Consider the following 58,661-nt stretch of genomic DNA (forward strand, 5'->3'; position numbering starts at 1 on the left):
TTTTGCTATGAAATTTAAGTGTCCAATCAACTAAACTCTATCAGTTAAGTTATAAATCTATTTAGACTGTTTTTCTCACTATTTCCTCCTTTTCCTTCTTTCTTTTACTTATGCTGTTGACATATTAAAGGAACCAAGCAGCACACCTTAATCACTGTTTAAAGTGTTTGCTAATTAATTACTACCAGTAAAAAAATCATCTTGAGTAGGTTCACTCAGCAGGAACTAGGGTCCAAAAATAAGAAATTGTTCGATTTTGGAAGACTATATTCATAGAAGATGAAAAAGTTATTTGACAACTTTGTAAGCCTTGTTGTTTATACATCTAAAATGTTAGGTTCCCAGATAAAAACCCAAAACTCAGAGGCTTCCTCCTCATATTTGCTCATCCTAATTTCAGACAAATAGAGCCTTAAGTGTAATATCTTGGAAATTGTTAGTATTAATGACACTTTAGTAGAATAACTTGCCCGCCAACTCAAAAAATATTATGCATCATTTTTATGCAAGTAGTTTTAAAGAGTTATATATTTTTTTAGATTTACTTGTTTAAATAAATGTCCTATGGTATTATGAGTTGAATGCTTATCTAAAAATATGATATAATAGTGGTTTTGTTTCTTTTCCTCCAGCTTTCAGTATTTAGTGAGCTAGAAATGATTATTATTTGTATATACAAATTATCCAAGTTGCACATACAATAGTAATAAAGGTTAATAAACCCTTTTCTGATTATCTAGCTAAGGAAACAGTTCTGTGCAAATGATCTAATCACCTAATGTTTGAAAATGACATATGAATTAAAAACATATTTGTAGGAGTTATAGTTTAAAACAGATCTGTCTAGCAGGACAGGAACTCGCTGGTAGAATGAGCCCAATGTCCCAATAAAAAGCCATCAGCACTAATCCACCAGGTCTTTTGTCCCTGGTTTTATTAAGCACCCATCTCTAATTGCTGCCTCTCATTTCCATACTGTTGTATACAACTTCTGATCTGAACCCATCTCCTAATCTCCCATTATTCCCAAAACCCTTTCAGATGTGCCCTTTGGAGCTCACGGTCACCACACTACTTCCTCAAATGCTTTTCTAAATCGTATTTGTTCTCACTTTGTTCTAAAACTGTCTCTCCTCTGAAGATACTTCATCCCCTGAGGCCTTGTCCACCATGTGTGTTTTCTCTCCTGCATCCCAGCACCCCTTTCTTATCTAATTAAGGACAACTGGTAGTACTTGCATTCCTAGCTAATACAGTCTAGAATTTATCCTTATGTTAGATGTGATTTTCTCTCTTCCTACAAATTCCAAACCACAAAATTATGCACCTTTACAGGAACAAAAATGAGGCTGACCTCAAACTTCTCAGGAATACTGAATCCCTTACCTTAACGGAGCAGTATAGAGAGACATAAGGACAAAAATTTGAAACCATATAACTTTTTATGCAGGAAGTGTCTTTATGTGACTGTAAAAGATGATCTGCCATATTCACGGGCTCATAAAATATACGACCTATGTATCTTTTTTGAGAAAAATACAAATTACCTACAGAGAAGCATGTGTTGCTCGTGAAAGGTATGAGAAATAGGATCTCAAGAATTGGAAAGCTACGCCATAAAAGGACTAATAATTAGCTTTATGCAAATCAAACACAGGGTTGAGTTTTAAATAATTCTGGAAATCCTTGTTTTAAAATTGAAATGCAGTTCATGAAGAGGTACATTTTTTAAAAAATTGAGCTTGAGGAAAACCATGGCATTTATGAATTGGACACAAGCTGTTATGCAGGGTGTCATACAGGGTCTCTGGTCCCACTGCCCGCATAAGAATGCAGGACATGGTGAGGCCAAAAAGGAACATCCACAGAGCCATAGATAGGGGAGTCATACCACTATATTCTCGCTGGCGGCTGGGTTGGAGACACAGGAAGCAGGGGCCACATTATCCGCAACCTGCCGTCCACTTCTCCCTGCCAACCAACCTCACTTGCTAGCTGCAATACATGCTTGCTAGCTCAGCCACCATCTTCTTGCTAGCCTCCTGTGGGGACAGAGCCAGTAGTGCCATGTCCAGGCTCTCGGCCTCACGTGGAAAGGTGCTGGCTCAGGTAGTAAATGGCCATCAACTGTGATTGGATGGCGATCAGCTGTGGCTAGTTGGCTGTCAGCTGTAACCAGTGAGCCATTGGCCACTAATATAACTGCTGTGGCTACGGTAGTAGCAAATGGGGGCTAGCAAGAAGATGGTGGCTGAGCTGGCAAGAGCGGATTGTAGTCAGCACGACGGATTGCAGTTAGCAAGTGAGGTTGGTTGGCAGAGAGAAGTGGATGGTATGTTGTGGGTAGTGTGGTTCCTGTTTCCTGTGTCTCCAACCCAGATGCCAGCGAGAATATAGTGGTATGACTCCCCTATCTATGGCTGCGTGGGTGTTCCTTTTTGGCCTCACCATGTCCTGCATTCTAATGTGGGGAGCGGGAGCTGAGACCCCACATGACACCCTGCATGACATCCCCCATTTGCTGCTAGCATAGCCATGACAGTTATATTAGTGGCCAATGGCTCACTGGTTACAGCTCACGGACAACTAGCCACAGCTGATGGCCATCCAATCACAGTTGTTGATGGCCATTTATTACCCTAGTGAGCACCTTTCCACATGAGGGCAAGAGCCCGGAAACTGAACTTCTGGCTCTGTCCCCACACAAGCATTGTGAACAGACCTGCCTGTGAAAGAAAAGCTTCCACACAAGAGACTCTGACAGTCTGATCTTCAAGGATGCCAAAAAAAATTCTACACCCCTGATATGAGCCATCAAGAGAAGTTCACAAGCCATTTAAGAAAATGTAGTAGCAGCACAGAAAGGAGTCAACCCAATTAGAAAAGGTGGCAGAAAAATGAGAACTTTAAACAAAATTTAGTAAAAACATCCAAGATCAAATTGGACCACAGGAAAAGAAGCCTAAAGAAATGTGAAGTATTTTAAAAATGAATAAGAAATTATGAGCGAATAATCACAACTAATAACTGAATCACTGATGGTGTGAATTTGGTGGAGGAATATCACATGCACTAAGCTAAAAGACAAAGAAATAGAAATTCACTCAGTGTTTTTCAGTAAGTATTGATCGAACGCCTTCCCTCTGTGAGGCACTGGGTGCTGAGGAGAGAGTGGTGGAGACACAACAAAATTGCTGCCCAGGGGGAACTTACATTCCAGTGAGGGGAGCACAGACAATACAGATGATACATAAATAAAACGTTAGATTGCAATGGATGCTAAGGGGGGAAAAATAAAGTGGGGAAGAGATATATGAAGTGTTTGGGGAGAGGACTGACATTAAGGATAAGGTAGCCACGGAAGCCTTGAATTTTACCTGAAGGAAGTGAGGCGCTAAACACGTGGGCATCTGGGGGAAGAGCAACCCCGGCAGAGCGCACAGCAGGTACAAAGGTTCTGAGGTGGGGGCATGTCTAGTGTGTCTGCAAAATAGCAGAGGTCAAGATGGTTGGAGCAGAGTGAGCAAAATAGAGAAAACTAGACGGGATGCCAAGAAACGGCACAGGGCTACACTGAATAGGGCCTTGTAGGTCACGGCTAAGAATGTCGGCTTTGTCTTTGAGTGAGAAAGGAAGATCCTGAAGTGTTTTGGAACCAGCCACGTGATCTGACCGATTGTAATAGATTCACTCTGGCTGCTGTGTGAGAAGAGAGGCAGAGGGCAAGGAGAAAGTGGGGAGATGATTAGGAGCTGCCACAATGACCTGGTGGGAGAAGACAGTGGTTTGGACTCGGGCAGCGGCTGTGACAGGGAAGAGTGGTGGTCAAGTTGGCATACGTATGTTCTGAGATACAGCAGGCGGGGTTTGCAGACAGACTGAAAGTGGACTGGGAGAAAGTTGTCAAGGGAAACAGCAGGGCTTTTGGTGTGACTAGGTGGAAGGGTGGAGGTCCCATTTGCTGAGGTGGGAAAGATGGTGGTTAGAGAAGGACAAGACGCAGGAGAAAGTTAGGAGTATAGTTTTGAATTTGTGAGGTTTAAGCTGCGTGCTGAAGAGCATGGCTTTTAGAGCCCAGCTGCCTCTGTCCATGTCTGGACTTGGCCATTCTCTAGTTCTGAGGGCTTGCATGTGCTGCCTAACTTCTTGAGGCTGCAGTTTTCTTAGGTGGGAAAAAAAAGATCTATTTCCTGGTCTTTTATGAGTCAAGAATAAGTTAAGATTTGTAAAATATCATCTTGTGTATAGTGTTAATCAAATACGTAAACCTCCAAGGGGAACGTTTAGGGCATGTTAAGGGAATGTATAAGAACTATCACAAAGCTTTTTCAAGAACACATACATACTTAAATTAATATAAAAAAGATATACTCTAGAAGGCCATTATAGACACAAAGAAAGCATAGTGGGGAAAGGGAATAAAGGAGGAAAAACAATAAGATAAAATGAAACAAATAGAGGTAATGTGTTATAAGGAAATGGACTGTGTTTCATTCACTGCTATAGCCCTAAGGCCTGGAAAATATCTAGAACATTAAAAAATGAATAAAGGTTTGAATGAATGAACAAATGAACTGAAGAAGTCATTAGCTCACTTCTGTGCTCTTTGGGACCAATAAAAATTTAGGCACATACATTTAGCCTGGTTCTGAAAATCTTACAGGTATCCGGATAGAAATTCCTTGATTGTGGTGGCGGTGATTGCATATATCCAAACTCATCAAATTGTACACATTGAATATGTGCAGTTCTTTGCATATCAATTATACCTCAATAAAGTTGAAAAAAATAAGTAAAAAAGGAAAGATCAGGCTAGCATAGAACTTCTCATCTGTAATTTTGGAAGCCAGAGGGCATTGGAATGAGCTTAGAAACAATTAAGGAAATTGGATAGCAGTTCAACATCCTATATTCAGCCAAAATAGTAATCATATGAAAGTAAAACAAAGACAAAAAATACACATTTGTGATCACCTACTGAGAAACTCCAGAAAATACTCTAACAATGTAAAAATTAAGTCAAAACAAAAACTTTTAAAAAGCAAGAGATGAATAAAAGCAGCAATAGTAATATTATCTCAATTAAGATTTAGTTTAAATCAAAAAGGATTATGATAATGTTTTGAAATGAAAAAAATAAATTTCAAGAAAGCACTTAATATTAACCTGTAACTTGAATTTTCAACTCTCACTAACCCCCAGTTGTTATCAGGGTTGGTGGAGGAGGAGCTGACAAGTTAAACTTCTTGACTGGATCACATGATGCATAGCTAATAATTTAATTTTGGAAAGTTTCTCTAGCAGCGCTTTTTAAAGTTAAAATGCTCATGTTGTTTGATGAGCAAAAGTTCAGTGCAATTGTTTTTGTAATAGCAACAAAAGCAAAAAGTAAAATAATCTATCACACACACACACCCACACACACACACACACACACACACAAGTGCGAAGTCATCCTGAAATGTACCAGGATTTTTTTCCCATCAAATAACATTTGTGCAAATAAGATTTTAGTTCTATAGTTTAGCATGTAGTAACAATGACATACATTTTAATTTCAAAACCTGTAAAAATCTCTATGAAGTTTCCTTCTATTATGCTAGCACTAGGTAGTACACAAGATAAAATTTCCTTCTTTATGTACAAGAAAAGGAGATAAAAAAAATTCATGCTTCAACTTTTCAAATTCCTGAGCTTTCCATAGGTGAATTTGTCATACAAGTGAAACATTTTAAACAGCACATGTAAAGCAAAATATTTAAAAATGCATAACTATGTTTTAGCTTCTGTTACCAAAGCAGGTGTTAAGTAACTAAATTACAGAAACCTTGTTAATCTTTGCATTAAATATCTTAAAACTAACATATGAATAAGTTCCAAACCATTGGTAAGTCTTGTTCTCCTGAGCAATGTCCCTGTAAATGGTTACCTCAACCTGTGGGCCATATTGGCTTTGGCAGAAGTTCAAAGTTTCTAGAAGGTTTTGATGGCTAAGTAACTATTAACACTGATAAGAGCTCTTGCTGTATTTCAGTGATTGGACCACCATATAGAACTGATTTAAAAAATAGATTAAGAACTCATTCTTCTGTTAACACATTTTCATTGATCCTTCTAAGTTTACCTCCAAAGTCTGAATTTTTCCCACTTTTGATAGTGACAGTCTTCTACCAGTATCTCAAGGAAAACTTTTATTCTTCATGCCACATCACCAGATATGATCAGCTAACTTCAATCTTTGTTCTGGAAATGTTATATATGTTTTAATACTAATCTTGTACTTTCACCTTAGCACTCATCCTGAATTCTATCAAAGTCTGTGGCTATTAAAATTACAAGATTGCCTATGAGGGATGTGACAAATCCCTCTTGTAAAGGTAAAACACAATTAAAATCTGACTTTAATAATCATTGAGCAAAAAACCAGTTTCCAGAACTTTAATCAAACAGGATGAACACTGAGTCCTTCAGGAAGCAACAGTCTAACATGGCCATGTAAGAAAACCCTAGCAACCTGGAATGCTAGAGAAAGCACTGGACATAAATTTAAAGACTTTGGTTTGAGAATTTGATACACATGAGTTAGGAGAGTTGAATGTGACACTTTGCTCTAAAGTAACATGGAGAAAAATGTATCTACATTGTGAAATTTTTAAAAAAAGTATTTTAAAATGTTTTCTAAACTAAAAAGAAAACCACACACAAAACATCACTGATGCTTTTACATACTCTGGGCAAGAAGATACAGGTAAAGTTGCCTTCAGATCAATGGAAAGGGCAGGGAAAGTTTTAAGGAATTGGTGGTATTGGCTTGCAATTGGCAGATAGGTATATGGAGCTGACAACAAAGTAATGGGGCAAGAGGCAAGGCGTATAATTTAACTATAGGTTCGAGAATAAAAGAATTATAAATAGCAACCCAGGTGACTCATGGCAGACATTCATCATTTATTGACTGATATCTATATGCTAAAGTTGATGAAGAATGTAAGATTTATGTCTTTGAGGAACTTACCTTTAGTGGTAGTCATTATAGTTCTAACCAATATTTATGAATCTCTTCTCTTTTCTGGATATACAGGGAAATTACACTTCCTACCCATTTATATTTGGCATGACGATATCACTTTCTTTGGCCAATAAAATATTAATGGAAATGACATGTATCACTGGATGAAAGCATTTAAGAGGCAGTATATAATTTGTCCATATTTTTTCTCATGCTCCAGAAATTCTGGGAGCAAAATTGATAAGGAGAGGACACAAGACAAAAAAAGCCTGGGGTTCAGTGCTATGTCTGATGAAGAGGCTAGCTGCCCTGGAATAGATTCTGAATGAGCAAGAAGTAAGGTGTTGTTTTCTTAAGCCATGAGATTGTTAGTATTATTTGTTACTGCAACATAACCTAGCATATCCTAACTAACACGCTTTCTAAAGAGAAAGTATAGTACAGTAAGAGTATATACATTTGAGGGAAAAGGAGCTTGATGTTTTAGCGCAGCTTAACCACTTATTTTTTGTTGACTTTGAAGTATTACTTAGCCTCTTGAAGCCTCAATGTTATACTTTTTAAATAAAGGTAATAATGCTTGATTAATAGGTTGTCTTGCATGAGAAAGTGCCTGGCTTTCAGTAGTGTCAAGTTAATTAAACAAGAAAGCCATTTGAGTGAGTTAGTTTAACACCTTGGCAGCTTAGGTGAACAAACCAAAACCTAAACCTCATAGTTAGGAAACAAAAACCTAAGGATCACCAATCACATAGAGCCAACTAGGATTTCCAAATAAGGCAACCACTTAAGTTGGCACCGATCAAATAATTTCCTGCTTTGCTTTAGCATCTTCTCTATAAAAGTCTGGCCCCGAACTTCTGTAGGTGGTGCTCTTCTAACCAGTTCTGGTTTGGCATTGCTCTGTTCAAATCAATTTTTGTTCAAATATACTCTTAAAATTTTTAATATGCGATTTTATCTTTCAATAGTTTATACCTGAAAAAAATGCTTTATTATTATTATTATTCCTCAGCAATAAAATAGAGTTGAAACATCTTTAAAAACACACACACACAAAAAAAACACACACAAAAAACAGTGGTGGTGCCACTACATGTGGATGGCTGAATGCTCTGAGCAGTGTTCTGAGCTAGTGTCAAGGGCCAGAAAATAGAAACCATCCTTTGAGGGTGTGAGGGGTGGGGCATTCCCTGGCTCCAGGAAACAAAGGTGAAGGGGCCATGGTATCAGCTGGGGCATTTTTTTTTTTTTTGCATTTTGCAACTTAATCTTTTTTTTCCTTTCCTTTTTTTGCAATTTGAATATTTTGTGAGACCAGGGCTTCAAGGCAAGTGGGAGAGTCCTACTAGAGTGAGCAAGAACACACTTTGAACCCTCTCAGAGGACTGACTACGCTTGGAAACTGGAAGTTCTATTTTGTTTGTGTTTTTAATTCTTTAAATTTTTATATAGCTATATATAGAGAGAGATCTAAGAGACTCTCCCCTCTCTGTATCTCCACCAACGTGAAACACTTTTAACAAAGGAAGGAGGAAAAGACCATAGCAACATTTTGGGAAGTTTAGAACTTTTTATGAAAAAAAACAAAATTAAGTCAATTGAGATGGAGAAACTGTCCCCACTTGAAGCCTATATTTATCTCTCTCCTCCACCTCTGCTGGCTTCCTAAGCTTTTGCTACAGAACCTAATGGAGCTCTCCATCATCACAAAGATGCATTTAGTAAGGAATAAATAAAAAGACAAAAAGCTGGATGAGGAGAGTCACGGTCCATATGTTCCCCATAAGGTCCCACCTTATGGAACAAAAGCCTTTCCTATGTCAGTGAGAATGTGTGAACTGCGTCATCATGACCATAGCCTTCACATTCCTGAGCTACAGCCAGCTGCTCAGCTGGCCTTTTTATCGTAGGCCTGGCATCTGGTCTCTGTTCACCTAGGATCCTGTCTCAGAACTGCATGCAGCATCCCATCAGTCCAGCTCAGCTGCTGTCAGCAAACAGCCAGACATGGAGTCCCATTGATCCTGACTCCAGTGAGGTCCCCGTGGGGTAGGAGCTGGATCATGGAGATCTTCCGGTCTCCCACCTCCATGCTCAAAACATGTTTGATTCTAGTAAATTCAAGTTCTCTAAGTCTGAACTGAAACCACAGTCCATGACAAGGAAAGCTCACAAAGTCTTCATGCTTAGCTATTGACAGGAAACAAGTACTGAGCTATGAGTAGAAAGAACACTACAGCAGCCAAGTGCTCCCAAGATGCCTGGAAGCTGACGGAGACCGGGATTGCTGAGTAGGAAAACCCAGTCCTGCAGGTGCAGGCACATTTCCCTGTAGGATGGGGTTTTTGAAAGTTGGCTTTTGAAGAGATGCATAGTTTGTTTTCTGTCTGGTAGCACCATACCCAAACAAACCTTTCTGTCATCGTAAGCACTTTTCTAGAAGTACAAATACAGCTGACTCACATTTTAATCTGCATCTGTGTCCAAGTGTGTGGTCCTATACATGCTTTGGTTTGTATTTATGGTCACCTGGGTGTGCCCGTGTTTGTGTGTTTTACATTGTCATGAAGTTGATAAAATAAATTATAATCTTTAAATGAGGAAATGTCAAAAATTGTCTGGACCATTCGAATTCATCAAGATATAAAAGAGATAAAAATATTGTGTTTAAGCATTGGTCTTTCTTGGAATTGTGTTGTTTGTATTAAATGAGCATCACTAATGTTTTAAGAAGAAGAAATTAAAATTAAAAAGCACATCAAAACTATCACAAAATATGCATACATGCATTAAAGAAACCTGGAGTAAAAAAGTAATCAGAGCTGGGTATGGATGTAGTAAATAACACTTTTAAAAAAGTAAATTCACTGCTGTAATATTTAATTTTAAGAAAAATTATTCTAAGACAAGCTAGTAAGTTTGTCACAGGGAAAAATATCAGGTAGTATATTCAGATGAGCAGTTCTTAGTTGATCTCCAGGAAAAACTTGAAAATAAAAATAACATGATTTCTCTTAGGAATTTTAGAACATACTAAATGCAACAAGTCTTTACAAGGTCAGACAATTAAGTTCGCGAACTCGTCCTAGAAAAAGTGCTACATACTTCATTACTGAATATCACTACAGTCACCTTTGAAGTACTCCCCTTGGGAAGCTATTCAGTGACACCAGCACCTAGTCCACCCTTCAAAGCAATTTTGGAACTCTTTTTCTGGAACGGCCATCAGAGCTGTCATTGTATTACACTTGATGTCCTGAATGTCATCAAAATGTCTTCCTTTCAATATTTCCTTTATCTTTGGGTAAAAAAAGAAGTTATTGGGGGCCAGATCAGGTGAGTAGGGAGGGTGTTCCAATACAGTTATTTGTTTACTGGCTAAAAACTGCCTCACAGACAGTGCTATGTGAGCTGGTGCATTGTCATGATATAAGAACCATGAATTGTTGGTGAAGTGTTCAGGTCATCTAACTTTTTCATGCAGCCTTTTCAGTACTTCCAAACAGTAAACTTGGTTAACTGTTTGTCTAGTTGGTACAAATTCATGATGAATAATCTGTCTTATTTCAAAAAATTTAGCAACTTCATTGTAACGAATTTGTGAACTTAATTGCCAGACTTCGGAAGATGTGGTATCTCACAGTGAATAGATACCATCTTACTTATAAAAATTGCATTCATTTGTTTGGGGTATTAGTTCATTTAGCATATTTGTTCATATGTTAATCAAGGTATTTTTTTGTGATGGTAATATAATGCAAAGCAAATAAAAATATTTTATCTCTCCTTGTGTGGAAGAATTAACAAGAAAGACACTCAAGGGCAATTTCCCAGTGACTTGCATTAAAGGTTTTCAATACTAGAAATATTTCATATTTTAGAGCAGGAGCCAGCAAACTTTTTCTGGAAAGCAGCAGGTAGTAAATCTTCAGCTTTTTTGGCCTTATGGTCTATGTCACAACTACTCAACTCTACTATTGTAGCATGAAAACAGCCATCAATAATAAGTAATACCTAAACAAACATGGCTGTGTTCAATAAAAGTTTAAGTATGGAAACTGAAATTTTAATTTCACATGATTCTCATGTGTCACAAAATATTCTTTTGATTTTATTTTTCAGCCATTTTGAGACATAAAAATCTTACATAGTTTACGGGCCGTACAAAAACAGATAACATGCCAGACTTGGTAAATGTCTGTTCTAGAGCCACCCTATTAATATGGTTACAGGCTGACAATTTAAGCAAAACACTAAATAGGCAGTAAATCACCACTGAAAAACACAAAAAACATGAAAGCCCTCTAATAGATTTCTAGATGTGAACTGAGCTGCCTTGGGGATATATCAATGCTAGATATCAAACCAAAGCCAGTTAGCTGATGTTGAATTCATTGATTTCTCTAATTGAAATATGTAGGATGGCTGAACCATTGGAAAATATACTTACGTGAAACAATCAGAGGTGATATAATTTTAGCAATAACTACATCACAATTGGTTTTACTCTAGCAGTTATATATCATTGCAATAGCTAACACATATACAGTGATTTCTATGAGCCAGGAACTTTAAATGTATTAACTTACTTGATTCTCACCAAAAAAAATCTAAAAGATGGGTACAAGTGTCATCTTCATTTTATTGATTTTACCTTTCAAAATGTTGTCACTATTTATCTGCTTACATTGTCTGGTATATATTGGTCTGCCTAAATAAAGAAAAATACATATTAGTAATTCACGTATACAAGAGGCCATAACCACTAATAGTAAGAGCCCAGACCCATCTTTCTTTTCTTATCCATCATTTTTTAAATTATTCAAAATAAGAGAGAGCAAATCTAAAGATTCTAGTAATTTAATAAGTATACAATAGTTGTTATAACTATGAGCATTACTCTTAGTGTTTGTGCCATGAGGTCTGATGAAATATTTGATGCCTGGTCCTTCTCATACAACCTCCCAAACAGAGTCACTGTCAAGACAGGTCCAGATAATGGCTTCAAGCTAAACAAGCGTCCGTCACTTGACACCTAATTAAAACACAAAGAAGTTGACTGGATATAACTTTAAGTTACATAACCTACAACACACTTTTAAAAGTCAGTACAACTGGATGAAGAAACAATACAAATAATGGCCAGATTTTGTTCTACCAGAAATATTTGAAATGGTACAAAGTACAAGAAAAATCAGAGCTATCACACTGGCAATGGTTCATTTATTATTGAAATGTTTGTAATCAACATCTTATAATTTATTTAGCTGAGGAAGCATCCCATAAGTTAATAAACATAAAATAATGGATTGGGGAGTATATAAGAGAGAAATCCAATCCGGTCCACTCAGACAAGAGAAAGACTCCTCCATGATCACAAAGGATTGACTAAGGGGAGTTTGAGCTGAGCCTCTATCATCCCTGTCAATCACTCACTACAGTATCCCACCCTGCCCACTGTCCCTAACTCCCCACAGTAGCTGTTGCCATAAGGAAAGGGGAGGGAGAGCGGAACCTGGGATAATCAGTAGAAGAATATGACTGGGCAGAGTTCTGGTTCAGTAAGAAATTATTTCTGGCCTCTAAAAAAAACGTTTTTGCTTTCCTGCCAACACCAGCCACTCAGATTCTCTCTCCTCAGCTTTTTCTTCTTTCCTTTTCTCCTGTGGTCACCCATACCATGATAGGAATTCCTTTTCACTTCCCTAGGCTATTGCTGCCCAGTGATGTGAAGGGGCTTCTTTCTCTGGTGGGACTGGTCCTGAAACTCTTCTTGAGTCTTCTTCCTACTCGACAGACCTTAAACAGCCCAGCCTCATCCTTATAGTCCCTACGATAGCATATTTCTTTTTTTCTCAAAGATATCTAATTATTATTCTATACTAAGGCTTTCCAGACAAGACATGCAGCCTGCTCAGCGTCCTTCAGGACCCCTAAGGATAATTTTACCCTTTTCAAATGGAGATTTTGATTTTAGTATTTGTAAGCACTTGGGTAGGTTTTGTACTCAAACAGTGCTTCCTGTTCCATAAAGGAGCTGGCAACATTGAGCAAAGATTCTTACCTGAAATTCTCCAGGTGCAAGCTGAATTTCACTCAGCAGCACCTCAGGAAACACATACTGGGTTCCAAAAGTGCCACTGAGGGAGAACATGTCAAACCTGGTGGAAGCGGTTTCAACGGAGTCACCACAGGTGTGTAAGCCCATTGTTTTACACTTCAACAGGGTACAAATCTAGGAAAGTGAATGCAAACCAGTAAGTCCTAGGAAAGGACTTAAGTATGGAAACACTCTCCTGACCTCGGACAAAATGTCTATCCTCCTTTGTTTGGTAAAATAATGTTATTTCCTCAATTGATTAATACTGTTAATTGCTGACTGTCTATAGCAACTAGCAATAAAAATGAAGGGCTTCAGACTCCAGTATTTTCTGTAATTCACTATCAAACAGATCAAGCCACATAGAGAAATAATCAATCCTTTGGTCTATAGCTGAGAACAATTATATCCTCATTATTCTCAAATTAGCAATGCTTTTATTAATCAAGTTTTCAAATTTTTAAAAAGGTTTAATTTAGACACTAATTTAATCTCTATTTTATTGCCTATTTTACACTATGAAAAAAATTTTAAAGTTGTAGTGAACCTTAGAGTTGATATAAAGACAACCCCTGTGATCTGGAAAAGTCACATATTTTATATCTGAGCAAGTAATAAAACAATTCTCACTATATTACATTGTTGCACTATTCTGCATAGTCATACTATCCTGAACTACAATACATAACTTTCTGAATGTAAAAATATAAGGATATGAATCATTTCACCAGGCAGAGGGAAAATCTCCCCCCCAAAAAAAGATCCACATTCATTTAACTCCATTTGTATTGCATCTTCCAAGCCACCTTCTTGCCAGATTGAAACAAAAAGCCCCTAACTGGTCTCCCCGCTTCTGCTTTTGAAGTTGGATAACAAGTGCTTAGGGCAAGTGTGTTCAGATGAGATACACATAACTTTCAAATAAAAGGTAGAATACGCGTAAATATGGGTTTCTTTTTGTTCCCTTGAAATCCTACTAGAAGTGACATTGACCTTGTTTTAAGGCTAAAAACACACAAGAACAGGAGACCAGGAGGATAGACCATGGTGCAATTTTAGAAGCTGAGATGATACAAAAGTGGTGACTGCGCTAGCAGAACCAAGAAAGCCAAGTCCTAAACTGGCAGCGGGGAAAGCCAAGAACCAACCCTATCTCTGCTGCAGAATACTCCAAAGGTTCCACCCCTGGGAGGGCGAGGTACCTCAGGAGCTGGTAAAGTGGTGGTGACTAAAGAAAACTGGTGGGAAGTTGTTAGGATGCCTACGATACCGAGTCTCCCACCTGGTCCAGTGAAAGAGGAAGTATTTATTTCTAGAGAGGGTGAAGCAGATGATGTTTAGATGGAGGTTTTAAAAGACGTAGTTGACAGGGATTCCATGAAAGAATCATACTCAAAATTTGAAACCATTTCCTTCCACCACCACCTCTCCCTGAAAGGTCATTTCTCTCATTTGGCTCTCAAATGCTGTCATTTATCCTTCAGGAATAGGCTTGCCAGATAAAATATGAGACAGGAGTCCCAGTTTAAATTGAAGTTCAGATAAATTAAATAATACTATTTTTTTTCTTTTACTAAAAACTAGTATTTTTAATTTATCTGAACTACAGTTCTAGTTTGTAGTATAAGTATGTGCCAAACATCACATGGGACAAAAACGTATCTATCCCATGTGATATTTGGGACATACTTACATTTTTTTACGTGAACTTCAAATCTATCTGAATTTCAAATTTACCTGGGTATCCTTCTTTTTAGTTGCTAAAGTAGGCAACCTTATTCAGAAAGAGTATTAGAAGAAATTTTAAGCCTGAAAAACTTGACCAAAGAGGAAATCTCTCAAGATACTTATCCCAGGGATTCCCCTAACAAAAGGCCCAGCTAGATCACTCCACTGTGAAGCTTAAAATTGGCAAGTACTACCCACATGCTCAGAACTTTCGATCCGTTTTTGGTCATCCAAAAAGGTCACCATATATGAGAGAAACTGCTAAATTTAGAATGTGAAATCCCAAAACTTGTCTGGCACCCATGGTTTAGCCAAAGGACCAGTGCCCAGCAATAACAGAGGGTGTTGTTTATTTGACAGAGCTGACCTTCCCAAGCACTAAGAATGGACTGGGCTCTGCTCTCCTCAGTGAAACTAGATGAGTGATGCAGATGGCAGGACAAGACTGAGAGGGGAAGGGAGGAAAAAGAAAGAGGAAGAACCAAGAGATTGCTTCTTGTTTTGTAACCAAGTTTTTAAACTTAAAAATATGTCACACACAAAAATATTATATTGTAAGTTTTGAATTTAAAAATTAACATGGTAATGTAATACCATATATATGCCACATACATAACACAATTAGTGTCAATATGCCACATAACATATGATAATATTTATATGGCAATAAATACTCTTCTACAACATAATTTGTTTAACTAATTTTCAGTTGTTGGACATTTTCTACCTGTGTTCCTGGTACCATTTTTCCTCTTTTTTCCAACACCTGAAGCACTGATTAGGAGAATTAATTCCTCCTGTATTTTCATCCTTTTCTTTTTATGTTGCTCTTTCCCTTAGGCCTATAAAGACAATCAAGTATCTCTCATCTACTGGAAAAACAAAAATCAAAAACAGTTTTGTGACCATTGGTCTGTCTAGTTCCTGTTTCATTTCTCTTTATCCTGAAGAGTTTTGAAAAATACTCACTCATTCTTGCAATATCCTTACTTCCCTTCAACTTTTCAACCTACTGCAATCTGTCTTTCACTCTGTCATTATTAGCCCAGGAAGTTCTACCAAAATTGCACTCAATCATGTCAAAAATGGTAAAACATATTGCATAAATACACTTCACGTTTTTCTCCTTCCGAGAATTTCTACTTCTTTGCCATCCATGAGAGTTCTCTGTTTAAGTTTTCTTTCATTTCTCAATCATATTTGTAGGTTCCTATTCTTCTGTCCATTTCTTGCCCAAACATTGGAGCTCTAAAGGTTCCACCTTTATCCCACTGATTTTTGCCGTCTATGTAGTCAGCTTTGTAACGCTATTCACTCTTGTGGGTTTAACCACCACCTTTATCTTGCTGATTCTCAAAACAATATTTCTAAATCTAATTATCTCCCTTAAGTGTCAGACCCCTATATTTAACAGCCTTTTGGATGGCTCCAGTTGGATGTCCCATATGTACTTCGAAAGCAGAAATGAGCGCCTCCACACTGCCGCCCAATCTGCTTCTCCTCTGGCAACCTAATCTGCCAGAGCATCATATTCACCCAGCCACCCTTGCCAGAAACCTGGCATATTCTAGACCTTTCATTCTGCCTACCTGTTCCATATCAAATTAGCTACTTAAATCAATTTCCTAAATATTTCTTGAGCCCATACCCTAATTTTATTCCTACTAACATAATTTTTGGTCCAGGTCCTAATAGAACTAGTTTAATAATCTAACTTGTCTTTTTGCCCTTAATTCCATATCCACACTGCAGACAAAATCATCTACTTAAAAGGAGATGTTATCGCAGCATTCCCTTGCTGAACACCTTCCAACAAAAGAGCATCACTGGCAGAATAAAGTCCAATTCTTAGGAATGACAGGTAAGATCCTGCAAGATATGATCATGCCCGTAGGCTCACGTTCCACCAATCTTCACTTACGTTATGTCTTAGCAGCACTAACCTGCTTGTTCTTTCCGGCATACCCTGTTCTGTCACATATCGAAACCTCTGATCATGCTCTCTGCTCCACCTAGAATTCCCTCCCTCTCTTTTTCACTTGGATAATAGCATACGCTCATACATTATGTCTCCAGAAACTTCCTTGGATCCCCAAAATAGGCTAAGTACAGCTCCTTAGTATTCTTACAGCAAAATCTGCATTCTGTGTTCTATCACATGGCAACCTAAAATTATCTGTTCATGTGTGTCATGCAGGGTCTCAGCTCTCGCTCCCCACACAAGAATGCAGGATATGGTGAGGCCAAAAAGGAACACCAACAGAGCCATAGATAGGGGAGTCATACCATTATATTCTCGCTGGTGGCTGGGTTGGAGATACAGGAAGCAGGAGTCACATGATCCACAATCTGCTGTCCGCCTCTCTGCCAACCAGCCAACCTGCCGGTGTAGCCATGGCAGTTATATTACGGGCTAATGGCTAACCAGTTATATAGCTGATGGCCAACTAGTTACAGCTGATGGCCATCTAATAACCGAGCCAGCCCCTTTCCACGTGAGGCTGATAGCCTGGAAACTGCTCCCCTGGCTCTGTCCCCACAATATGTCTTTCTCCCCTTCTAGATTTCTCATGAGGAAGGTCTATACTTATTCATCTTCATGTCACTAGCAAAGAATATATATCTGGTATGTAGTAGGCACTTGATAAATGTTTGTCAAAATGAACAAGCATTGGTAGAGGGCTTTTCTATCATACAGCAAACAAACATTACACAATAGGTTCAGTTCCAGCACTCAAAGGGCTTTCAGCCTCCAAAACGTGTGTGCATACTTTGACATGACATGTCTTTGATAAAGTTAAGCATAGGATGTCTGGGAGCACATGAAAGAGATACCTAACCCAGTTAGGGAGGGAGGAGGGATGCTACAGGAAGTATCAGGGCAGCGTTCTTGGTGAAAAGAACACCTGAAAAGCACTAAGAATGATGAGTGGCACGGAGGCATCATAGATAAAGGAAAGAACCTGTGCAAATACCCAGCAGTTCTGCAGAAGCTGGCATATTGGAAATGGGGAAATGTTTCAATATGACAGGAGCCCGGGGCACATGTGGGTAGAAGTAAGAGAAGACAATAGAGACTAGAAAACGGCACATAACAAGACTTTGAGTGTTTTACGTTAAGGAATTTGATTTGCCAAGTAGAAGACAGTGTGAAATTTTAAGCAAGAGAGTGAAATAATAAGAAATAGCTATTAGTGGTTTTTGTAATTATAATGTCCCTATCCTCCAGGGAAGGGAGTAGATGGAGCTGAAACTGTCAACGGGAAACTCTGTTAAGATACTGCGATAATCTGGGTGAAATAGGATTTGGGGCCAGCTCAAGGGAGAGAAGAGCAAAATGAGAAGAGTAAGGAAACTGCTTTTTAAGGAGTTCAATCTCTTAAGATTATCATAGCTCCTCCCTTACGTTGTGGGATGTGAGGTAGCTGAATCTCTGTACTGTACATCTCTCATGTGTCCATATCCACCCTTACATGTCTCCAGGACATACTCAGTGTCAAGCTCTTTATAAAACAAGATAGGCATCCATGAACATGTAGGGAAAATGGCTAAATTTGTTAAGGCAGGAAATATCAGAAGTTAATTTATCCATTAAAATTATCTGTAATGTGATTATTATATCATTTTAAACCCTGGTACTGAAAATAAATGTTCTGCCTTTTTCCAACCAATTTAAAATTGCACTGACATCTAGGATTGAAAGCTTTAGCAAATAAAAATTCAGCGTCCCCAACTAAAGTTGAATTTCAGATTAACAACATATATGCATATATATATATATATCAAAGTGAGACATACTTATAATAAAAAATGATTCATCATTTATCTGAAATTTAAATTTAATTGGGTGTCCTGTAATTTTATCTGGTAACTCCCCTGCCCCCAGAATAATCATTACCTGTAAATGGTATGTCCCTTCAACAGTATGTAGTCCATCAAACGCCCCTAGGGCATAAACTTCATCCGATCTCTTCTCAGACATTTTGTAGCTTAGATGACAACAGAGGTCATTCTGACAAACTGTGTAATTTCCTGTGACTTCTCTGAGCTCCAAGAAGGTGAATTCATCAAAAAAGACAATGCTCTTAAATTCCTGGTTTCCGGTCGAGAGTGCTTCTATACCACTGGCGTAAGAAGTCCAATTCACCAGGACTGGGTGGGACGGGTGGGAATCCAGTTGTGAGAGGAGGAGCTTTCCCTCTTTTGTCTTCATATCGTAATGAAATGCTCTTGGAGAATCAGGTGCATAGATGCCACTTCCTGGAAGTTGTAAGTTGGAAATGGCATTGGAAATAGAAAAGTTAAAAGGGATCTCATAGTTGTTATTTTAAACTCATGTTAACATTTTACTCCCTCTAAGGTATACATAGATATATATAATTCATTAATTTCAGAACTATGCCAAGGACAACAAGTGAGAAGAAATCCAATATAGTATGACACCAAGAAGCCAAGAAGAGAGTTTCACATAAGTGGTGCATTTTGAAAAAAAAGAAAAACGGTGTTCATCCAATTTAAATAAAATTAAATAAGTCTAGAAAAAATTTAGATGAAGATTGATTTAATAGCATGTCACCAGCTAGATACACAAAAATTAAGAGTTGAAAAGCTCTGTATTAAAGGGCACTTTTTTTCCTTTTTGGATTACATCACACCCATAAATCTTAACGATTATATATTACCTGTCATTTTCTTTTGGGGGTAATGTATATTGGATGCAAGGAAATTGACTCCCATGCCCATAGCCCAAGCTGAGTGGAATTCAACAGCTGACAAGTGTGGCAAAACATTCATCCAAGCTGTGGGAAACAGTATGGTGTCCACATGGAAATCCTTCACCAGGGTCACAGCAGGATCATGGAAGAGTATATCGAAGCATGTGAACATGCCAAACCTTCCAAAGGGGGTGTCAAAAGTCACAACCTCAGACTCTGTGGGTTTATTGAATTGATCTTCACCCATGAAAAGGTTTTGCTGCAATAAACAGAAGATAAAGCAGGGAGAAATCTCTTTTAAGAAGTTGATCTGAACATCACTGTGTCTGAAAGAGTGCAAGCTTACATCCATTTGACAGTGCCAATTTCATCTATGACCACTGTCTTCACAGGTAAAGGGCATTACAGAATCAGAGATTATCGCAGCTGATAGGAGCCTTTGGTTCAGTCTCACCATTTGATATATATGTACAAGGAAACCCTTATCTGTTAAGACCTTGAATCTTACAAGACATGGGAGTGAAACAGATAACTTTTATTTGCCAAGAACATTTAACTATTTTCGGTGGACGAAGAACACTCTTTGGTCCTTTCTCTTCAAAACCAAGTCTATCTGGTAAGGAGTTTTCCATTCTAGCCTTGACCCGTTGCCAGGGCATGTCTTAAAAGGATGAAGTTCAAAAGATGACATTACATGTCAATGCAGGTGGGGCCTACTGATTCTCACACACTCGGAACACACTCTTGTGTTCCTAGATGCACAGGAAACCTCTTGAGCCTCTTTGTAGGAGCTTCCCACATCTAATCATTACTTTCTATGCTTTGTCTCCACTCTGCTTCTAAAGTATGCTTATTATTATTAGCAATAAGGATTATTTCCCCTTCTTGTTCACTTTATTTTGTTAAATAGTCAGTAATTGAATTTTTTAAAAATATTTTTTATTGGGGAATGTTGGCGATCAGTGTGTTTTCCAGGGCCCATCAGCTCCAAGTCAAGTCATTGTCCTTCAATCTAGTTGTGGAGGGCGCAGCTCACTGGCCGATGTGGGAATCAAACAGGCAACCCTGTTGATGAGAGCTCACACTCTCACCAACTAAGCCATCTGGCTGCCCCCAAGTAATTGAATTCTTTTCAAAGTAAGTCTACCTTATGGTAGCGTGCCACCAGTTTTCCCTGAGAATCAAACACCACATCAGTATTGTACTGGTAACGACCGTCAAAGGGACACTGGGGATCACTGGAATTGCATGGCTTCTTGTCCCCAATATTTGCCACAATGTAGATAGAGTTTTCCTTGGCCAGGCAGCTGAGTCTTTCTTGCAGTGGAGTATGGCCAAATCTGGTATGCGTTATCGGAAGAGGAAAGAAAAAAACAATCAAGGTTAGCTTTTAACAAAATTCAGAATGGTAGTGGCTTAAACCTATTAAGTTATACAAAAAGTTCAGACAATTAAGTTCACGAACTTTCCACCATGTAAATTCTAAATAACATCCAGAGAAGGAGAAAAGTAAAACAAGAAAAGACTTCACAGGAAGTACATGCTTGTAGGAATGTGGTTGTAGGAAACTATACTAGGGTGAGGTTCCAGGCCATGTATTTTTTTCTTCATAACATTTATCAACATCTATTATGTAATCATACATTCATATGTTAATCTTATAATGTGTATCACATCTTACAGATATTATGGGGCAAAGACAGATATCTCCTGTTCCCTGAACCCATGCCTGTCAGAAAAGAGACATTAAAAAAACATTTTGAATGAAAGAAGGGCAACTTGATAGTCGGAAGATTCTGGGAAGATGGCAGAATAGGAAGCACCAGGAATCCATCCCTCCACACAGATAACAATTGCTTGCACAATCTGTGTGATAGAAGTTTTGGAACTCTGGAGTCTATTTAAAGGTTTGAAACTTCCAGGGGAAGCCTTGGAAGGTAAATTACAGTTAGTTTCAGTCCATTTCAGCTCTTAGTTCAGCAGTGGCTACCCATGTCCCGTCCCCACTCCAGCCCTGTGGCAGGCAGACCTGCCGGTGTTCCTGGAGCACCTTGCAGGCAGCTTGTGGGAGCAGAGTGAGCAATAAGGACTTCCTCCTCCAAATATAGGGGATCTGTGTTCTGATCCTTGATAACTGCTTCTGATCACAGAGGTGCAGGCTCAGGGGCAGGCAGCCTTGTTGCACTTCCACCCGCAACTCACATTGTTGCAATTCTATCCCCCTCTGGCTGAAGTGATTTCTAGGAGGTTTATAGGGTCAGAGCCTTCCTTTTTTACTCTTTTTCCCCTTTTGGGAACCAGACATTTAAGGACTTGAACATAAAAAAAACAATCACTACACATGCCTGGGGAAAGGCACAGGCTAAGACAAGGCCTGAGAAGACCTTAAGTTTACACCTGAGGCTTACCCACCACCTTCACCCCACCTCCCATCCTCGCACAGAAACAGCCTACACAACCAAAAGAAAGAAATAAACAAAAGACAGAAAATCCTGGGGAAGATGGAAAATTTGATTTCCAGAGTCATCACATGATAAGCTTCAAATGTCTACTTACCAATAAAAATCATAAGGCATACAAATAAAAAGGAAAAAAATAAACCAACAGAAACCATCCTGGAGAATAATCTGATGCCATACCTGCTGGACATAATTTTTGCAGTTTGAAGTGCAAAAGCAAAACTAATAAAAGTTTCTTTTTCCTTCACAGTTTAATAACTAGAAGATTCATTTTTACTGTAAATCTTAGCAACCTCAGTATAAGATTTTTTTCTTTCCTTATTAAGATGAGAACTTTCACTTTGTCACTTAAAGGATGTACTTTATAGCTTCTCTTTGGCATATCTGAATTGCCATCATTGCTACTCTTGTGCTTTGGGGACATTATAAAGTAAAATAAGTATCCCTCGGACACAAACACTGCGGTATTTCGACAGCTGATCTGATAACCAAGATGGCTGCTAAGTGACGAATGTGCAGGGAGCATGTAAAGCATGGATATGCTGGACAAAGAGATGATTCGCGTCGTGGGCAGGGACAGAATGGGATGGTGATAGATTTCATCACGCTACTCAGAATGGCACACAATTTAAAACTTATGAGTTGTTTCTTTTTGGAATTTCCCATGTAATATTATTGGACCACAGTTAACAGCAGGTAACTGAAACCATGGAAAGCAAAACTACAAATAAGGAAAGGCTACCGTGTATACCACATTTTTTTCCACCCATTTATTCAATGATAGACAATTTATTTCTGCATCTTAGCTATTATAGATAATGCTGCAATGAACATGAGAGTGCAGATATCTTTTCATTTCACTTCCTTTGGAAATATACCCAGAAGTGAAATTGCTGGATCATATGGTAGTTCTATTTTTAATTTTTTGAAAAACCTCTATACTATTTTCTATAGTGGCTGCACCAATTTACATACCCACCAACAGTGCACATGTTTCTCCATGTCCCCTCCAGCATTTATCTCTTGTCTTTTTTATCGTAGCTATTCTAGCAGGTGTGAGGTGATATATATTAATGTGGTTTTTTTAAAAAAAATTTTATTAAAAATATAGCTGACATACAATATTATATTAGTTTCACGGTTAAACTATAATTATTCAACATTTATATAACTAAAGAAGTGATTACCATGATATAAGTCCAGCAACCATCTGATATTTTACCACGCTATCACAATATTATTGACTATACTCCTGTAGTTATGCTGTACATTACATCCCCATAACTTATTTGTTTTATACTTGGATATTTGGGCCACTTATTCTCCTTTAGCTTCGCCCTCCTTTAATTTTTCAATTACAGTTGAAATTCAATATTGTTTTATATTAATTTCAGGTGTACAGAATAGTGGTTAGACATTTATATAATTTAAGATGTGATCCCTGACTAGTCTAGTACCCACCTGGCACTATACATAGTTATTATCAGATCATTGACAATATTCCATATGCTTTACTTTATATCCCCATGACTATTTTGTAACTACCAATTTGTACTTCTTAATCCATTCACCTTTTTCACTCTGTTCCCTAACCCCCTGCCCATCTATCACCCCAACAAATTAGTACCCATCTAACAACATACAGTTTTTACAGTATTATTGACTATATTCCTTATGCTATAGTCTACATCCGCATAACTACCTTTTAACAATCAACTTATACTTCTTAATCCCTTCCCCCTTTTTACAACCACAATCCCAATCCCCCTCCTATCTGGCAACCATCAAAATGTTCTCTGTATCTATGAGTTTGTTTCTGGTGGTTTTGTTGTTGTTGTTGCTGTTGTTGTTATTTTGTTCTTTAGATTCCATATATAAGCAAAATCATATTGCATTTGTCTCTCTCTGTCTGACATCCACTCAGCACAGTACCTTCCAGGTCCATCCATGCAGCTGCAGATAGCAAGAACCAATTCCCTTCCATGGCTGAGCAATATTCCATTGTAGATATGTACTGCCTACTTTTTATCCATTCTTCCATTGACGCCAGACTGCCTCCACATCTTGGCCATTGTAAACAGTGCTGCAATGAACATATGGATGCACACATCTCCTCAAAGTAGCATTTTGGGTTTCTTCAGATAAATACCCAGAAGTGGGATTACTGGGTCCTTCTTTGTCTCTTGTTATAGCCTTTGTTTTAAAGTCTCTTTTGTTTGGTATAAGTATTGCTATCCCGATTTTTGTTTTGTTTTGTTTCGTTTCCATTTTCATGAAATAACATTTTCCATCACTTTACTTTCTGTCTGTGTGTGTCCTTTGATCTGAAGTGAGTCTCTTGTAGGCAGCATATGTAAGAGTTTTGTTTTCTTATCCATTCAGCCCTCCTGTGTCTTTTGATTGGAGAATTTAATCCATTTACATTGAAAGTAATTGTTGATAGATATGTAGCTATTGCCATTTTATTATGAATAATTTTGATTCCTTTTTTTTTTTCCATCTTAAAGAAGTCCCTCTAACATTCCTTGTATTGTTGGTTTGGTGATGAGGAACTCCTTTAGCTTTTTCTTGTCTGGGAAGTTCTTCATCTGTACTTCTATTTCAAATAATAGCTTTGCTGAGTAGAGTACCCTTGGTTGTAGGTACTTGCTTTTCATCACCTTGAACATTTTGTACCAATCCCTTCTGGCCTGCAAAGTTGCTGTTCAGAAGTCAGCTGACAATCTTATGGGAGTACCCTTATAAGTTACTAGTTGCCTTTCTATTGCTGCTTTTAGGGTTCTCTCTTTGTCTTTAACCTTTGCAGTTTTAATTATAATGCATCTTTGTGTGGGCCTGTAAGGTTCATCTTGTTTGGGACTCTCTGTACTTCCTGGGCTTGTATGTCTATTTCTTTCATGAGGTTAGGAAAGTTTTCAGTTATTTCTTCAAATAGGTTCTCAATCCCTTGCTTTCTTTTACTTCTGGTACCCCTATGATGCAAATGTTGCTATACTTGACGTTGTCCCAGTGGTCTCTTAAACTCTCCTCATTTTGGGGGATTCTTTTTTCTGCATGTTGTTCCAGTTGGGTATTTTCTGCTCCCTTGTCTTCCAAACTGCTGATTTGATCCTCTGCTTTATGTAGTCTACTGGTGATTCCTTCTAGTGCATTCCTCATTTCAGTGGATTCTAGTGGATTCTTTACTTCTGACTGGTTCTTTTTAATGGTTTCTATGCCCTTTTTTATGCTTTCAGTCTCTCTGTCGAAATTCTCACTAAGTTCCTTGAACATCATTGAAACCAGTGTTTTCAACTCTGTATTGTAGGTTGCTTGCCATCATTTAATTTAGTTCTTTTTCTGGAATTTTCTCTTGTTTTATCATTTGAGACATCTTTGTTTCCTCATTTTGGCTGCCTTTCTGTGTTTGTTTCTATGTATTAGGTAGATCTACTATGTCTCCCAGTCTTGGCTGCATGGTCTTATGCAGTAGGTGTCCTGTGGGCCCCTGGCACAGTCTCCCTAGTTACCTGCTTCAAGAGATTCAGGAGTGTCCGTTGTGTTGGTTGTGTGTGCCCTCCTGTTATAGTTGAGCCTTGATTGCTATAGGCACATCAGTGGGTGGGATTGGCCGTTAAGCTGCCTGGCTTATAGGCTTATAGGCTGCTGTGTGAGGGGCTTACCCCATTGAGTGGGATTCGCCCCAGAGGGCTCTGGTACATGTTGAGATTGCCCTTTGTATCTACTGTTTATGGGGCTAATTGGGCAGTACTCTGCTATGGTCTGAAGCCAACGTCTAAGTATGCTTCTTCTGAGGCCTCTTGGTAGGGGCTCCTGTGCAGGCCCAAGTTACCTGTGACAGGTGGGGGGCACTACTTCATAAGAGCTAGAAAGCAATGAGCAGTTGTTTGCTGCCTATGCTAAAGTTGGAAGCATGTGGGAGAGGCCACACTGTATACTGATGACAGCTGCCACCAGTTATGGCTCAGGGTGTCGCAAAAAGTCAGGACACCCCGAGACCTGCTGCCACCTGCTGGCTCCCTTAAGGTTCAGCCATTGATAAAGTCTCATGCAGTATGTTAGTTGGATGAGTCAGAGTCTCATGGAGTCACTAAAGTGGGAAGACTTGTAGTCACCAGGTTAATGTAAATTCTGGTTTGGTCCCAGGGCTGAGCCTGGAGCTACTCAGCAAAACTCTTAGAGTACCCAGAGACCAGTTGCCACCTGCCTAGGGCCTGGGGATTCTGATAGTTTTCCAAGAAAGAGTGCAATGTAGGCGAGGCTGGCTGCTCTTGGAGAAAGTGCCTCTGTGCATTGGGGGAGTTGGGTTGCACAGGTTCCCAGTGAGTCAGTAGAGTAGAGCAGCAGAGCTTACAGGCCAATCAGATTCATATTTGGCCTGTGGGGGAGGGCTCAACACAGGAAAGATGGCACCCACCTGCCAGCTTCATGGGGGCAGAACCTCACACAGGGAAAATGGCAACTGTCCTCCAGTCCTCACCTGAAGCTACACACCTCAGTCTGCCTCCGACACCCCCTGAGTAACCATCCCTCTGCTAGAGCTAAGGCGAGTGCCTTTGTGCAAGTGAGTCTGTGACCAGGCCCTTTAAGAGGATGTCTGAGTTTTCCGCAGCCTTCCTTCCCACCCGGATAGTTGGAATCCCCACTGTTTTTCACAGCCAGATGTTGTGGCGTTCCTCTTCTGGCTACCAGTACTCCGGGCTGGTGTGGGGCTGGGGTCCCTTGCTCCTCTGGAGGTTCCTCCATGGCCGAGATATTGCTCCTTATTCTCAATCACCACACAAAGGTTTGGGGCCAGCCTGTTTCGAGTCTCTGCCCCTCCTACCAGTTTTGACGTATCTGCTTTATATTCTTAGTTATGAAATTTCTGTTCAGCCAGACTTCAGGTGGTTCTCCAGGTTGATTGTTCTATAATTTAGTTGTAGTTTTAATGTGTTCATGGAATGAAGCAGGCACAGTGTTTATCTACTTTGCCATCTTGGATCTCTCAATGTGGTTTTGATTTGTATTTCCCTGATAATTAGTGATGTGGAGCAACTTTTAGTCATTTCTGTGTTTCATTGGAAAAAAATGTCTATTTAGATCATTTGCCCATTTTTTAATCAAAAAAAGTTTTTGCTACTGAGTTATAAGAGTTCCTTTTATATTTTGAATATTAACCTCTTTCATATATATGGTTGGCAAATATTTTCTCCCATTCTATAGGTTGCCTTTTCATTTTGTTGATTGTTTCTCTTGCTGTGCAGAGCTTTTTAGTTTGATGTAGTTCCACTCATTGATTTTTTTTTCCTTTTTTTGCTTATGCTATTGGTGTCATATCCCCAAAATCCTTGCCAATAGCAATAGCAAGGAGTTGTTGTTTGTTTTTTTTTCTTCATGATTTTTTCCTAGGAGTTTTACAGTGCCAGGTCTTATGTTTAAGCCTATTTTCAGTTCATTTTTGTGAGAGATGTAAGATAAAGGTCCGACTTCATTCTTCGCAGATGAATATCTGGTTTTCTGAACACTGTATGTTGAAGAGACTATCCTTTCCCCACTGAGTATTTCTGGCTCCCTTGTCAAATATTCTAATCTTCTCTGTATCATTCCAATTTTAGTATGTGCGGCCAAAGTGAGCACAGAGAAGTTATTGTTTAATGGGTATAGAGGTTGAGTTTTGCTAGATACAGAATTCTGGAGCTAGATGATCATGATGGTTGTATAACAATATGAATGTAACTAATATCACTGACTATAAATTCAAGAATGATTCAGATGATAAATTTTATGGTATGTGTGGGTTACCACAATAGAAAATAAAATTGGGGTAAAAAACCCTTGGAGGTAAGAAAAGGGGAAACTTACTCAGGAAACTAGTCAATGTTTAGGGAAGAAAAGGGCAAGGGGAATTTAAAATATGCATTTGGGTCATAAGAGATAGAACTCTGCACAAAAGGCTAAGAAACCTATTCCAAATTTAATAGACAAAAAGGTTCCATGAAATGATTTGAGGACAGAAGTAACATGATCCGAATTCTCTTTAAGATTAATAGGACAACAGACTATAGAATATACTACAATTATGAGAAGCTAAACGTAGGGAAATCATTAGGAAGTTGTTTCAATTGTTCAGATTGGAGACAACAAGGTTAGGACAGTGCCTGACAGTACGGAAAGATGGAAGCTTTGGAATACTTGTTAATGCCTGATTCCTTTATCATGTTACCAGTAGTTGTTCCAGGAAAGCAATTAACATGCAATTTTGAAAAGTGAGGCCTGAGAATATATAACATTTGTTTATTCTGTATTGACACAACCCTAAAATAATAAATGGTTAATACTAGGTTATTGAAGAAAAACCTCGCTGAGCATAAGATAACTGTTGAATGAATGAAAATGTGGTGCCATCTGCTGGAAATAGTAATGAAAGCTTTCTTTGAGTATCAAAACAAATTGGTGCAAAACCATAGCAATCATCTACAAAACATATCCTTGTAAAAGACCAAGAAGAATGGAAAAGCACATCTAAAACAATATTATTTTAATGCATTTATATGAATAACCATCTCTTAGTTCCCCCTCATTTGTTTTTCAGTTATATCTGAAATCCACAGATATAAATACAACACATTGAACCACTTGAAACATATTTACTCCAAGTCCTTCCAGAGCACCTAACATGGTAGAATAGGTATATGAAATATAAGCCTGATATTTTGGATTTCTGAAACAGTCCTGATTTCGAATTTCCCTCCTGTCTCTATTAATCTTAAAAGTGCATTGTATATTCTAATATATTTCCATTTAAACTACATTTCTCAGACTGTTTGCTATGTCCAGAAAAGGTTCCAAAATTCCTTGTTAGAAGACATCTTCGAATTTGGAGTTTAAAAATACATTTGTCTTATGTGAGCCTGAAATCATTTAATTCATTACATTTGCCAAGCCCTTAATGTGGGCAGAGAGTTCTGTCCTAGTGTTATTGGGAACAGAAGAAGGAGGTGAAATAGAAAAATTAAAAATTAAAATGTATTTCCTAAGGCTTATTTCAAAGTGTTTAATCTCAAAGTATAACAAAAATCATTAATTGTTGAAGAAGACATTTAGTAACTTATAACAAGCACACATTAAATATTCAACAAATGTTTGCTGGATCTTCCACAAACAACGCACCATGCTAGTGTGGGGACAGAGCCAGGAGTGCAGTCTCCAGGCTCTCAGCCTCATGTGGAAAGGAGCTGGCTCAGGTAGTAAATGGCCATCAACTGTATTTGGATGGCCATCAGCTGTGGCTACTTGGCTGTCAGCTGTAACCAGTGAGCCATTGGCCACTAATATAACTGCCGTGGCTACGCTAGCAAAAATGGGGGCTAGCAAGAAGATGGTGGCTGAGCCAGCAAGCGGCGCAGTAAGGGTTGCGAACAGTGTGGCTCCTGCTTCCTGTGTCTCCAAACCAGCCACCAGCGAGAGTAGTGGTATGACTCTCCTATCTATGGCTCCATGGGTGTTCCTTTTTGGCCTCACCATGTCCTGCGTTCTTATGTGGGGAGTGGGACTAGAGACCCCAGAAGAGACCCCACCTGTCACCCTGCATGACAAATGGCGCAGCGAGCAGGGTCTCCCGCACAACACTAGGTATATGAGCCTCCAGGAAAAGGACACTCTAGGCAGAGCTGTCCAAGTGTGCAGTGTGGGAGATTCTGAAGGGTAAGACATGGTAGGCACACTTCAAAATCACTTAGTCTACTGGAGAAACCATGTATGCACACAAAACCTTGAACTAACAGTGCAAGTAATATGTAATCTAATATCAAAATGCTTTTTCATACAAGCTAGCTAATTAGCAAGTTTTTTCTTTTCCCTTATTGAACTAACGGTTGATTCTTTAATCTGCAAACCAGATCATAGGCGCAGACATTCACTGTATTAAAGGATGTCCTTATACAAGGACTCCTACACACTCACATAAGAAATAATCAATGAAAAAAAAAAGACTGAGTAAATTCGTCTTTGAGTTAGATTATTGGCATAAGTTGTCTCTCAAGAAATCTGTAAGCTTTCTTCTGGGAGGCAATGAAAGCTTCTGAGCCAAATTGTTTTTCTCTTAGCCTCCCAGGAACTCTCAGAACTATGCTAAGTGTCCAATTGTAATTATCAGCCCACTTTCAGCCTTGTAACAACTACTTTCTCTACTTGATTGAGGTGGCTTATATTTTGTTTTGATATCTAAACTGTCCAATTTTTTAAATATATAAAATTAGTAAGAAACCTCAAATCCTTCTGGAAGCATGTGAAATATAAAGGCTAAATAAATAAATAAAAGAAAAAAGAAAAATGATAAGGGCCTGTTTCCATAACACCCTGACTAAGTGGTGATGTAAGCCCCCAAAAGGTTGGTAACTGAGAAAAGAAAAAAGTGGACTCAGTGGATATTTGAAACATACTCAACAAGACATGCTATCTGATTGTATGTGAAGAACAAGGGATCTTAACTCTCTTTTTCTCTCACATTCTACATCTAATCTTTCAGCAAAACCTGTCAGAGTTGCCTTCAGACTTTATTCAGAATCTGGTCATTTCTCGGTACCCAAACTTCTACCATCTTGGTCCAAACACCATCATCTCTCTGCCTCGATCTCTCCAATGACTGCTGGAGTCTATTCTCTACATTCTCTGCCAGAGAGATGATGGTGTTTGGAACAGACAGCTCCTTATAAAACTTAAGTCAGAACATGTCACTTCTCTGCTCAAAACCCTCCAATGGCCACCTTCTCACTCAAATAACAAAGTCATAAGCATGGCTCACAAATCCTTATGTAATCAGGCCCCTCTCAACTATCTGTCGCCATTGCCTACCTTTCTCCCCCCTCCCTCACATCATTTCAACCACACTAACCTTCTTGCTGTTCCTAATATGCCAAACACAAACTCTGACCACAGATCTTAGTATTTAGAAACCCCTTGTCCTGGAATGCTCTTTCCTCAGATTCCCATCTGACCTACTCACTCACTTCCTTTAAGTCTTTGCTTAGATATCACCATAAAGCCCTCTGATTACCTGAAAAATGTAAGCCCCACACTTGCCACCATATCCACCTTTCTTGCTATATTTTTTTCAATAACATTTACCTCTATCTCATATCACAGATAGGTAGATTAGGTAGGTAGATACGTAGGTAGGTAGGTAGGTAGGTAGGTAGATATAGACATAGATAAAATTCTCTTTTTTTCAATTAACTACCTCCCCATACTAGAATAAAAGACTCAGGTGGACAGAGTTTTAATCTGTTTTGTTCACCTCTTGTCCAGAATAGTGCCTGGACATAGTAAGTTCTCAAAAAAAAGAAAAAAAAAAAAAAAAAAAAGAAATTGAATAAATTAATGAAGGCAAGGAATGGAGATGTAATTGGTTGATGGAAAACATAAAGAGAAAATCAGACTCCTTGAAATGGAACATCCTGGTGGGAATTTTCCAGAGGCCCTTGGAAATTTGATCCTAGGGAAAGGCCATTAAGAAACAAGTGATGTCACGTAATGGAAGGAAGAACAGAGTTCTTGCTGTTTAGAATCTGAAGATCTCACATGGGAAATGGCTAAATAAGAAATAGTTATGATACAATAAAATATGAATAAAGTAGATGAGGAAGATAAATAATATTGAACTTTGTCAAAATCAAGGTGTCTCTATAAGCAGTCACAACAGTAAGTTTGTGTGGTTTTGAGAGCAATTCCAAAAAAAGAATTTCTGCAGTTTTAGCCATGTTGCATATGGAAAGAAGTGAGTTAAATGACATGATTCTCTTAGATGTGTAAGATGATGTATTTCTTATATTAAAAGTAATAGTGCTACTTTCATCACACTTCATATCTCTTTATACCAGACTTGATTTAAACCACTTACACAATTCTGGTACAACACTTCCGAGGTTGACAATTAGCTTAAGCCTTAAAGATTTTATATATGTTAACCTCCTTAGCTCTTTTATGGATGAGAAAGAAACATCTTAAATCCTAAACTGACATGTGACTCTATTTTGCTATTTAGTCATACAGTTTTCAAATTACAGATCCAATGGGGAAACAATTTTCTGTTCATGAGTAAGAAGTCAGAAGAGTAGAGTTTGGATCTAGTCTCTCACTAACCAACTGCCCCATGACCCTAACCAAATTACACTAGTATCTCTCCAGAGTCAGTCCCTCAATTGAAATTCACACTGAATTTGATGATTTCTATGTTACCTTCTAGTACTGATTTTACAATTCATATTTACTTTTCTATTAAATGTATAGATGCAATGAAAAAAATACAACTGTCTTGTAACTTAGAGTTGATAGCAGATCTTACATAATGATCTTCTAAAAAATTTTCCTAAGTAAGCTCAGGTTCATGATTATTATTATTTTTTTTTAGAATCTGTTTTTTTGTTTGTTTTGGTTTCTTTTTTTTACCTGTTGGGATGATTACAAGGGATCCAGTTCACTTGAGGGTCTGGGATATCCTCCAAGTATGGGTAGATAGATTCCCTGTTGAAGTTCCAGCCATAAATACCATCTTCTGGAGTTACAATAATATGTGCACCCTGTTAAAAATGCATCTTATTTAAAATATTTCTCAAATAAGCAAACAATCAAAGAGGGGTATGCTAGAGGACCTGAGGAACTGAGTGGCTGAGGAATAACCATTCTGTATTGTTTGTTTGTTTTTTCTTTCAATCTTATTCCTTTGTTTTTTATGTTTTTAATTGATTTTCTTTGCCCAACAACTATATTTTCTAATCCCAACTCTGTCCCTTCTTTATAACTTTTTCTTTTTTTTCCCCTAAACACTAATAGCTTTGCAGGCTACTCACAGGTTTACTATCCATTGCAGTTCTTAGCTCATCCCCAAATCACCTCCCTCCCTGAACTTTGGCCAGTTGTTGTGCCTGAGTGAGTACGGATTGATTTATAACTCAAATTCTCTGCTTCACCTTCTCCTCTGCTCCAGCCTTCCCTGCTCCATACCCTGCAAATGGGATTCCTGCTTCTTAAAAGGAAGGGGCTCAGACACTGCTTACCTGGAGGGTGTCAGGCCTGAGCTAACCCAGGTAACTTTGTGTGGGAGAGTCACCTTGAAACCTGCTCTGGCCTTTAGGAAAATAGTTGGACTAAGAGTGAAAAAGAACCTCAAAATTCTTGACAACCTTTTACATTTTCATACAAGAAAGTATATTGATAGATATGTCTTGTGTCCATCCTTGACTTCCATCACACTTCATGTATCCCTCATCGATACCTGATTTACGAATATCTTTATTTAAACCATACTTGTTTGAACCACACACTTAACCTTAACCCTTCCTTTAACTCAAGGGCTTACTATGCATTAACATATATACTTTTATCTGTAATTAGAATGAGGTATGAAGTGTGAAGTATATGATACATACTGCTAAGTAATTTGCAACTTAAGTTTGTTTTGGTGTTGTGAACAAACACCAAAATTGAGAGAACAAAAGTACACCAAAGCCACTAATACTCTAAAAATCGCCCCCAGTCCCTGACTCATTTCTCCTCCACCCTCCATCTGTAGCAGAAAAGGGCAACAGTGTCATTATATTTACAGCAAGTTCCTCAAAGGTTTGCTGCCCTTTAATGACAACCAAGCGGTTCTTTTCTTTATCTCACTATTTGCAAAGTAAAGTAACAGTGTCCTTTTTCTAATAATTTGGAGAAGGAGGTAGAACTCTGGCTGTAAAACAAAAGTCCTTGGCTACCCTGACACATGTCAGGGTGTACCCTGACACATGTGTAACTGACCCTGACAATGAGCCTGTCTCCTTACACCCCACTCTTTCTCTACATAGAAGCCAGTACATTCAAGAGGTGGTACCTGTTTTGCTGCTGATATGATCGCTCCCTCCAAAAGATCCAGATTTTGGTTCATTGATGCCAATGCCTCTTGATGGGACACTGCTATTAAGCTGGCATTTGGCAATATGACTGCATGCTCATAAACAGCCGCTGTGAAGGTGTCCAGGGAGCTGGCTGTTAAGACATGAAACACTGAAATTGCCACATAAGTCAGCAGTTGAGACATAGTCATGCTGAAGTCCAACGATTGCTGAAAAACAGAGCAAGTCCTGATATTTATAGAGAGAAACCAGAATAAGTCACGTGGGTACCAGAACTTAGTACTTTAAAGACAAATCAAAACATGTAACTTTAAGAAAACATTGTAGTTTTATATCGTAAATATAGATGTAAACAAATTTTATATAACAAATGACCCTCCCTTATTGAACTCCTGAAGGCTGAGAGGATTGTTTAGGCCATTCTCCGTGTAGATGGCTGTTTTCTCCCTGGGTACGTGTCTGAGTCCAAATTTCTTCTTTTTATTAATAGAAAACACCAGTCAACAGATTTAGTGCCAAGCGTACTCCAGAATGACCTCATTTTAATTAATTTCATCTGAAACCTACTGTGCTGAGGTCTGGCTGCTTGCCGCTTGCAAAAGTTAAAAATCGAGAGACATGCTTGGTGGAAAGAAAAGCAGGTTTCTTCAGAATGCCAGCATTCAGGGAGGATGGCGGACTCCAGTCCAAAGCCACCTCCTGTTTCTAGAACGGGCAGAAGATTTATAGGTACACAAGAAGAACAAAGGAAAGGGGGAGTCGGTCAGACAGGTTCAAGGACTGACATCCTTCCTGGGGTCTGGCCTGTTTATAAACAATGTTATCTCCAGACTCGAGACTTGAACTCGGCAAGTGTGGCCTGGGGCTTTATGAGTATTCCTGAGTCTGGGCGCCTGAGAATTAAGAAATTGCTCTTTTCAGGTTAGGATGTTGTTAATTAACGAGGTATGAATGGCCTTGAGAAAGGGAACAAAACAGAGTTCTTCAGTTAATCAGTGAGGGGAGAAGCAAAGAGGAAATAGCTGACTATCAGGGCAGATCTCGCTGCAGACTAGCTAGGTTTAATAACACGTGGCTGGTTAGCGGGGATATGCGATATGCGGTGAGTCAAACTGCAAACTAGCTAAATCTGATTACGTTATTGATTTACTGGATTTCACCCTCACAGAACTATCCTATTTCCAAATAAGGTCACATTCTAAGGTACAGATGACCATGACTTAAACATAAATTTTTAGAATTCATACCTTTTAGGACTTCAGCACATAGCAGTATATGTAAATAATTTGAAGAATAAATAGGTTTAAAATTTTGAAATTATTATTATCATCATATGAATATTTAAACACTATACTTTATTCACTTTAGTTTCCTCGAAATGGGGAAGCCAGGACAAAGAGGAATACAAAAGGGTCATTCATTATCTATTGCTATATAAAAATTTTCCTAAAATTTAGTGGATTCGACCAGCAAGCATGTATGGTGTCACAGTGTCTGTGGGTCAGGAATCCCAGGGCAGCTTAGCTGGGTGTCTCTTACAGTCCAGTGTCTCTTTCACAAGGCTGCAATCCAGCTGCTGACTCAGGCCGCAGTTATCTCAAAGCTTGGCTGGGGAGAATTCACTCCTCAGCTCCAGGCTCACTCACATGATTGGTGGCAGGCCTTAAGTCCTCATTGGCTTTTGCCCAAAGATGAGTTCCTTGCTTCAGGCCATGCTGAAAGGTAGGCAGCTCATATCAGGGTATCTGGCTTCCCTCAGAGCCAGAGAGCAGGAGAACCCATCCAAGACAGAAGCTAGTCTCTTAGTAATATAATGTGGGGAGTGATACCTCATCACTTCTGTTGTATTCTATTCATTAAAAGCAAATCAGTAGGTCAAGCCTACCCTGGATGGGAGGGGATTACACAAGGGCATGAATGAGGCAGGGATTATTGGGGACCATTTCAGAGGCTGTAGACCATAGGATTAATAAAAGAGTGTAAACAATGACAGTGACAACTAAAGAGAGAAACAGGGAAGTTGAAGAGAGAAAAATAATGGAAAAAGAGCTTATAATAAGTAGGACAATTTTGTTTCAGTTGCAAATAAGTATAACATGTTTTATATTTACAGAACTAGTGTTTATGATTATTCATTTAATAATTAGATTTTATTCTGGATGGTGTTTTTATAGTTCAATTTGCAAATGTGTATGTCTGACTTTTTTTATATTTTAGTACTGTAATAAATTTATTATGTGGCTACCAAAGTAACCAAGAGGCTGTGATTACCCAGCCCTCCCGAGTCTACAGTAAACACCAGCTCCCTCTGCTTGTTGACCTCCTTTTGGTTTCCTGTTCCCAGGTGGGTGGCGATACACATACTTCACAATGAGATGTAATTGTTACATAACAATTTATAAAAGGAAGCTCTGAAATAAATAAGAAGCTCCCATTGTGTTTCCAGTCTAACATAGACAAAGCTTGAAAGTCGTCTCTCCCATCTTCACAACAAGGGGAAAGCAGAACAACTGAAAATCAGTAACTTTTGTTAGCTGTATCAGAGAACTGAGGTCACAGGACAAACCATTACCCCAAAATGGGAGAGACAGGCTTACCTGTTGGAGCCAGTACTGGAGTCGATATAAAAATGTCCAAACCTGTGGAGAATTTTTATAAGAGTTTATTTGAGCCAAAACTGATGACAATTGCTGGGAAGCAAGATCACAAATGCCCAGGAAACTGACAGCTTTGCAGAGTCTTTTATGCATTTGAAATTAAGGAGGGGATGTAAGGAAGATTATAAGAAAGTGGGAGAAAAGAAAGCAGGGATTGGATTACAATAGTTAACAAGATTATGTGCTCCCTTGAGTGTGGTTTCACTTGAAGAGTCTGAAAAGAGGCATTTCAAAGGTATGTTACCCTAGATTCACAGAAACAATGAGCACGGCTTGCTTAAGGTAAAGATAAACTTTTTACTAAAGAAGATATATTATCTGTACCATGACTACACACCATGACCTGCCCAGTTAGGGATTTATGATCAGATCACCTTAATATAGGGAAGGAGCATGAGGACTCCTTTCTGAAGCAAGTAGGAGGTTGGATTCCAAGCCTGCTGCCTACGTGCTGCAAGATGCAGAACTCAGGCAGACGTTCATCAATCACACAAAACAAACCATCTGAAGGCTATTGAGCAAAGACATTCCATTATGGCCATTCCCGTAGTTAAAGCTACTACAAAAAAACCATGGGTTGTGTTTTACGAAAATTAAAGGTAAACCTGTCTCTATTCTTTTTGCATGTTACAGAAGTTACAGATCAATTTACCATTGTTCTTCTTTCCTCCTTTTCCCATACCAAGCAATTTTCCATAGAAACAAGAAAACATATAAACCCTAGCCTGATGGGCAGAGGGGTCTCTCTTCCACTAGAGATTAGAGACTGCCACTCTGTCTGTGGAGTGGCCTTTCTTGTCCTACTTGCTCTCTGCTAAGTAAATTTATTTTCATTTTAAACTCCGTATCAGCTCACGTTTCAATTCTTTCCTACCTGAAGCCAAAAAACTTCTCGCCCCAGGGCTCGAGTCCCACTCTCAGTATTCGTCTGGTTGCCAGCAACCCTGTGATGTTACTTTCCATAGATCTTTTTTTTGTCCACAAGTGGAACTGGTGAGGCACCAGCAGTGTCTCCTACAACACCTAAACTGGGTCACCTGATCACTAATGCCACTGCATCACCTTTGACATGTAATGTACAGTGTGCCAAATGCAGCCTTGCTGCTCATACAGAGTGGAGAACCTGGGACAATTGTCTCCAACAAACCTGGTATGTGGAGAAAATTCTTGATTAATACCTCCAGAGTTCTCCAGTCAAACCTGCATAGAAGGAAATAATTGTCTCTTGAGAGGAAAAATGTGACATCTCACTGCCTAGAGTAGGTAGGAGACCCACCGTAGCTTGAATTTGGCTGACAAAGTGGTGATGACACCAACCCAGGCATCAGGTCCCAAAGAGAACTCAACTGTAAGTCTTGCCCAGAACAAGTATAGAGAACCAGAAACAGGAGGAAAGGAGGGGAGAACAAGGACCAAATACGGTGGGCACTGCCTCTTGCTCTTTGTGTCCCTAGCACAGTGTACACAAAAGACCTAATAAATGTGGCTTTTAAGGACATAGACTGATTCTTGCCCCAATACTGCCATTAACTACCCTGTTTTCCCAAAAATAAGACCTAGCCAGATAATCAGCTCTAATGCATCTTTTGGAGCAAAATTTAATATAAGTCCTGGTATTATATTATATTATATTATATTATATTATATTATATTATATTATATAATTGTATGATGTTATATATACATATATATATAATATTATATAAGACCCGGTCTTATATTATAGTAAAATAAGACCGGGTCTTATACTAATTTTTGCTCCAAAAGACGCATTAGAGCTGATTGTCCAGCTAGGTCTTATTTTCAGGGAAACACAGTAACTGTACAACCTTGGATAATTAACAGCCCTTAACAGTTATCTCCTCAGTTGATCCAGCTAATCCAGGTGATCCAGGGAGGTCAATGCAAATGCTGATCTCACAGGGTGATTTTGAGGATGAGATGAGATAAGCATTTAAGGATATCTAGTGAACTCTGCAGAGCCATCAGCATACGTGTATATATGTGTGGCCATGCATGTGTGTGTATGTGTGATGTGATTTATAATAAGAAATATGTATTTGATCTTTGTCCCCACAGGGCTCCTGAAACCCTTAGAATTTCCTTAGTGATATGAGTAATAAGGGTGTCTTTTGTTATGTTAATGAGGTAACTTTTGGAAAGCAACTAAGAATGGGGGCTGGGTGCCAATGGGCCAACCATGTGATTACAACTTTCAGTCCCAACCTCAGCCTCAGGGTTGAGGAGAGGGGCTGAAGATTGCATTCAATCACCACTGGCCAACAATTTAATCAATTATGTCTATGTAATGACGGGCTTCAGAGAGCTTCTAGGTTGGTGAACACATAGAAATGCTGGGAGGGTGGATGCTCAGAGACCGGTGTGGAAGCTCAGTGCTCCTTCCCCACACCTCTTCCATCTGGTTGTCCCTGAATTATATCCTTTTATAATAAATTGGTGATCAAGTGAATAAAATGTTTCTGAGTTCTGTGAGCTGACCTAGCAAACTAATTGAACCCAAGAAAGGGGTTGTTGGAACCTCTGATCTATAATCATTCAGTCGGAAGCACCGGTGACAACCTGGACTTGTTATTGGCATCTTAATTGGGGGGTGAGGAGCAGTCTTGTAGGACTGAGCCTTTAATCTGTGGGTGCTGATGCTACCTATAGATATATAATATCAGAATTGAGTTAAATTGTAGGACATCCAGGTGGTGTTGGAGAATTGCTTGGTGGTGTAGGAAAACCCCATACATACATCAGAGTTAGGCGTCAGAATTATAGTTGGCGATAAGAAGAGGGGTCAGAGTGAGAATTTGGTGTGTATGTCAAAAGGTTATGTTAGGCAGAAGGTAGGCATGAACAATAGGAGGCGTGGGCGACAAAGTAACTGGCTCTTTGCACCACCCAGGTCCACTCCCGAGGGACTAAGTTTGTGGTCAGAACATCCTTGAAAAGAGGGAAGTAAAATCCATCTAAAATTATCTGGTTTTTGACGCCCACACAGAATGTTAAAGTTTACCGTTGGTTTAACCTTACCCTCATTATAATATAGTTACAATAAATTAGTATTGTGGTTCCAAACACTGCACCCCCCCCCCCGGGGTTTTCTGTGTGTATTGTGGGTAAGGGCATATGCAGAAAGGAATGGGATATATAACCTACACATGTCAATTAAATGCCTCAAGTCACACACAGGGGTGGGCCAGAGCCAACAATATAAGCTCAAGACCCAAACCCTTCGGGGCCATTATCTCCCTTGCTTTGGCCCATTCTTCCCTTAGAAAGTATCCTAATAAACTTTCCTTACTCAATACCGTCATGTGTGCTGAGCTGTAACTCTTTACTGCATTGGCAAAAGGACTGAGCCATTACTCCGGTAACAGTTAGGAATATGCCTCCTTGTTTTTAAATACGTATGCCTAGATATTGTAAACCAAACTTCATTTTAGACTGCAATAAAGAATAAAAAAGCATTTATTTGAGCAATTGGAGCTGCAGCCTGGGAGAGACAGATTCAGGTAGCAATCTAAATTGTGTTCCACTGAGAAAAAGGAGAGGCCTCCTAGTAAAAGTTTCTGCCCACATTCTCAATTAGGTCTGTTTTATGTAAATGAGGTAACCAAATCGTGCAGTTCTGATTGGATGGGACAGGTCTCCGACCATTGGTAGAAAGACAAAACAAGGGTTCCCCAGCAGGGGTTGACTCAGACAGTGTAAACAAGTGGGGAGTAGCACCAGAAGCCAAGAGTTCAGTCTTAGGTTCTGAGTATACATAGTGCATGAGAAGCCCTTGTCAAAGCAAAAGGCCGCTAGGCTCTTATCATTTATAAAATCGGGCCCTCGGTTGACCATGTGAGGGAGTCCGGGACACGAGTACTATCCAAGGATTCTAGTGTCCGTCCCAGGAGAAAGAATCCAGGAATGATGGAAACAGAGATGAAGGACATTTTCTGCTGCCTAGAATGTCTCCAGCTTCTGGAACTGGATTGAATTAAATTAGGTGGAAATAAACATCTGGGGAAAGTCTAGAAAAGCAATTGTCATACCTTTTGTGGGGAAAAAGGGTATCCCCACTTTCAGAGTTATCCTCAATTGCTCCCACATATCCCAGACAGGCCCCGTGCTTTCATGAGTGTCTCTTCCAAGAGTTAATCAGTGACCAACCAGAAAAAGGACTCAGGGAGCCAGGGCTTAGGGACCAAGGGTAACTGAGAGAAAGGTGACAGGGTGGCCCTTTCTAAGGAAGCTCCTAGTCTAGCACAGCCTGCAATAAATCTCTGAATACAAAATTGGGTAGATTTTAGGATAGAATAATTTCAGAAGGAAACAGGATATGGTCTGTAGCAGATAATGTATTTATTTTTTATTTTCATTCTAAGGATCAAATTTCCATACAAATAGACCATAAGAGTAGAATAAAGAAATAGTGGGAACAATTTTAGTTAATTAAAAAGTTGTTCATAATTACTTAAAAGATGCCCTTGTTTTTTTAATTTCCTGTATCTTAAATGACTGGGATCAAATACCCTCTGCATATTCAACATTTGCACTATGTATTTAAAATGATGGCAACAACATTTGCATACATCAAAACAATTACCACAAAAGGATTTTTCTAGGCCCTTTTCCCATTTAAATATGATTGACTGTACTATACATACTTAAATACATCTACATGGAAGATGAATGCAGCTCCCATAAATGAGTTTGTGCTAAAGCTAATATGTAGAATTTGTACACACATCAATGGCTTTTAAAATCTTCTTTTGTGTGTTGTTTCAGCCAATTTATGACATCTCTTATAAATGACAGCAAGGGCTCTCTTTTTTTCCCTCCCTCTCTTTGCTAGGCTAATCTTGAAAGAGTGCCAGTAAAAGGGGATCATTGCAATTTCCCTGGTCCCTGTCCTAAGCGCGGAGGGTCCTTCTCGAATACTCTTCCATACAGGGCCATCACTAATACAGGCAGAGGAGCTCCGCTCCTGCTCTTCAGACGTCCATCGTTTGAAACCTGATCAAAGAAAGCAAAGGATTAACTCAGTGCAGAATTTGGTTTCCAGCCCAGATACCTTCTCTGACAACATCTCTAATCAAAAGGTCAGAGGATTTAGTGTCAGATGACCCATCCTTCCGATCTAAAGGTCTAACAACAGAGGAACTTTGGGTAAAAATGCAGCATATAAATCTATTGCACACGGGATTAAATAAAAGAATGTATAACAAAGAGTTCTTTTAACTCAGGAAACACTAATAAAAAGTATAAATTATTACTATCATTACAACTTCTCAAAATAACACACTCATGAAATAAGTTGTAGAAGCATTATTTGATGCAAGTTGGACCTTTACCCCATGCACATAAAGAGAACATTAGTTGCCAGCTGTCATCCACAATCAATATTTTTATTTTTATTTCCCCATAATCGCAGTGTTGCCTTGGATCTCACAATGACATTTATGTAGAAAAATGAATCCCAAATTCGCCGTCAGAGCTGAAAGGCAATCTAGAACCACCAATTGTGTTCCATAACATAGTTGCCACACGTCTTTAAAGTGTTGTTTGTATAATGTGAACCACGATATTGCAATACTGCTTCATTATTTCACAGATTTTCATTATGCCAGTCTACCCCAACTGCTCAAAAAAAATAGATCACCCTGAAAAAGCCCCTACCTCATAATGTCTTTCAGGGGCAAGCTGACTCCCACTCAGAATGAGCTGTGGGAAAACATAACTTGTTCCAAATGTGCCACTGAGGGAGAATTCTTCAAAGCTGGTAAAAGCTGACCCCACAGGCTCCCCACAAGTTCTTAAGTCAGTGGTTTGACACTTCAGTAATGTGCATACCTAGGTAAAAGACGAAAAGAGAAGCGGTCAGAAATCTGGGAAATATTTTCTCAGCAAACAACAAAATTTCAAGAAATAGAGGAATCTGTGTTAGGTTGCAAAGTGTTTCAAATGGCAGGTCATCATCTATTAGTGAATCCTAAAACCAATTTCGTGGGTCAGAATTAGCTCTTTTTTTTCCAATGAACCAAAATGGAATACACCAGAAATTTAAAAATCAGAGTGCATTGCACATAATTACAGCTTTCTTAATTCTAATTTGAATCATTTCATAAATGTTTGTTTCAAGTAAATATCTCTTTTTAACTCAGTCACACATCTTGACTGCACTGGGCCATGATGTGACACAGACTTCTTGCTCTGGACTCTAGTTGAAGAGAGTTTGAGAAACACTGCTCTACAGTAATGTGAGAAAAAAAGAGAATGCATGGAAGTTGAAGCTTTTTAAACTTGAACCTGGCCTTCTAAGAACCAATCAATCAGCTTTATGTTTTCACCTTGCGGCCAAGAGAACTAATTCTGTTCCTCCTAAGACTGAACAAATAAGGTGTTTGGGGAGGGGGCGTGGTAATTCTGTGATAAATATAACAATATTCCAATTAACTGAATCCAGCACAAATTTTAAAGAAATGCAATGAAGACCTAGAAGAAAAAGTAACAAAGAAGCCATTGTAACATATTTAAATATTCCTACCTGTAAGTAATACTGGCCTTCTACTATGTGCAGTCCATCAAAAGCACCAAGTGCATACACCTCATCTGATCGCTTCTCAGACATCTTGTAAGTTAAGTGACAACACAGGTCTTTCTGGCAAACTGTATAATTTCCTGTGCTTGTCTGAAGCTCAGTGAAGGTGAACTCATCAAAATAAATCATCCCCAGAAAATCAGACTGCTCAGACGAGAATGCCTTGACACTTCTGGCATAAGCACTCCAGTCAACAGCTGCAGGGTAGGTAGGCTCACGCCGAGGCCGGGACTTCAGTTCTGAGAGCATCAGCTGGCCACTCTCTGTTTCCATGTCATAGTGATACACCTTGACTGCTTCAGGTGTGTAAATTCCACTCCCTACGGGCAACAAAAAGAAATACAAACATTGGGTTTAATTTTTGCATAGTGACAAACGAATAGAATCAGTCCCATAAGAAATGTAATATAAAGTTATGTAAGCGTAAGGATTTTCAAGATAGGTAAGGAGATAGCTGTTACATTGGCATAAGTTCCAATTTGACTCTGCATCCTCCATAAGAGAATACTTGTACTGAAATGATCATTTGACTTGGATGGCTTTTATTTATTTATTTTTTTACTTAAGCTATCCTTTTCTTTTCTCTTTTCTTTTCTTTTCTTTTCTTTTCTTTTCTTTTCTTTTCTTTTCTCTTTTCTTTTCTTTTTTAGCCAACTTAACAAACTAGAAAATTCCCCAAATGTGCAGATTCATTTTAGGTCTCTACTGACCTATTTAATTTATTTGTGTTTGAGATTCTTCATCCAGACAAATGGGTAACAGAGCCGTTAAGAGGGGAGCCTGCATTACCTTGAGCATGGATACTATAAAGGACAAAGTGTAAAAACCCAATTAAGTCTAAAGCGCTTTTGTCACCTCGACAAGATGTATTTCAGTATTACTAATGGATGTTGGCTGCAAAGTTCTTTATCTCCGGTTTTGGGTTTTCATGTGACTTGACCTCTCTCTAACTCCAATTTCCCCTCACGTGAAATGGAGATAATAATGTTTGCATCCTTCTTTACTCACAGGGATAATGTTCCATTTCAGGAATGTTGGTATAGAACCCCATGCGGTGATTAATTTTGTGACATTGCAGTTACTAAAACAGTCATTAAAGAAAAGAGTGGCTTGAAAATCAGCGAAGACTGTCGCTGCCACCTGGTGCAGTGTGAGTCACCTGTCATATGCATGCTGGTGTTGTGGGTAGCTGAAGCGAGCAGGTTGACTCTCATGGCTCTGGCCCATGCCGAATGGAAGGGAACAGCCGAGAGGAGGGGCAGCGTGTTGTACCACGCCACGGGTAAGAGAACGCTGTCAGCTTGAAGGTCATCCACCACCACCACAGCCGGGTCATGAGAAAAAATGTCAAAGCAAGTGAAAATGCCAAACTTCCCAAAGGGAGTGTCAAAAGTCACATGTTCTGATTCCTTGGGGAAATCAAACTGAATTTCAGGTGCAAAAAGATTGTACTGTTAACGACAAGCAAAGGAGAAAATTAGTAAGAAAACTGCCAAATAGATGTGATCAGTACCCATAAAGTCTTTCTCCTGCGCATGCTGACATACGTATTTAAAACTGTTGCACATAAATATATGTAAATCATACCCAGTGTACCACAGTCTATGAGTTTTTTTACTGTGACATTAATTAAAAAACAATTTTCCACAACTAATGAATCAACCAATGAAATTATATCTACAAATGATGGGATATATTTTTATCTTAAAATCAGAGGTTGACTTTTGAATCTGCCAAATTTCAGATTGTTTTCCACTGCATTCCTTAAATTACCAGCAGCACTGCTCGTGTGAAATCTAACACATTAATAAAATAAATATTGTCATGCCTCCCTGTGATACTGCTAGGTATATATACCTGAAGGGGAGTAGATTTAGAATTAATTTAGATGGCGTAATAGCTAAACCTTGTTAATGAGTAAGCCACTCGTAATTTTTTTTTTCTTTTCAGCCTGATTATTGCTCCAAAACTCCACTTACCCTGGGCCAAAGAGTACAGCTTATTTTTTTCTCAGGTTATTATTTAGCCCGGTTGTGTATGTGTGCTCTTTGGCAACACCCTTCTCCCCCTCACGAAGGATCCTGTATTCCTCACTCTCCCTCAAGTCATAGCCCACCCTTCACCCCGCCGTGATCAGCTCAAGGAACGCACGGGGCCTTATTGGAGTCAAGGGATGGTGAGGTTTATGCAAGGTTTCTAAGAGAGAGAAATGCATTTTCCTTCTGGATTTTGTTGCTATAAGGATGTGAGCCTCATGTTGAGTAGCCACGTGGCTTCTAAGAGGACAGATAGCCTGAGAAAAAGCTAACAAAGGGCTAAGAGAGATGGAGGGATGGGTGACAACTTTTGAGCCTCTGGGGGGACAGACTGCATCTGAAACTGGACCTACTGTTTCTATAACTTATATATTTTTCAGGTACATAAGCAAGGACAATTTTTAGACCAATTTCAGTTGGGGTTTTCTATCACTGCAATCAAACAAGTCGTAATGGAATGAATGACCAAAGCTTAGTACAAAATGTTAACAAATTGGGCCAAAAAACTAACTCAGGTATTAAATCATGGATGAAACAGAGCATTTCTCCTTTCTCAGAGAATACGAAAATCTTTGTGAGGTTCTTTTATCACATCTGTTTGAATATTCTGCCATATTGTATTGTATGACTAGTTCAAACTCAGAACCCCTATACAAAACCAAAATAAATTAAATCCTTGTTTCAACTAAAATGTAATTATTTAAAAACGTGTTCATAACAGTTCTTTCACCATCATTCAACAGACAAGGATACATACATATCACAAGCAGAAGAAGAGGTAAAACAAGTTTAACCGAGACACAAGTAATTCTCACCTTATGGTAGCGTGCCACAAGCTTACCCTCAGAATCAAACACCACGTTAGTGTTGTACTGGTAACGACCGTCAGGGGGACAATTAGTGTCACTGGCATTGCATGGCTTCTTGTCCCCAATATTTGCCACGACGTAGATAGAGTTGTCCTTGGCCAGGCAGCTGAGCCTTTCTTGTACTGGGGTGTAGCCAAACCTAATTCAAATAAACTTGCTATATTTTAATGATTTCCGAAATTCCAAAGTGATACTTTATTTTCCCATTACTCATAATAGAACAGCTCTAGGTTAAGAACCAACAGAAAAGATTTTAAAACTCCCATGCAGTATAATTTTCATCTTGATAGAAGGTAACCTATTTTAATGGGCCAGACTCCAGATTGCAGTGCAAGACTGAAGAACAGAAAACATGGCAGAGGAAGAGGAGAAAGAAGAGAAGCAACACTTTCTCTTATAAAGTACCCGGGAAGGCAAACGGAGGGCTTGAAATTTGACAGAGTCTTCTAATGGGGAGGGCCTTTTCTATAATCCAAGCCATCGTCTGACTAGGAGGCAGTAAATCATAGGCACTGTGTAGGTCGTCTTGTATAGGAACAAATGCAGCATTATTTCCTGGAAATAAAGAAGAAGGAAGAGGAAGAGGAGGGGATTAGAAGAAGGAAGAGGAGGAGGTGGAGGGGAAGGAAGGCAGGGAGGGAGGGAGGAAGGAAGGAAGGAAGGAAAATAAAAGACAAGAAAAAAACAACAACCACTTCACTAGTTGGCTCAGTTTTGTCATTTGTCAGTGCAACATACCTAAGAGCTTCCTTTCTACCTTAGAGGGCCCTGGCAAGAACCCCTGCAATAAATACAGACTATGAAATTCCTTTTCTAAGTAATGGCAAGTCCGTTCCCATTGGCGATATCTATCCTAGAAATAAGAAGGGGTGTTGGTGATAAAATAGCTGGAATGATAGCTGACTTCAAGTACTTGGAAGGCTGTAATCTGAAGGAGAGGAGTCGTGCATCTGAACGTACTGTAAGGCAGTACGGAGACCAAAGGAAGGTATAGAGAGGTTTCGGCAAAAAATAAGATAAGAAATAAGACAGCAACCAGAGCACACTGTCCAAGAAGTGGATTCACTACTCACTGAAAATGTCAAGTATAATAAGATGGATCTAAGGACTCAGAGGACATTCAATTATCACGACTCAGTGTGCTTGAATTCCAGCCAGGTTAATTCCCATTTGGGAGACTTAAAGCCTCCTTTTCCCCTCAGATTTAAAATGGAAATAGTTATGCCTGCTACATAAATTGAATAAGATCGTGTGCATAATGTGCCAGGTACAATTTCTGGGGCCAAACAGGTGCTCAATAAATAAATAATGGCCGTTGTAGGTTTTGTCACTATAAGAAGACAATCCGGGAAATGGATGACTTTATTGCTTTGGAGACTGGTCAGGCTTTCTCCGTGATCTCTCAGCCCCTTTGCAGCTGATGTTGAGCTGATTTTTGATTTATAACTATTGTTTTAGACCATGTCTTCTATTTTGCCTTCAGGAAAAAAAGGGGATACTGTCAACACTCATATTCATGAAGACCTTTAATAAAATTATCACGTCATTTGTTTAATTTTTCTTTTCTTGGCTAAATAATTAGGGTACTTTAATATTTCCTATTAGTTCCTCATGAGCAGAGCCAAAGGAAGCATGGGACATGTCAGTATTCTGGTATTTAAACATGGAAGGATGAAGGCAAGGTCCTTCTATTATGCCTCCTGAGGAGAGCAATGCCACTAGGCAAGAAACAGTGGTTTTCTTTACCAATATTACCATCATATTCAAAGCTGAATTTCTCCTTTTTACAACACAGAGCTGAAAACTTGTCTTTTGAATAAGTGTCTGAAAGACTCAATCATGTTAAAGTTTCATTAGTCACCTCCCTTCCCAACTGAATTTGTCAGAGGCTAATTAGGCAGCAGGACATTTTTCCCCCGGGAAAGTCGGTTTTCTCAGCTCAGGAGCATAGAATGTATTTTAGTATAAGTCTCTTGAATGATTGCAAATCATGAGTCCTTCCTGCTCTGGGAAAAGCCCCATACTAAAATAGACATTGAGTCATAGTTTTGTCATTCCTGTAAACACAACCATGAGACATTTAGAGACTATCTTTCCAAAGGTGAAACGCCCAGGGCAAGACTTGACTCACACAGTAGAGGTCCTGTATTGTAGCCCTGGACCATTCCAATCAAGATCAAGTGGCCCAAATTGTTTGAGTTCCTCTTTCTGTACAATAGATACAGTTCTGAGCAGACACATGTACATTTAAAACTGGCAAATTAAATCACCTTTTAATGCATTGACTTTTGCCATTTAAAAGATTTATACAGGAACTATTTTAAAAAGTAAATAAACCTGAAATAATCTATTTCATAAACCTTTCTTATGTTTTATACAAAAGCTTTTTAAAGTTATGCCTAATAATTACTAAATAATTAGCTATAAATAATTAGTAAAATTTCTCAAAGGACAAGAACACAAAGAAGTTCAGATCCAGTTCCTTCCGTTAAAAAGAAAAGCATTAGTGACTGTTCATGTTGGAAAGGGCATAATAATGTACAGATTCTATACGTATTTCTTCACTTGACAGTCTTGTCTATTCTGTAAGGGAAGGAGGAAAGGAAATTTTATTATCACTGTTTTGCAGATAAAGAAATAGACATCTAGTGCTTAGGTTGTCTGCCATGTATCACTCGGCTGAGAGGTGGTAGAGCGCGGTCTTGGAAAACAACCTTCCTCTTGCAAGTGCTATGCAATTTCCACTCACCATATTGATTACATTGCAAATGACAGTGATATCAAAGCTCCTTGGAGACACAACCCATTCATCTGTCTACCATTCCCACGAAGGAGGCAAGTGTTCACGGCTGAAACAACTTACTTAAATTTGGGAACTCAAGTCCTAGGTATTACAATTTTTCTCATTGTTGAAACTCAGTCAAGCACATGTATTATAAAAACCGTGTATACACATGCTACTCATTAAAGAAAACTACAATAAATATCCAACCATTCATCTTCATCTCTAGTCATTTACCAAACAGGAGACGTGTGCCACATGGCACACATTATGAAGCATTCGAGGCATCTCAGTCCAATGCCATCGATCGATTATTTGTCAGCAAGAATACTAGCCAAGCTCACTGAATTTGTTATTTTACAATATCACAACTTTTTGTTCAAAAATGAAAGGCTAATGACATTACCTCTGTGGGTCTTTGCATGGAATCCAGTTCACTTCTGGGTGTGGGATATCTTCCAGATAGGGATAAATGGTCTCCCTTGTGAAGACCCAGCCATAAACTCCATCCTCTGGGGTCACAATGATATGTGCACCCTGTCCAAAACAAGTGGAGGCATACAAGTTTCTCATGAATTCCAAATAGTCACCCCCTTACCAAGTTTTGAATTCCCTATACACTATCCCAAACAGGATAAAAAGGGCAATACCTGCTTGGCTGCTAGTTTAACCGCTTTCTCCAAAACATCTATGTTCTTGTTCATGAGGAGCAGAGCTTCTTCCTTTGGAACAGGTGTTTCTGTTTCATTCGGTAATATAACAGCATGCTCATACACAGCAGCAATGAAAGTGTCCAGGGCACCCACACTTAGGACAAAGAGGGTCAAAACTGCCCCATATTTTGGCAAATACGATGTAATCATAGCTACAGTTTAGTACTCTTTGATAATCAAACTCAGATTCTTCTATCTTGTATCACTGGAAAAACTTCTGTGGCAAAGAACCTGCCCATTACCAGCTATTTATATTGTCTCATGAACATTACACAATGGCACAGAATATATTTCACAGCATTAAGGAAGGGTGTTGTGCAAGCATACTGACAGCCAGAATTACGTAAGTGGATGGCCTTGAGCATGCTGTGCTTTTGTTGATACTGTTCAGAAGTTCACCCAACTCTAAAGGAGGGATGAATGAGCCAACTGGATGAATCTACCTCAATCTGAAACACACTGGCTATTGATCTCTTTTCTCTTCATAAAATACATTCTCCTGGTAATTTAGTATTTCCATTACTAGGGCCAATACGGGTTGCAGAAGGCCGGCACCGTAACAACAATTGGTTGAAGATGCATGTCTATCACTGTGGCAAACATTGACTAGAGTGGGAGGAAAGCCCTGCTTTGAACAGAGCTCAGAAACTTGCACAGGAAAACAATTACATACATGCTAATGACTGGGCTTGCTTGTTCCTGACCAGTGACCCTGAACTTTTGCATTATCAGAGGATATCAGCAGAGGCCACAGTTGCCAGTTTCTCTTGGAAAGGCTGCCAAATCGTCTGGAATTTTATGTGTGAACACAGTGTAAAATGTAGATAGATTAAAACAGGGACAGTGAGGGTGAGTACCCACTAGGCTGAGTCTGTGGGCCTCTCAGGAACCTGTTTGACACCATGCAGTTCATGAGGAGAAAACCAAGGAGCTAGGTAGGCTCTGGGGTCATACAATTCTTCACCTTTATAGAACCTTTCACATTTTTCTGAGTGAAGCCCTCTTCCCTACATACTTGTACTAGTACATCACCCAAAATTTAATTTTCAGGAGGTTGTGTCTTTGTGCCTCTGAAAAGCTAAACATTTTAAAGATGTTAGATATAGTTGTCATTTATTTAACCTGAGTTTCTGACATTTCCTCTCCCTCTGCTCCCACATCTGATTCATCATAAAAATTTCTTTTAAACATTTCTTTCTATTCTAATTCATTGTGTTATACCAGATGTCGGCTTTTTAACTTATCTCTCCACCTCCCATCATAGCCAAAGTTGTTAATTCCACACATAACCACCAGATGAATTTTCCCTGGACAGCCTGTTATGTGACTTAGACTCCAAAAGAGTCAGTGGTTCTCTGTCACAGTAGTCCCCTCTTATCCATGGGAGATACATTCCATGACTCCCAGTAAATGCCTGAAACTGTGGATAATAGGAACCCTATATATACTATGGTTTTTTCCTATACAGACATACCTATGATAAAGTTTAATTTATAGCTAGGCACATTAAGAGACGAACAACAACTTATAACAAAATAGAACAAATATAATAATATACTTACTGTACTGAAATGAAAGTTATGTGAATGTGGTCTCTCTCTCTCTCTCTCTCCCCCCCCCCAAAAAAAAAAATATCTTATGGTGCTGTAGCACCTTTCTTCTTCTGATGATGATATGAGATGATACAATGCCTGCGTGATGAGATAAAGTGAGGTGAATGGCGTAGGCAGTGTGACGTAACATGAGGTTACCACGGACCTTCTGATGAAACATAACAAGCATTTTATGGCCCCTCTTCGGCCTATCCCACCAGCATCACTACTCTTTCTCTTGGGGCCATTATTCAGTAAAGTAAGGGTTACTGGAACACAAGCAACATAATCCTGCGCCAGTTGATCTGATAACCCAGCTGGCTACTAAGTGACTAACAGGCATATACAATGTGGATACTCTGGACAAAGGGATGACTCATGTCTCCAGAGGGACAGAGCAGGACCCATGATTTCTCACCTGCTACTCAGAACAGCCTGCAATTGAAAACTTACAAGTCGCTTATTTGGGGAATTTTCCATTTAGTATTTTCAGAACACAGTTGACCGTGTGTAACCAAAACCATGGAAAGCAAAACCGCGGATAAGGAGGCACTACTGTATTTAAAACATTAATTCCCAGATGTGACCCATGCTCCATGAGGGATAAACAAGTTGCAGGATATACAGATATTTTTTTTTTTAATTTTAATAGTAACAGATTAACACTCATGTTTACTAGAAAATTTACAACTCTTTTATCAAACCCATGGATAGTAGAATTCATACTATTCTGGATTTATTTCTACAACTTGCCTAATGAACTCTTTTTTTTTTTTTGGGTAGACAAATATCATAAATGTATTCCATCTTTATTACAAAGAACAGGGGAAATACACCATTTCCAAATAGAGAACTCAACATACTCACTAACTATCCTGGTGATAGGGCACAAGCATTCTTTTCAAATTTGCTTCATACACTGAAAACATACTCATAGCTACTAGAAGGTTTAAACATTTCTGGTCTAGATCCTATAGTTCTGATTGTCTTATAATCTGGGATGGAAATTAAGGTAATACCTCTCCCTTTTATAAGGACCATTTCCCCAAACTATTTGATACTACACAGGGCATCAAGTATTTTAAAAGCCAAGGCCTTGAGAGTCTTATGAACTCTTTATTTAGTGATGTTGACTCATTCCCTGTCCTCTCAACACTCCATGCACTGCTCTACCCAGATGATCGTAAAGCCATTTCTCCTTGAAATGCCCTTGCTCTCCATCTATCTAAGTTCCAGCTCCTTGTAGTTCACTCAATTCTACCCCAGTCCCAAGCGATATTTCTGGACACTCACAGCACTTTTTTCTTGTTCTGGTGAATGTCTCTCACTACTTGCTGTTATCTTGTCTCTTAATTTAAAATTCATACTGATATTTAATTTAATAGATGTATAGCTTATCTTCTTAAAGAGATTAAAAGCAATCTTGTTGTATCATTCCAGAACATCATGTCAGATCTAGGCATGATGAATCCCAGGGTGTGACACCTAGAGGATAAGGAACTGCCTTGCTTATGGCTGAGCTGCATCACCCCAGCACACGTGTGACAGACTGGTGCAGGAGTCCAATATGTAAATGAATGTTGAATGAAGGAGCCAGCTACCCGAAAATCCTGTCTGTTCCACATATGAACATTGCAAATTCATTAATACTGGGGCTCTCTCTCTCTCTCTCCTTTCTGATCCTCTTCTGATGTAGGGAAACTGGTAGGTTTTAGAGATTTATGTCTTTTGTTTTTTGTGTGATTTTGTTCTAAATTCAAAACCCTTCAATTCCAATAACTTTTTCCATGAACTAAATATTCCTTCCTTCTCCCAGGCACCCCAGTGAGTTTTCATGTATCCTAATGCCCTGAAATGATACCCATCAGATGCAAATTCATTTCAGAACAAAATATCTGAGGACAAGACAAAAACTGTGTAAGACGGATGGATTGCTTTGTACTAAGATGTCATTGAAACTCTAACTCTTGTCGTAGACTACCTGATGTTCTGAATAGAATCAAAAGGAAACATGGGAATTCCCCTTCCTGCTCCCAGTCCTTAATTCCAGGAAATGTACCAACCTTTTATGTTGACATCAATACAAACGTGGATTGAGTATTTTATTACCAATGTAGTTCGTAATGCCATTGCCTCTTGTGCATAAAGAATAGAGAGACTGTGAATGCAAGTTATCTAAACAAGGCATTAGTACATGACGTGAACGACAGTTTGAAATCACTGTGGGATTAGAAAGTTCAAAGCCTACAGTTTTGTATTAAAATAAATATCAAATGTGTAAGGCACAAATCTGAAAGGGGAGAAGGGCCGCTAGAATTAAAACCTCTAAGAGCACATTGGCCCTTCACAAGTCTTTATTTCCTATAGCCAGTATCTTCTACAGTTCCATTATCAGAGTCCTGACTCTGAGGTCAAGAATTACTCTTACAGCCTCTCCATCAGCCTCTGATCCCATTCCTACCACTGTAACTCTCTATCAATATTGTAAACCATTCAAGTTCCCTTAACCATTGTTCTCATGAACTAAAACGCTTCCTGAACGTGTATCGAATCAAATCTGATGATCAGAGCCTTCTTCCACATGGTTCCATTTTATCTTTCCTGTTCTTGGGTAAGGACCATTCTTCTTACTGAATTTTAATATGCTTACTCCTCCTGTGATCCTGAAATGATTCCTCACGAAATCCTGTGCCTTTGACTCAAGCCCCTCACCTGTCCAGTGCTTGTTAGCTCGAACTTCTCTCCTGAACTTCAAGCCTGTTTATCCATTCAGATAGAGAATTCAAACAATTCCCACCAAGCATCACCCCACCTGCTAGCATCTGTCCCTATCAACTGTGCTTCCTCTCCTCTCACTATAATGACCACGCATGCCCTTCTACGTCCTTCCCCTAACCTTGTACACTGGATTCCAGACTTTGCTCTAGAAATTATTCTTACTCATCATCAATTTTTCTTTGTCTATTGGGTTTTAACCATCAGCATACAAACACTCTGTTATATCTCCCATCTTAAAAAAACAAACAAAAACACAAACATGTCTTGATCTGATATCCCCTTCCAGTTCTTGCTCCATTTCTTCGCTCCATTTTATAACAAAACTCCTTTATAGAGTTATGTATATTCTCTGTGTTAATTCCTTTCCTTCCATCAGGATTTTGACTCTGTGATTTCACCTCCTTGTCAAAGTCACCAATGATATCTGCATTACTATCTATTGGTCAGTTTTCAGTCTCATCTTACTTGACATGTTGGCAGTGTTTGGCACAGCTGCCACTGTCTCATCCTGGACGTACTTTTTTCACCCACAAGCTCCTGGTTTCCATCCTTCCTCCTTGGTTTTGGTATTTACTTTGGGTTTTTCTTTTCTTCTTTCCTTCCTTCCCTTCCCTTCCTTTTCTTCTTTTCTCCTCTCTCTCTCTCTCTCTCTCTCTCTCTCTCTCTCTCTCTCTCTTCCCCACCCCCTCTCTCTCCCTCCCTCCCTCCCTCCCTTCCTTTTTATTTTCTTTTTGTGAGCTTCTTCTTTTTTTTTTTCCTTCTAGTTCCTTCTTATCCCTGATCTCTTAACATTGGTATGTCCTGAAGCCCTATTCTTGGAAATCTTTTCCTATCTACACTCTCCCTAGGCGATTTCCATTTTGTGGCTTTAAATACCATCTATATGTTAGTGACTCACAGGATTATTCTCTAGCTTGAACCTCCATCCGGAACTCCAGACTCCTGTGCTCAGTCTCCACCTGGATGTGTAAAGGCGTAGCAAATCAACATAAAGAAAACCGAACTTTTGACCTTCCCCTCCCAACACTCCTGCAGTCTTTCAGATCTCATTTAATGGCTTCTTCAATCTTCCCATTTTTTTCTTTTGTTTGAGACACTAACTGAATAACTGAAACATTCACATAACTCTATACCACACAGCAGTGACAATACATGAAATAGAGTGATGCTTATTTACATGGACTTAGCTTGAAACGTTGAATATAAAAATAACAAATATGCAGAATGTTACATATAACTTTGTACCATATATACACAGTTCAAAAAAATGCAAAATAGTGCTAAGTAGCGAGATGTACATATGTAATAAACTACCAAGACATCATGGGAATGATCTAGAAAAATCTCAGGATAATAATTTCCTCTGGAGGAAGAAAACAGGGAAAGGAGGAGAATGTGATCAGAGGCCAATACAACAGGTGCCACTCTATTCATAACATCTTGTTGCACAAACTGAACAGTGGGTACATAGGTGATTCTTACGCAAGCATTTGTGTCTGTGTCAGAAACATTTTCATAAGTTTTTAAATAAATATGGATTTGTTTATTAAGAAGTGGATGTTTCGTAAGGAAACGCCACAGGGCTTTGCTATTTCTAAGGCCTAGGCAGGCTCTTTCTTTAGGCCCATGTGACTTCCCTCCTCTCTTGGCCTCCACATGACATTGTCTTCTGCAAAGCTACTGCCACCCACTGTATTTTTTGAGTTTATGGTACCCACGACTAGAAGAATAGTGCCAAGCCTTTAAAGTTCCCCATGAGGAAATGCGCACAGGACCTTTGCATTGAGAGGTTTTGTGCAACTCACTACTAAGGTAACGAAACGGAGGTAATGAAACTGAGGATCTGGGTAACAAAACCGAGGGTGTGCTTTTGTCCAAATGACAGTAACCCAATTCAAAACACTTTGAGCAAAAAAAAATGACATTCCTAGACCCTCATAACTGGAAAGTCTAGTGGAATACTGGTTTCATCCGTCTGGATCCAGGTGCTTGAAAGATGTCTTCACAGTTCTCTGGCTTAGCTCTTCTGGGTCCTCATCCTTGGACACGCTCCTTCCGGTTTGCAATGCAGATGGCTTCTGGGGGTTCTGGTTTACATGGTCCTTGTGCCTCTGGTTACAGAAGACAGAGCTTCTTTTTCGAGGTTATATCAAAAGTCTTAGGGAGGATTCTCACCAGTCTGGCTCCAAATATGTGTTTAGTCTCCATAAATCTCTGGCCCTGTAGGTCTAGTCTGTGATTGGCTAGGCCTGGGCAATACATCATACACCATGGGGCTAAAAGGAATGACCCCCAACCCCAACCAGATGTGAAGAGCTCCCTTTAATAAAGAGGGGAGACGGGAGATTTGGCAGAGAGAAATAATAGACATTCACCACAGGAAGCTATAAAAGTTTCTGAGGGTAATCTTGATTCCCTTCATCATTTTTATCGACTCTTACTGGGAGAATTGAGGCCAAAAGTTGCAATGAAGGAAGAACAACTTGCATTTCTGAAGACCTGCGGACTCCTTGGCATCTATTCCACTCATGCTTTTTTCATTCCTTCTTAGATCTTTTATTCTTCCTCTTAATTTCTTATACTATCACTTTATCATCTTTTCTAGACTATTTGGATTCCTCTCCGATCAGTGAGCTGTTTGATCAATGAATGGGTTCCTAGCCACGAGGCATGTTAGGACTTGTCACTTAAGGGATACCACTGCCCTCCACCTACTTGTTTCCTACTTCTATTTTCATGTGGTCAGGAGTCTATTTATATAAGATATCCCTCAGTGTGAGTGATTATAAGCAATTGTTTTCATGTCATAGCCAAATAGCAATGCTCTAATTCACTGATATGTTCTACATGTCACTAAGATACTTAAATTTGCATTCACATAGGGTCATCTTGGAGGTGTGATCTGAACAGTGAAAGATTTTTGTTTCATCCAGTAAGATCTGTAGAACTACCATGTACCCCGAAACAAAGAAGACACCCAATTCGGGGTATCTATTCTTTCTGTTCTTAGTAATTTTTTCAGTTTATTCGGCACCTTTGTTTCAGGCACTGTGCTATGTATTAGAAATACTTCAAAGATGAATAAGCATGACTTCTGTCATCAAGAAGCTCATTTAGTGGTAAATACATCACATGTAGTTAATAACATGAAGTGTACGGTGTTCCACAGAACACAAAGGTAGCTGTTTCCCATTTGTCTGTACTTAGTATTGTGTCTTAAATATGTACCAGGTTATTGAGTCAGTTGGACTGGGGTCAAATAATTAGTTACTAAGTAGTTCTGTACTTATTAGTTATATCAACCTTGGGGAACTTACCCAGCTCCCTGACCTTCAGTGTCTTCATCTGTAAAATGAAGTTGCTATACTTTCTGATGCTATGAGGGTTGTAAGAATTTATAATGGATGTGAAGTCTTGCAGTTATAAAATATGTTAGGCCTTACATTCATTTCTTTAAAATCGATCATTTCTTATATGGCTTATTACATCTTAGATTTCTTTAGCTCTGGCTTTTCATTTCTAGCAAATGGAAACTTGTCTGGAACCTAGAAGTTGCTATAGTAGACTTCTTAATTATAGACAAAGGCAGGTTAAATGCAGGTTTATAATGTGGTGAAATCAAACAACAAAGCAACCTAAAATGCATTTTATGTAAGGTAGGATGCCAAAAACATTGAAGTAAATTACTGTCCGATAACTGGTAACCATGTTAGTATCCTTGCAAAGTTGTCTATGAAAAAAAACAAACCCATGTTAACCTTCTGGACTTCAAATATTTCATGTTTGTTATGCCTGCTTTTAATTTATAGAAACTTCAGCTCATTAGTCACCATAGGTAACTGTATTCAAATTTGTGCTTCTAATTCTAAAAAACATATAAACCACCATTTTTTAAATCATAAAATGGTAGTTTATATGTTTTTTAGAATAAAAAAGAATATTAGCCTCCTTTTTCGCCTCTTTTCTCTTTGTCTATACAGGGTTAAAAAAATAAATGAAATGTGTATGAGAGACATAATTGTCAATTACCTAAAATGTCTTCATTATTTATAATATTGAAGATTAAAATTATAACGTAAAATGACCTTAGCATAAGAAGTCCTGAATCTCTAGCTAATGGACTGAAATTCAAGCATTCAGTAGGATTAGACAAAGGGTACAATATTAAAAAAAAAAAAAAAAATTAGCTTGAGATAAAAAATGAAAAGGACATAAGAAGAGCAGGGGAGCAATGGTTTATAACTCTTATAACTGATCATAGCTATTGTTCAATTCATATTTACATAAACAAGACACCACAAAATGCTTGAAAACGGGTAAGCTGAAATCACGTAGTCAATTCCTATTATTTTTGTGCTTTGGCTTATCTTTAGATGGACGGAAATTCTCTAAGACACTGTTGAAATATCTTCTTTCATACTCCAAGTACTTCATGTCTCCAAGAAATCCTCTTCATGGTTGTTACTGTTTCTACATCCAAATGTTTTTTCAAGAAAGCCTTTGTCAGAAGTGTCTATGTGTGGCTGAGAGAAAGAGTGTGTGTGTGTGTGTGTGTGTGTGTGTACAACCACATTAATCTAAACAGGCATCTGCCCTCAGATTTCTTTGAGAACACTATCATTAATAGAATACCTAGGAGAGGTAATCAGAATGGAGTTAGAAATGTGAATGGAATTAATGAAAGAGGTCGGAACAGAAAGATGCCACTGGAAATCACTGTGTAGCAGACTTACTCAATGCCATGGAACA

The 58,661-nt window shown here is 38.9% G+C and overlaps 2 protein-coding genes across 3 annotated transcripts; both read right to left on the bottom strand.

Annotated features, from left to right (window-relative positions):
* Window positions 1-9,875: 9,875 nt before the first annotated feature.
* VNN1 (vanin 1) lies at window positions 9,876-37,551 on the bottom strand. 2 transcript variants are annotated; one of them, XM_074333599.1, is made up of 11 exons: window positions 37,419-37,551; window positions 36,485-36,526; window positions 33,866-34,115; window positions 32,443-32,573; window positions 20,703-20,895; window positions 19,523-19,814; window positions 18,739-19,100; window positions 13,077-13,247; window positions 11,913-12,047; window positions 11,665-11,723; window positions 9,876-9,997 (listed from the first exon to the last, which is right to left on the bottom strand). In XM_074333599.1, exons 1-10 carry the CDS (start codon window positions 37,505-37,507, stop codon window positions 11,688-11,690), a joined length of 1,701 nt encoding a protein of 566 aa, XP_074189700.1. In that variant the 5' UTR covers window positions 37,508-37,551; the 3' UTR covers window positions 9,876-9,997; window positions 11,665-11,687. The 2 variants fall into 2 exon arrangements, with proteins under 2 accessions (XP_074189700.1, XP_074189699.1); XM_074333598.1 differs by lacking the exons at window positions 9,876-9,997; window positions 11,665-11,723 and having other exon boundaries at window positions 11,850-12,047.
* Window positions 37,552-40,879: 3,328 nt separating this feature from the next.
* Window positions 40,880-49,776, bottom strand: LOC109447983 (vascular non-inflammatory molecule 3). Its single transcript, XM_019732808.2, has 7 exons — window positions 49,480-49,776; window positions 49,236-49,366; window positions 45,994-46,186; window positions 44,302-44,593; window positions 43,089-43,462; window positions 42,221-42,394; window positions 40,880-41,557 (listed from the first exon to the last, which is right to left on the bottom strand). The coding sequence occupies exons 1-7, from the start codon at window positions 49,690-49,692 to the stop codon at window positions 41,429-41,431; spliced, it is 1,506 nt and encodes a 501-aa protein (XP_019588367.2). The 5' UTR covers window positions 49,693-49,776; the 3' UTR covers window positions 40,880-41,428.
* Between the last annotated feature and the right edge of the window lie 8,885 nt (window positions 49,777-58,661).

This window comes from Rhinolophus sinicus, linkage group LG05, assembly GCF_036562045.2.
Source record: "Rhinolophus sinicus isolate RSC01 linkage group LG05, ASM3656204v1, whole genome shotgun sequence".
NCBI lineage: Eukaryota > Metazoa > Chordata > Mammalia > Chiroptera > Rhinolophidae > Rhinolophus > Rhinolophus sinicus.

Bases quoted from the DNA above. Each gene is read 5' to 3' on its own strand.
- VNN1 (XM_074333598.1), bottom strand. From the start codon at position 37,507: ATGGAAAGTAACATCACAGGGTTGCTGGCAACCAGACGAATACTGAGA. The intron at 20,896-32,442 runs GTAAAAAAAAGA...AACGCATACCAG, and splicing joins CCTTGTAATCATCCCAACAG to ATTTGGCCATACTCCACTGC. The intron at 13,248-18,738 runs GTAATGATTATT...TCACTTTCCTAG, and splicing joins AAGGGACATACCATTTACAG to ATTTGTACCCTGTTGAAGTG.
- LOC109447983 (XM_019732808.2), bottom strand. From the start codon at position 49,692: ATGATTACATCGTATTTGCCAAAATATGGGGCAGTTTTGACCCTCTTT. The intron at 49,367-49,479 runs GTATTGCCCTTT...TGTTTTGGACAG, and splicing joins TTAAACTAGCAGCCAAGCAG to GGTGCACATATCATTGTGAC. The intron at 42,395-43,088 runs GTAGGAATATTT...TCTTTTACCTAG, and splicing joins AAGGCCAGTATTACTTACAG to GTATGCACATTACTGAAGTG.